The following is a 72,089-nucleotide window of genomic DNA, read 5'->3' as shown; positions in this document are numbered from 1 at the left end:
CGGGTGGATCTTGACGAGGCCACGGAGTCTGATCTGGTGAGTCAAGGAACCGAGACCCTATATGGTGGTCATGGCTCCTCCGGCTCTGGGGAAAATCTTGGAGATCAGAGCCGAGGGGAAACTTGGATCCTAGCCTGACTTTTGGCAGGAGTAGAAAGGTCTGGGGACCTCTTACACTTTTCTGGTCTATCTCTCTCCTTTTCTCTACCCCTTCTGTGCTCCATTTCCACAGGCTTAGAAACAGGAGGCTGAGTCCCAGCCTGGGAGGGAGGAGAAGCAAGGGCAAGAGAAGAAGGAGAGGCAGCCACAGCAGCCTCTAAGACCGAAGCAGTGGAAGAGGCATCCACCTCAGTAGTGGGTAGAAGGCCTTTCAGGGCCAACTTAGCCCTTCTATTCTTAATAGCACACTGGTTAAAACACGTTGCAAATGGTACAGTCAGTATTTAAATCTGCTACACCCAAGCACAAAACACAAAGAATGTGGCCATCAGCTGGTGACAATTTTAGCCACACTCAGTGCACCTCTTGAAGACAGGCTTGTGGTCAGCCATGACCCTAAAGAATAAGTAGCACACACAGCAACAGAAGGAAAAAGGAGAACACAAACTATTTCCTACTCGGACCCACTCACCACACACTCAAAGGCACACAGAGGGGGGAGGGGAAGCAACACACTAACTAGCTAACACTGAAAACAAACTACTGCAAAACTACTGAAAAAGCCCTAACACAATGCACCAGCAAGGGGAGGAGGAAAGGGAACCTACACTAACGGCTACACTCAAACAACTATGACAAAAACTGCTTACTTTATCAAAAACCCAACTCACTAACTCAGAGCTCAGGATCACGATGCTTCAGTCAAGCCACGGCAAATGAAATCTGGGGGTTGGAAGGTAGTGGAGGTGTATTATGGGTAAGAGGAGGAGCTTGGAGCTTGGAGCAAATGCTAATGAACTTGCTGGCTAAGATCCGATACGAATCTGGTACCCACAGGCTGAAGACCAAATGAAGTAAACTACTTCAGATCTCTACCTATGTCTATTTGTAGCAGGTGATGTGCCCCCCCCCCCCCAAATGACTGACCACAACAAGACCTGCTATCAACAAGCATTATATGTTCTAAACTGATAGTACGAGCAGACATGAGGTGTGTTCTGTGCATCAAGTACTGTGATCTCTAGTGGGTACAAGTACATAGGTAAGTGTTCTGATCTACATACAGCCAACTTGCACTATGTGTGTGCCTTGGCGTGTCCTGTATGAAGTGGGTGGAAGTGTTTTAGCCTGAATGTGGCCATGTTTATGTGTGAGGCTGTTATAGCATTTTACATCATGTTACAGAGCGACAAGACAGTAAAACTTGACTAGCATAATGGCCATACAGCCCTCACAATCAGAGACATCTTTATACCCCTCAGTGCAGGATCCCCAGTCCAGGAGAGGAACTCAGGCAGATGCTGTGTGTCCCTATGGAGCCATGCACATATATTGCTGTACCTTGCTGAAGTTATATTTCTGCTGTGCTGCCATGTCATCCTGTGCTGCTTTATTGCTGCCATGTCTCCATAGGTTATCCCCTCACACTCTTGGAACAGAAACATACATAGGTCCGTGACACACCTGTCATTGTGTAACAATTCTGCCAGTACAACATTATACAACATAAGGTACACAAAAGTATGTTGCCTACTCATGACACATGCCAGCATACAGTATCTGTTGGTGACTGCTAGAAGTGGCATGCAAAACAATACTGCATTACACAAGTACATGTCAAGTAATATAATTATTCTGTGCATCAAACACATACCTTCATGTCCCTGCATCGATGGGAAGGATGACAGGGATGTGGCACAAATATCATCACTTGCACAGGGTGTTATGTGGGGGTGCCAGAGTCCTAGGCTGGCCCAAACTGTTGATAGCATGTGCGTGAGTCAGAAAGGGGAGTGGGTTAGATGGACCATGGAGAGGTGCATGTGTGACTCTAGGTAACCTGCACGTGACAGTGGTGTGTGAGCGTGTACACAGTTGAACTCAGTGCCAGCCCTACATGTGTGTATGTTGGACAGCTTTGGAGTGTACATGGTAGCGGTGACAGTTCACTGTCTCAGGCCCCAAACACAGGAACTGGCTCTGGCAGGAGTTGCACTGGCACCACCGTGCCCAAGGTCAGACACGGTGCTAGTACATGACAGCGACTGCTGTCTGCTGGGACTGTGTCCTCTAAGGGACCACCCAGGACCATGAGCCCATGGCCTGCCACTTTGTGGTATGGACAGCACAATCCCCTCTGTAGCACTGGATGTACTGCCACTAAGGGAGTGTGACCATGCATGGCCACGTGGATTCTTAGCAGATACTGTTGCTGACCTATGTCCATGGGTCTGATGCCCAACTCCAACCAGATGTTCCAGCACAGACAATGTGCTGTCCAAGACAGACACTGTCTCAGCCCACCATCTGTTTACTGCATCAGTGAACAGATCCAGGGTGTCCCCAGTGCAGTGGAGGCAGTCACAGATGTCAGACTGTGTTGCAGCCATAACCCTAAGCATATGTCTGGTGTTCCATTCCGAATGTCCCTGTGCCTCCATGATGGCTCAAAACATGCACCGAGTGACCCATGATGTGACACCTGCAACAAGTGGTGAATGGACAGAAGGCCTCCTGCAAGCATCCCTGTCAATCTGCCTGTGTAGGACCTCATCAGCTCTCTGGCAATGGCCAGTGCTTACACTCATTGGAGCCATAGTTGCCACACTTTCCTGTTAAATGTCTCCACCCTCTGACTGTCCAATATCTGTGGCCTCTGGGGACTGGTATGTGTGAGCATACTGACTGTGTGCAGTGACAATGGGGGCAGAAGAGGGATGTCAACCTCTGGGACAGATTTAGCCAACAGCCCCAACTGTGCCTCACTGTAGCTACCATCATCATCAGAGTATGAAGAAACACTGACATGATATTGCGTGTGGGAGAGACTCCAACCCCCCTCCCCAGTCACCTGTGAAAACCAAGACAAAAGCAGTACATTACTACCTGCACTATTATGTATGAGAAAAACCACCATGACTCATAATAAAGAGGATCCACAACTGCATTACCAGTCTCCCATCTTCTCATCTCTGCATTCATGCACAACAGACTTTCTCACAACAAAATACACATTCAGCTCAAGGCCTGTATAACAAGCATGTCAGGTAAATCAAGTGAAACTTGACTAGTACTATTTACCTTTTAGTTATTCAATATGAAACTATACTTAATAAAACAACACATAAAACCCAGTATACCTATCTTAACAAATATATACAAATACAAGTTTCAGTGCCTAGGATATATACCATCAACCATTTGATTTTTAAAACGGCATGTCGGATTAATTGCCTCATGTAAACCAGGTGGCTTATTTACTCAACTATAATTGCAAAAGTGTTTCTGTTCGTTCAATTACACTGTTGTGATTACCCACTCTACGAACCTTAGGTAAATGTTCAAGAATGGAACATACAGACCTTCTACTCTGGTTACACACACAATTAGGTGTACACAGGGCATTATTCTGGCCCTTAACTTTAATAACATGTATATGTTCTGTAGCAAAACAGTATAAAGCTTATCAGGAGCAGGACCATGGCCTTGCACAACACCTGATGGATCTGTAAAAAATTGAGGTTGAGGTATGGTCAGTACCACTGCATGTTGCAGCACAACAATGTAATATCTACATATATTGCACTTATATAGTAGCTACTGTGTTATCTGATGTATTGATGACATTCTGAGTACGACTGTATAACTAAGCTTAAACCCCACCCCATCCCCAAAGCACATAGAGCTGACACCCATATAAAAGTATGTACAGCCTGACACAAAGACTGCTACAGTAGTATAGTGATGATCACAGTAAGCTTACCTGCACGCTCCTCTGCTGTGGAGTCTGTGGCACCCACCTTCGCCATGTACGGTGTAATGGATGCCTGGGAGCTGTCGTGTGTCCCTAGGTTCTCCAGGAATTCCTCAGTGGCTGAACATGGTTGTTCTGCTGCAGGCCCTCCACCAGTGACAGCATGATCCCTGGCTACATCAGCTGCCCTTCATCGTGCAGCATTCACCTTGTCTGTTGGGCGGTCTTGTACCTGCTTATATGTCCTGTCCTGGTGGCCAGTGGCATTCACATCCTGGACAAAGTCTGCCCACAATGCATCCCACTGTTCTCTGTTATGCCTTCCCCTGGATAGCAGGATGTGATGACACTGTTATAGTCCTTCAAGTATTATGTCATTCTCCACAACTGAGAAGGGGACATGGCATCTACGGTACATTATTCCTGAAAGATAACAAAAGGGGAACAAATTACAGGACCAGATAAGTAGATGTCTACCTTGTACAGATACAGCAAGGACAAAATAGCTGGCACTATCCACTGCTTGCTCACACATCATATCCCACAGTGTGACAACATACTACATGCGTGGATACAACTGAGGTATTCCCTGTGTGCCATGAGAGATTCTGCTGTATAATCATACACCCAACACTCCAGTTGTGTCCCCTAAGGCCAACCACCTAATAATACGTTATAAGAACAATGCCAGACAAATAGCAGTATGCTATTACAAGCACTATAAAGGGACAGTCCAACAACACCAGTGTGCCACAATGACAAAAGACAATGCAACCTTGATGTACTGTACGTCCCCTGTAGGTGTAACTCAGCAGGATATGAATGACATGCCATTACCACAGATCTAATACAGGCTTACTACTATAAGTCCTGTTTCCCATACCTTTATCCTCCCATCTGCATCCTGTTATATACAAAAAACAGTTACATACCTGGTGGAGTGCAGAACTCCTCTGTTGAAATGTGCTTCTAGTTATGTTTCGCAAACACATGCTCTGTTTAAGTAAAGTCTCATACAGAATGTTTCCCCATAGCCAGATATTTGCATTTTCAACATGCTTCTCATTAGCAGGTAATTTAAATGCAGCCAATACAGTTGAGCTGCAGCTTCATTAGCCAATGACATGCAACCACTGTGCAATACATAAGGCTTTCATGTAGAGCAGGGCCCCTTCCTATGTGTTGAGATGGACATTACTGGGGTGAGGAGACCACATCATTGCAGATGGTAGGTCAGTAGCAGAAACCTTTACATAGAGCAGTGTCTACCACAGGCTGCAGCTGGTAATAGACATAAGCAGAAAGTGTGAACACTTTGGAGGACAACAAGCTGTAGGTGTATCTGTGTCAGCTGTGTCAGCCTTGTTGCAGAGGTACAGCCAGGGTGAGGATACCCTTTACACTCCAGTTAAGGCATGTGTTTAAGGTACATATGTTAGGCAACTGTGTCAATAACAGAGTGCTAGGTGACATATAGTTATGCTATACGGATATGTGAAGCATGTCCCTGCCTGCAGGCCTGTGGCTTCCAGCACTGAAAAGCAATTATTTAATTTGCAATGCTTTGTTTAGATAAAGAGTGCATGAGCCATTCATTAATTGCTGTCTTCACAATAATATAATTGAAATGCAACACAACACTAGATTTGAACCCAAGAATGTGTATAGCAAAATGTATGCAAGGCATTTAACAGACTGAGCTACTTAGTCACTGCTATAACAGGTGTATTTGCAAGATATATGTGCACACATACAGGCTGTGACAAACATTTTCTACATCCATCCGTATGTGAATGGCTTTAGATGGATGTCTTTCTGCACCAGGGTCCCAGTTGTACATGTACTTTACCATTGATGCCTTAGCAAGTGTCTTCCTACATGTTGCTGATAAAACAGCACATTTGCCTGCTATCACAGGCCTCACTTACATCCATAATCATGTTGTTGACGGTCTAGTGGTGTATTATTGCACCAGAGTCCAAGGTAGACTTCCATTTTTTCATTACTTTTTATTCCAGTTTGTGCATGGCACGCAGCTCCGCTGAAACATGCCTAATTACTGTGTTTTGTTAAACCACTTGTTTTAATAAGGAGTGGTGTGGTGGGTTAATTCAGTGCACTGTAGGAGTGATGGGCTTGGCAGCTGTGATGGTGCAGTGTTTATCGTTGCTGCTTCACAGCAAGAGGTTCTCTGGTTCGATCCTTGGCTGGTGTGCCTTCTGTGCGGAGTCTGCATGTCCTCCCTGTAGTCGCATAGGTTTCCTCAGGGTGCTTTGGTTTCTTCCCACATCCCAAAGACATGCTGTAGGTGGATTGGACACTCTAAATTGGTCCTAGGCATGAGTGCGTGTGTGTGTGTGCCTTCTGTGGAAAGGTTGGGCGCTGGGCTGGCAACTTGACACTGTAAAACTCCACTGCCAATCATGAGCGGACAGGTGATCCACTGTGGTGACCCCTAACCAGGAAAAGCCGAAAGAAGGAGTAGGAGTGATGGGCTTGGGTTCAAAACATGGCAGAGATGTATATTTTGTACATGTGTTTTACAATGTTATAAACACATATAGACATTGTAGCTCTATTTAGCTGAGCTAATCGAAGCTGTGTGATGAGGCATGTCATGAAGCACCACGCTAAAAAAATGTAAAGGAAAGAAAAAAGGGGAGATAGGAAAGTGGTGAAATGGGGGCAAGCAGGGGGAAAAACATAGTGAAAGGCAGGTAGGGATGTGCAGGAAGGGTGTAGGAAAGAACCATAGCTATCCATTTTTTGTACAGCAGCAACTGAGCACTTTTACAAAATGTGTACATGACTTTGAATTCTCCACCCCAGAGAGTGAGGGGTAACTGCATTGTCAAGCCAACTGGACCAAATTACATGTATTCAGTGGACATGTATGCAAAATGGAGAGCTACGTATGGGATAATATTTTTTTAAGGTGACAGTGGAATGTTGGGGAAGGGACATAGGTACATGTGAGTGAGGTAAGTTAGGTAGGTGAGGATGCATTTGCAAACAGACAAGACAGCAGACAGGGGTGGTGTGTGACACATGAGGGGGGTGTTGTGGAATCCAAATCCCACATGCCTCTAGATGGCAGCAGCATGACTCACATCCCGACCCCTGGGACTGTCAGTACTGCTCCATCACTGCCCTGAGGGTGGCAGTGCTGGAGGCTGGGCACTGGGGAAGGCTGGCCCACCTGGTTGGCCAGCATGTCCTCAATCTGGCACAGGCAGTGGTCATAGCCATAGTGGACTATCCTGCACACCAAGACTGGCAGCTCAGTCCGGGTGACAAACCCCCTCTGCCACCAAGCCCAGAGGGGAGCCTGGCCCCAGCCCATGGAAGTGGAACTACCTGACACTGCAGGTAGTGCAAGGGCAGCAGAGGGGCACCACCAGTCTGGCTCCCAGATGTTCTGGGACCTGGTGCCATGACCGGTTGGAGCTAGGTAGAGGGATCAGCCGGGATTGGCCTACCTTGACGTGCTGTGGTAAATGAGGTATAGCAATCAGTTGAGGTTAGTTATGAATAAACCATTGTTAGTATTTACAGCATAGAACATCATTATAATTACCCAGTTACATAGCAATGTATGTTAGATTTTATGAATATAAATCTGAAATTAATTATGTTGTAAATATGTTGAAAGAAAAGGCTTGCTTAAATGCAGAAACAAAGTTTAAGTAATATGTGATCAGCAGTCATACTAAATGACCATGGCTTGGAAAAGGAATCTGCTGAATGGACATTCTTCCCTTACAGACTCAAAACAGGATGTATGCAAGAGCAAAAATACAAAATCTGCTTTTAAAGAATGGACATTTTTCCCTTACAGACTCAAAACAGGATGTATGCAAGAACAAAAATGCAAAATCTGCTTTTAAAGAACAATGACATGTTATTCTGCATGGAAAAACAGGATATGACATAAGAACAGATGTTTTTTTATACAAAGATCCAAATAAAATACAGGATGTTCACACTGTCAGAAAAGCTGATCTCTGACAATGTGTTTTCTCAAAAATATGTTTTTCTTCATAAAAAACAGGATATGCTTATCAGCATTGACATAAGAACATATGTTTCTATACACAGATTCAAATAGAATACAGGACAATGTGTTTCCTCAAAAATATGTTTTTCTACATGGACATCAGGACACTGTTACAGGATATTCACACTGTCAGAAAAGCTGGTCTCTTACAAGACATTGTTAAACAAGGAAGTTTAGTATTGTTTCTACAGGATAAGCAATTCTCCAAAATATGTTTATGCATGACTAAAAAGAGTATATAAAGAGCTGTATAAATCCAACTATGTTAGAGAGGGGTATGGTAGGAACACATTTGGTGTTCTGAGGTAAATGTTATATCTCTCACATCATCTGTACTATATGAGAAGTAAAGTTGGAACAGTACTTTTAAGCTGTAACGTTTGTCCAGTTTGGTTTATTATAAAAGTTATTGGTTACTGCTCTTAAAGTCAGATGCTGTATCAGTGTATATTCTGCAAGTTTCTGTATGCAACAGACTGTGAATGCAATTATAACCAGACTTTGATTCCAGCCAGCAAGACTGAGTGTCTTAAGAACACTGCAAATCCATCCCACAGCAAGAAGCAGTAAACAGTAAGCAAGTAAAGCTCAATATATTTTTTCAATGTATATTATGCATGACACAACATGAAATAACAGAACAGTCAGTATGTTAACTGCATGCCAGTAAGAGTTAAAGCATAAGGCCAACAAAACATTTAACAAGATATGTTAATATGAAACCATAATAACACAACGTTAATAAACCACATTTCCCAAAATATAGTTATAGTAACAAATATGTTAATAATAAACCATAATAATAAATAAATGAAGATAAGGAGTGGGGGAGAGAGAAAACAGTCCATTAATGACATTATAGTTTATATCCCTGACAACACTGCTAATATTTACTCTCCAGGCATCTATTGTCATTTTCTATACAGTGACTACAAGTCTCCTATAGCTGATGTAGCACGTACATACCTCTCAAGCTGTTTGCATGGGACAGTATGGGCCAAGCAATAACAAATACAGGTATACAGCTACACAGAACACTTGCACATGATATGGACTTATATAACTACCAAGGTGTTCTCTAGGTGGAGTTGGTAATACTTTGTATTCCAGGTAATCATTTCTATGGTAATCCTATGACAGATGGATTACTTAATATTAATTACAGTACAATAAATTGTGACATTTGAGAGGCATGTATGTGTACAGTACATAAACCAGACAGCCATCATGACATAGTTGGCAGGCATGGGAATAGAAGCCAATAGCTGTGACTGCAGGGGACATCTACAACTAATATAATAATTGACTGCAGCAACTTAGTACAGACATGCAAGGAATACACCCATACTGAATGTAGACAGATTTACTTATGAATCAGCAATGCTGATGAACACATTATTGGTATTGAGTTTAACATTCTGTGAAATCTAACCACAATATCTGCTCATAATATGAGCAAACTCACCCATATACCTTTTGCTCCTGGGGAGATAGAAAAAAGCATTACATGACTGATACTGAAAGTTCAGTGCTACATACCACTGAATTTGAACGCGGGACTGTGTGTGGTAACATGCCTTGTGCACAAGGCATTTAACAGACTGAGCTACTGAGTCACTGCTGACTAATGAGTGATTGATACTGGCCTGGAGATAACCTGGAACTATACTACAAGTTGGGCAATACAAGTTACAGGACATTCATCTGACATTCTAGTACTATTATAATGTTATAATAGACTGCAGTGATAGTAGAACACACATGCATGGAATACAACCATACTGCATATTTTAAGACAGCTTTATTTTAGAATCAACAATGCTGGTGAACACTTTTTATTGTTATTGGTTTGAAATATCTGTGAAGTCCACACACAATATCTGCCCATGGAGTGGGCTACCTTGCCCATATACCTTTATCACCTGCAGTCTGAAGAACAGAGAGCATTATGTGACCAATATTGGCCTGCAGACAGCCTTGGACAGTACTATGAAGCTATTACAGTGTTATACTTGACTGCAGCATCCTTACCATACAGAGTCAATGCATACAGCTCTACTGCAATGGTTATGACAACACAATCCTGCTGTACACCATTTTGCTTACTGTTATTGGTATTGTTTATTGTTTTAATTGCACTACAGTTGTTATTGTTCATTTATTGCACTACAGCTCTAATTGCCCATTTATTGCACTACAGTTGTACAAGCCCATTTATTGCACTGCAGATTTTCTTGTGAATACTTATATTGCAGTAAGTGCTTTACTCTTTCTTACCTATTGCACTACAGTTAGCATAATACATCAGTAATCACCACACTCATGGTACAACCTGGCCTGGTGCCCTGCGTGGGACTCAACATTGCGAGCCCTTTCAGCTGCAGCGATTGGGAGAGAAGCACACCATCATGCATACCAGTTTTGCAGACATTCAGCTTGCATTTTGGTAAAACAGTGGAAAACATGCTTACATACTTGTGGGGCATTCCCAGCTCTTGCTTCTTCAACCCAGGTGTCCAAAGTTCCCCTCTTTCTCCTTTTCAGGTCGTCATGGTAGTGAGACACTGTTCACCTGTGTGAGGAATACCAGTAACACTGGTGAGTTTCCTGGCTGACTAGTCCCAGGCCCAACTGCCCTGCATCAGCCTGGGTTCATGTTTTTTTACAAGGAGCCCAACCATGACCCTGGACTCCTGAATACCTCCCTTCTGCACCCGAAAGTATGCACCTTCGCCAGCATGACCCGCCATATCAACAGTTGATGAGACTCCAAGGAATGGTGTAGAATTCCTGCCTATTACGCTTAATATAAGCTATTTTCCTGCCCTTACACAACATTGAGCAACATTCAAAAAAGTGCCACGTTGCTTAGCAGCCGGTAAATCAGCTAAGCAGAACTAAGCAGCATGAAAACTCGCACAACCATGGTTTTAGTGAAGCTTAGCATTGCACAAACATTGGCAGCCATTATAATGTTTATGCAGTGCTTAGCATGGTTGAGCAGAGCGCAGCAGTGCCATAATTCACAATTTTGTTATTAAATTATACAAAAATAGTACCCTAAATTATGGGCATGCTCTGCACTTGAACCTAGAACCTACTACACATAAAGGCATAACTCTACCCAATTAGCTACTTGGATATTATGAAAAATAGTATATCGTCACATATACTACTGAGCTGTTAGCATTGCTGAGCACTGCACCATGCCATGCAAACACATGTAAACACCACAAACAATCCTATAATTAAATAATGAATTATATCTGGTTTCTGTTTTTATATGTCTGACGCATGTCGGGAATGTATGTATAAGTGGTGCTCAGCTCCACAGCGCTCCGCACTGTGCAAATGGCAATTCTAAAAAAAAAAAAAAAAAAAAAAAAAAATTACAAAAAATAATTAAATAAAAAATAAATAAATAAATAATTATGATAATTGATTACATCCGGTTTATAAATAAATAAATAAAAGACCTTAAATATTACACATTTAACATAAATCACAGCATTTCAACAGTGCATTACTGGGAACCTCACCCTGTATTTAACATTTGACCAGGCATCCTCAACCACAGGTAGGATCTACACATTTCCCTACACTGATTCAATATCCCTTGGCAGCACACCATCATTAAAATGCATGGCACGCTGACAAGGGGGAACCGTGGCCACGTTCACAGATGCATTCAGTGTAGGCTCTACATGGTACCTACACAGAGTTTATTAAATCCTGCGGTAAGATTTTTAAAATTATTTAAAGATGTTTATGGCTGTAAAGTATTTGAAAAATTGATATGGACATAGTGCTGTTTGGGAAATAAAATGTTGGGAATGAAAAAGAAATCGAAAAATAGGACAGAATTTTATTTGTTACTGTGTATTTAAAAAGATGTGAGCAATTAATGTATAACAAAAGACAAGATGATGACGATACAGGTGATATAAAAATAGTTATGGTAGAAAGGCTGGGGGTGACAAGGTTGCTGAATATGTTTAGGAAAGTGAACACGTTAGTTGTCTTTTTAAAATGTATAAAGTGTGATATAAAGTGAAAATACAATGAATATATAAATAATGAAGGAAACTGGAAAACTGGAAACACAATAAAGGAACCCTTTATTTGTTTTCATTAGGTGCCATGTGATTTTTTACATTAACTTGAGCTACCACAATCTCAGGCAGATGGCCGCTTGGTTTGACATCTCATCTGAAAGACAGCACACCCAGGAGTACAGCACCCCCTTATGTTGTACTGCTGTATCAGTGCTGAGAATATAGAAAGATGGCATAATGGATAAGGTGTTTACCTTACAGACACAAGGTGCAGGGTTCGATTCTCACATGGGGTAACTGGCTAGGCTTAGAATAACCCATAATGGCAGTTAGCCTAGTACTAATCTATGAACATAAGAATCCAAGTACCTATTGTGGGGATAGAATGTAAACCCTTGTTATTTTCTAACCTATGAATCCAAGTACCTGTTGTAGGAAGGAAAGTACAGTTGTGTACACTTACCATAAATGTAGATGTTCGAGTGTCTTCACTGTTGCAGTCATCACTGTAGGGTTCTTCCTGCCGGCAGGCAGCCCTCGGTCAGCCAGAATCCCAAAGTCTGGGTCTGGCGTCGGCTGTGAACTCATCCTCCCCGACGTCAGAGCGACAGGGATATAAAGCTCCCAGCCAACGCCATGTTCTCCAGTTTTTCTTGCCCCAGATGTCAGGTGCCAAAAAATAAAAGGCTAAAAGTAAAACAAAATGTCACAATGGTGTAACATGCAACAAAACCCATACCCTGTAGCAAATACACCTCAGAAGAAGGGTAAATCAGATAACCACACCAAAAAGAGTATAAGAGGGGACAGGAGGGAGGGTAACCCAGACTGCAACAGTGAAGACACTCGAACATCTACATTTATGGTAAGTGTACACAACTGTACTATGTTCATAGTGTTTCACTGTTGCAGTCATCACTGTAGGGTTGAATCCCAAAGCTGAGAAAAAGGGGTGGTGGTTATAGAGCAGAAGGGGTGGCTAGTAGGCCTTGCAGGACTGCAGAGGCAAAGCCTGCCCTAGATTTAGAGTAAAGAGGGAGATTATAGTGTTTAGAGAAAGTGTGCACTGAACTCCAAGTTGCAGCTTCCAAAATATCTTTGGTAGGGACTCCCCTGAGAAAGGCAGCTGAAGTAGCAGCAGTTCTGGTAGAGTGAGTCCTAACTTTTCCAGGGATTTGCTTTCCATGATGAGAGTAACAAAATCTGATTCCATGAGCAATCCATTTAGAAATGGTCTGTTTTGAAATAGCTTTGCCTTGTGAATTAGCTGCATAAGAAACAAACAGTTGGTCTGTTTTCCTGATATCCTTGATTCTGTCCAGGTAAAAACAAAGCTGCCTGTGTACGTCCAAAGAATGCAAGATCCTCTCCCCCTTATTTTGGGGATTAGGGAAAAAGGTTGGCAGGTGAATAGTTTGGTTTAAAGCCACTTTAGATATTACTTTAGGCATGAAAGTAGGGTTAGTTCTCAAAGAAACCCTGTCTTGATGAAAAATAATGTAAGGTTCCACAGCCATGAGCGCTTGTAACTCCGAGACTCTCCTGGCTGAAGTTAAAGCCAGCAGGATGACAGTTTTCCATGATAGGTACTTTATATCAGATGTGTTAGCAGGCTCAAAAGGTGGCAGAGTAAGCTTTTCCAGTACATAATTGAGGTCCCAAGCAGGAATGGGCAGAGTCCTTGGGGGCCTTAAATTCCTTGCCCCTCTGAGATATTGTTTGAGAAGTGGATGTGAAAAAATAGGTGGATGTGTGTTATAATGTGCAGAGATAGCTGAGGCATGTATTTGTATGGAAGAAAAGGATAAGCCCTTATGCAACATATCTGTTAGGTACTGTAAAATCAATGGAATATTTGGAATGAGAGGATCCGATTCCTTAGCCTGCATCCAAGTGCAAAATCTCTTCCATTTTCCTGCATAAGATTTCCTAGTGATTTCCTAGTGCTAGGCCGTCTGGCTTCTAAGATAACATCCATAACTTGTTTGGTAAGGGGTGGATTAATTACAGATCCTGAATACACCAGGCTGCCAGGCTGAGAGTTTTGATATGAGAGTGCAGGACCTGGCCCTGGTGTTGAGACAAAAGGTTTGGAATCTGTGGTAGAATCCAAGGAGGTTCCTGGGAAAGATTTATCAGTGTTGAGTACCAAAACTGTAGAGGCCAATTCGGGGCCAATAAGATCATCTTTGGTTTGTCCTGTTTTATTTTCAATAACACTCTTGGTAGAAGAGGCAGTGGAGGGAAGGCATACCCCGAAAGGTCCCTCCAACTGAAAGAGAGAGCATCCGCTTTCCATGCTAGCTTGTGATATGTCCTTGTGCAAAAAGTCTGTAGCTGGTAGTTGTGGGGAGATGCAAATAGATCTATGTCCGGGCAGCCCCAGGCTTCTGTAATCATCTTGAATATCTGTGTGTTTAGCATCCACTCGTGTGGGTCTGACAGATTCCTGCTCAGATTGCCTGCCAGAGTGTTTTCTTTTCCTGGTAGGAACTGAGCTTGTAGATCCACCTTGCAAGCCAGTGCTGTGTTCCATAGAGTCATGGCTAGTCTGCAAAGGGGGTAGGAGTGTGATCCCCCTGCTTGTTTATGTACCACATCACTGTGGTGTTGTCTGTCCTTATCAGTAGCTGCCCTGGCTTCAAAAGATCCCTGAAGGCCATGAGGGCATTCTGTACAGCTAACATCTCTTTTAAATTGATATGTAGATGCTTCTGATCCTCTGTCCAAAAACCTTGCAGGCCTTTCCCCTGAAAGTGGGCTCCCCGTGCATAATCTGAGGCATCCGTGGTTAGCACTTGGTTGGCTGGAGGTAGACTGAAGGTTTTCCCTTTGTTTTGAAGACATGCCATGGCCCACCAACGAAATTCCTTTTGTAGGCAAGGTAAGACAGGAATCACTGTTTCCAGACTATGACAATGCTGGGACCAGACGTTTTTTAGGGACCATTGTATCTTCCTCATATGCAATCTTGCATGTGGTATGAGTAGGATGCAGGAAGCCATGTAACCCAAAGCCTGCAGAAATTGTCTTGCAGTTAGCTGAGACATCAATGCCAGGCTCTTGAAAGTTGAAGCCAGCTGCGATTGTTTTTCTGGCGTCAGGAATGCCATCTGGATTGTAGTGTTTATAAGAGCACCCAGGAAAGTTATCTGTTGAGTGGGTATCAAATTTGACTTTTTTACATTCACAGTGAATCCCAGGCACTTGAGCAGATTCTGAACAAATTCCAGGTGCTGGAGTAATATGTCCCTGCTGTCTGCTTGAATAAGGCAGTCATCCAGATAAGGGTAAATTTGAATTCCCTTGAGTCTGCAGTAAGCTACCACTGGTGCCAGGCACTTGGTAAAGACCCTGGGCGCAGTAGATAAGCCAAAGGGCAGCGCAGAGAATTGGTAATGCTTCGAGCCTGCCTTGAATCTGAGATATCTTCTGCACTCCTGTCTGATAGGAATGTGCAGGTAAGCCTCCTTTAAGTCCAATGTCACCATCCATGCATTTTTGCTCAACATTGGCAGGAGCTGCTGCAGAGTAAGCATCTTGAACTTTGGTATCTCCAGGAAAGTATTTAAGACTGACAGATCCAGGATGGGTCTCCAAGAATTTTGGTCTCTGGATCAGCAGTAGGATTTTTAAACAGAAATTTGTGAGTGTCAGGAACCCTGTAATACCTATCAGGCTTAGCAGGGGCCGGAGGAAAAGAGTCAGGGGTTAAATTAGATTCAGTGAAGACATCATCCACAATATCCAAAATAGGAGGAATAGTAAGGGGTCTATGTTGGGGAAGAAGGAGGAAATCCCTAAGCCTTCTCTTAGATTCTGACTACTCCCTGCCTTCCCAGTGGAAATGTTCCCTCATATCATGTAAAGTTTCCCCAAAAGAGTAGTCTTCAGGAGGAGAAACTGAGGGAATGGATTCTTCAGCATCAGAATCCTCATAAGGAGGAAAAGAATAATCCTGTTCAGAGGAAGAGAAGGAAGAGATAGATACTTGATCAGAGGATTCATAATCCAACTCTTGTCTTGGCCTTTTGTCTGGAGGGGGATGGGCACCCCTAATCATAGTTAGTTAGTCCTCAGCCATTTTAAGCATTTGTTTTTGAGATTTAGGTCCCAGATCAGAAGGAGCCTGGGCTTGAGTCCTTGATTTAGAAGGTGTCTTTGCCTTTGGCTTTGCCTTTACTTGAAGCTGCGTAGGCCTGAAAACTCTCTCGGAAGCTGGTACCTGCACAGCGGCTCCGGACCCATCAGAAGGTGCATTATCCGAAGGTCCTGCACCTTGATTATCCGAAGGCCTAGTCGGCCCCTCATGGGAGTCCGTATCGGTAAGCGGTTCTGAAATGGCTGATGACAGGGGCTGCGAAAGCACCTCACTGACAACGGTCGAACCGATAGCTGGCTCTAATTGTGAACTGTTGTCTGATTTGGACCTCGGAGGCCTATCCTTATCCTTGCGCCTTTTATGAACTCCGGTAGTCGGAAGTGTGTCCGACGACATGTTATAATTAAATCGCCGTCTGAAGTAATGAAATGCAAAATCGTATCTCCGTTTAATAGTACGTTAATTAAATCTAGCACAAAACCGACAACTAGCTACGTCGTGGTCAGGCCCTAGGCAAGGAATACAGTAAGAATGAAAATCCTTATGAGGTATTTGCTTCCCACATGAAATACAATTATTAACTTTTTCTGACATTGGACTGGAGCAAGAAAAAAGTTTCCCCAATGGGGTACTTAGCTTTGAAAAGAAGAAGGTCTTCGGATTGAAGCACCAAAAATAACAGGAGACAGCCGACCGGCACTTGCGAACTGCTTTCACCGCATGGCAAGAAAGGCTGGAGAACATGGTGTCGGCTGGGAGCTTTATACTCCTGTCGCTCTGACGTCGGGGAGGATGAGTTCACAGCCGACGCCGGACCCAGACTTTGGGATTCTGGCCGACCGAGGGCTGCCTGCCGGCAGGAAGAACCCTACAGTGATGACTGCAACAGTGAAACACAATGAACATCAGAATGTAAGCCCTTATCATTTTATAATCTATGAACCTATGAATCCAAGTACTTAGTGTGGGAATAGAACGTAGTAGACCCTTGTTATTTTCTATCACCAAAGGAGAGCATGCTGCTTGTTTTGTAACTGACACTGCTAATTACTACTCATTATTTTTTAGCTTTTTACTAAAGACTAGAATTTGAGCTAAGAGATTGAAAGGTATGTTGGGTTGCATTGGTTGCACACTGTATTCTGACAGCAGTGAGATGAGAAGATACATTTCTGTGGGGCAGTTATTTATTAATGTATTCATTCATTTAATTTCAACCAAAGTTCTGGGGTGTACCATCACAGTCATACAATGTGACTGTAATTTAACCATTATTTTTCACTGTTCATCACAAACATTAACACTGTACACAATAAGTGACAGTATGTGGCAGTCTGGGCAGGTTGTGTGTGTGTGATAGCAACTGATCACTGGCACAGCGATGTAGAGGTTAGTATTGCTGCGTTACAGCACTTGGTTCTTTGGTTTGAGTTTTTGGCTGGGCTGTAATTCCTTCTCTTTGGAGACTGAATGCATTCCATTTATGTGAATATGTTTATCCAGGGGCTCTTGCCCCCCCCCCCCCCCCCACACACACACACACACACACCTCCTCAGACCAACAGTTATATAATGCATACCTGTGGCCATAAAACAGAATTTATTTTCTTATCCATGAGTTTTATTAAAGCCAGAATTGCATCAAAATAGAAGTTATGTTCTTACCATAACGTCCCATGTTAGTTGTCTTCTTCTCGCCTTCTTCTTGCTGGATGGGTTCGGAGCCGACCTCGGCTCCGACTCGGCCACTCTAAAAGCTCGAGAGTTGGTTCCACCGGCTTGAGGCTCCCCTTATATCCCACAATGCTAGGCGAGAGTTACCTCAGATCTCGTTTGTAAGCTAACCCCAGCTTATAAAAGTAAAAGAATAACTCTAAACAGAGTCCACCTCTAACAACAGGAAGAAAGAAGGGTGACCTACATCCTGAACCGGGAAATATGCACAATAGCATATGCCTAAGAAAGAGGTGGTAGAAAGAGAGGTCACAATCACAACTCCTCTAGGTCTGTCCAGGCCCGGGGGAAGGAGGGTGGGGCCTTAAGAAGAAGCGAAGAAGACAACTAACATGGAGCGTTATGGTAAGAACATAACTTCTATATGTTAAGTTGTCTATCTCGCCTTCATTCTTGCTGGATGGGACCGCGTCCCTAGCACCTTGTCCCGGGTGGCCTAACGGAACAGACTCCTGAGAACAGTGGAACCAAAATTAGCTCTATGCCTAGAAGCTAAATCCAACTTATAATGAGAAATAAAAGTGTGAGGAGTAGCCCAAGTAGCCGCTGCACAAATGGTGTCAATAGGCAGTCTGTCTTGGAAGGCTAAAGAAGTAGCCAAAGCTCTGGTGGAATGGGCTTTAGGTTTATTAGGCAGTTTTGGTGTCTAATTTCATATACAAGGGAAATCAAAGATGTTAGCCATCTGGATAATGATACCTTTGAAACTGAAAGTCCCTTTCTGCTTTCCGCATAGGAGACAAACAGCTGATCAGATTTTCTGAATTGTTTTGTTCTATCCCAGTAGTACCTCAATTGACGATGAACATCCAGGCAGTGTAATTTTTGTTCAGACCTATTGGAATATTCTGGAAAAAAGACAGGGAGGTCAATGCTTTGGTTTAGATTTGACGTCGAGACCACCTTAGGCAAAAAGGACGGGTTAGTTCGTAAGGATACTCTGTCCTTATGAAACAATAGATAAGGAGGTCGACAGCTGAGTGCTTGAAGCTCTGAAACTCTTCTAGCTGAAGTAATAGCTACCAGAAAAAGAGTCTTCCATGATAGCAATTTTAAAGAACAGGAGACTGCAGGTTCGAAAGGGGGAAGAATCAAAGAAGCAAGTACTAAATTTAGGTCCCAAGGAGAAGGAGGATTTCTTATAGGAGGTCTGAGAAGAAAAACGCCTTTCAAAAAGGCTTTGCAAAGCTTGTGGGACATTAAGGTAGATTCAGAAATACCCACATGAAAGTTAGAAATAGCTGCCAATTGAACTTTAAGAGTAGAGGGAGATGAACCTGCATGAAAGAGTTCAGCTAGAAAATCAAGGACTAATTGGATGGAAGCAGTGAAAGGATCTATGTCCTTTTCTTGAGCCCAATATGTGAAGCGTTTCCACTTACTCAAATAAATCTTCCGAGTGGAAGATTTATGGGAAGCTATCAAAATATCTCGAACAGAGTGAGATAATTGAGGAAGCCTGGCTAAGGTTGGAACTGGAGGAACCAAGCAGTGAGGTTCAGAGAGGGAGGGAGCGATGAAACTGACCCGACTGATGGATCAAAAGATCTGGAACTAGGTCCAGATTCCACGGTCGCTCCAAAAGAAATTGATGTAGAAAGGGGAACCATACCTGTCGAGGCCAGTAAGGAGCAATGAGGATCAATGAGGCCTTCTGAGCGATAGCTTTCTGTATCACTTGAGAGATTAGTGGGAAGGGAGGAAATGCATACAGAAGTCCCCAGGGCCAAACTTGGACTAGAGCGTCTCTGCTGGGTTGGCCTGGTAAAGGGAATAGAGTGAAATATTCTCTGCACTTGCTGTTTTGGGGAGTAGCAAAAAGATCGCAGCAAGGCTGACCCCACTTGAGGAAAATTTCTCTCACCACAGAGTCTTTCAGAGACCACTCGTGAGGCATGAGGATTGCTCTGCTCAACTTGTCCGCAATTTGATTGGACTTCCCGGGGATGTGCGTTGCTATCAGAAACCGCTGAGAAGAAATCGTCCATTGCCACAGTCTGAGTGCTTCTCGACACAGGGGGTATGACCTGGTTCCGCCTTGTTTGTTGATGTACCACACTACAGACATATTGTCTGTCTGGATTGCAATCGTTCCCAAGGGAAGAGAGTCTTGAAGGGCTTGCAACGCTAAAAGCACTGCTCTCATCTCCAGAACATTTATGTGCAAGTGGCATTCGTTTGGTTGCCATGTGCCCTGGACCGTCCTGCCCTGATAATGCCCCCCCCACCCGATCAGGGAGGCATCCGTTGTCAGAGTAGCAACCGGAGGAGGAGGACCAAAGGGTCTTCCCAACAAGAGCTGAGGGAAGACATCCACCACATGAGATGATTTTTGCACGCTTGCGTGATCATAATGGTGTGAGACATTGGAAGTTCCTGGTATGACCATTGAGTAAAGAGCATCCATTGAAGGATCCGCATATGGAATCTGGCTAATGGAAGCAGGGATATGGCCGCCGCCATAATTCCCAACACTTTCAGAACTAATCTGGCTTTGATTCTGTTGTTGTTGAAAAGGAGTGAGACCAGTTTGTGAATGTCTGTTATTCTCTGATGTGTTAGTCTCGCAGACATGTCTACTGTGTCTAGATTTGCGCCTATGAAAGTAATAGTACGACAAGGTGACAAAACAGACTTTTCGCAATTTATTGAAATGCCTAACTTTTGACAAATGCGAAAAGTGTAATCCCTGGCCATCAGAAGGAGATGCTTGGTGGGAGTTGTGAGGAGCCAGTCGTCCAAATATGGAAACACCTGGAATCCTTGTCGTCTCAGGTGAGAAGCTACCACTGCCATGCATTTGGTAAACACCCGGGGCAGTGGTGAGACCAAAGGGCAGGGCCCTGAACTGAAAATGACTGGTTCCCAGCCTGAATGTGATAGTACGCATCCTGAAGGTCTATAGAGCACATCCAGTTTCCTTTGCCCAAAAGGGGAAGGATGGATTGCAGCGTGACCATCCGAAATCTTGTTTTCTTGACTGATCTGTTCAAGATACTGAGATCCAAAATTGGTCTCCAGTCCCCTGTTTTCTTTGGAACTAAAAAGAACCTTGAGTAGATTCCGGATCCTTGCTGGTCTGCTGGAACTGGCTGAATTGCTCTTTTTGTAAGCAGTTTTGAAATTTCCAAAGCTGCAAGATCCCTTTGAGCGGGTGGAACATCTGAAAGGGATTTTTTTGATGGATTTGGAATGCGAAGAAAGGGGATAGAATACATTTCGGAAATGATGGACTGTACCCATTTGTCTTGAGTCAGGGATAGCCAGGCTTCTGGGTACAGTGACAATCTTCCCCCGACTGCCTCCGAAGATGGGCAGTCGGGCAACACCTCAGGGATGCTGAAAGGGCTTGTCAGGGAAGGCTTCCCGATTGCCCTGGTTCTGCGGACCCCCCCCCTGCCCCTAGGGCGACGTCTACCATTGTTATTCCCGCCTCTGCCTCTGGCGGGGAAACGACTCTGTGCGTCAGGCGAAGTCCCTTGAGATTGTTTACGGAACCACATCTTTCCACCTTTCTGGCCTTTGGGGTAAGGCCTAGAAGGAGTAGAAAAACGGACTCCGACGGCAGAAAGGGTCTTGCCATCAGTTTCGCACCTAGTCAAGGTTTCTTTCACTTGAGGACCAAAGAGAGATGATCCATCAAACGGGGAGTTAGTGAAAGACGTCTTGAAGGGTCCAAAATTGCATAGCCGCATCCAGGCATGCCTACGTAAGGCCACACCTGTCCCTGCGGCTCTACTCGCTCCATCAGCCGCGTAAGAGAGAAGGCACATGGAGGAGTTGGTTATGGAGTTAAGGGTAGCCAGCTGCGTATTCATCTTATCTTGAAAACCCGCAGCTGTAGGGTCCTTTAACATTTCACTCGCTTCCTTGATCAAGTCCCATTGAAGGCGAGTAAAGTGGCATAGGTAGTTCAGCGAACGCATGGTAAATGTCGCTGGCGAGAACATCCGCTTCCGTACCTGTCCATGGACCTAGATTCCTTGTTAGGTGGATGGACAGGTACTGAAGGATCAGCTAGCTCCTTCTTAGTGGCAGCAGCTACCACCATAGCATCCACAGAAACTCCTTTTGTTAAGAACTGTTTGTCTGCTGGTGCCGTTATGAACTTGGAGGGCCTCCTGGGAGTGGGGTCCACTGAATCAGGAGCCGTCCATGCCTTCTTAGCAACCACCTGCATGAGGGGGTCAAAGGGGGGAGACACCCAGGAGGTGGAAGGGCGAGAGCCAAACGCCTCAAGGTACACAGATTCATCCTCCGAAGGGTTGAGGGCTGGCCAATTTCCCTCTGTTTCAGGATCTCTAGTATGTCTGCAAATGAGACATCTTCAGAAGGGGAACGGGGAACCCTCAGAATCATCCAAATCTGTGTCAGGCGTGATGGACTCAGGTGAGTCAATGTGTTTCCTCTTACACTTCCTCTTCCGAGGGGCTCTTCTGCCAAATCAGGAGAGGCCTCGGAAGAGGATGAAATCCCACAGGGGTTCCTGAGGAGCTGGCTCTCTGCGGTCCGGGATGAGGGAGTGAGTCGACTTGACCTGAGGCACCGTAGAGGGAGGGGCGGACGGAGCCGACTGTGGAGTAGAGCCAGGCTCTAACACACTCCGCATGACCTCGAATGCACCCCTGTCAGGCAAAGCCAGAGGTCCCCGCTCCGAGAAGCTAAGAACCCCCCTCGGCACCGACAGTGATGGCTCCGAGGCCGATGTCGGAGCCGAACTCACCAGCGCCGAAGCACCGAGAGGGAGAGGGGGGTCGGACAAGGGTCCAGTGCCACTCACCCCCTCGGAGCCGACGAGGGAAGTCCGGCGCCGAGATTCTTCCAAGGAAGAAATCGGAGCGGACGGAGCCGAAGACAAATGTATCGGCTCCGACGCTATCACAGTCTCGGTTCCGACGCGACCCGGCTCCGAGCTCAAGAGAGTCGAAGGAGGAATATATTGATGGACCGGGGCAGGCATCGACTGATGAGTCGGGCTCTGAAGCATCTGGGCCAGTGCCTCGGACTTAAGAAGTTGACTCACTACCCTCTGAAGGTCATGATCCGACAGCCTCGATGACCTAGAGGAGTGAGATCTTTGGCTCCGTTCAGACAGCAGGGGAGATCCTGGAGCCGAATGAACGGAGCCAAGAGATGGTGACCTGGACCTCTTCCTAGTTGTCGGCTCCGAAGGTCTGGTCGGAGCCGACACGGGAACTTCTAATACCTCGGCTCCAGCCGGAGCCGAGGGAACCACAGAAACTGTGGACTGAGACTCATCGGCTCCAGCCGGAGCCGATGTAGGCAGAGTTTTAGAAACCTTAGGTCTCGGCTCAGTTGTCGGAGCCAAAGACCTAGATGCCTTAGAGGGCTTCCCTGTAGAAACAGAAAGGGAATCCTCTGGCTTGAGTAAGCCCCTTAAAATCAATTTATTTTTTCTTTCCTGCAGGACCCTGGGGCTGAAGCCATGGCACACAGCACAGGAGTCCTGCAGGTGCAAAGGTCCCAGACAGTAGACACAAGAAGTGTGAGCGTCTGTCAGAGACATTTTCTGACAGCACGCATCACACTTCTTGAATACGGAGACCTTTGCTTCTTTAGACATAACTACAGGTGTAATCACACACACAGTCACAAACACACTAATTACATCCTGTCTAATTAAAATATATAATAAACCACTAGCTAGGTTTTAAGAGAAAAATAACACACACTCTCCACTAGGGAAGGAAAAGAGGCCTGAAGGCCCAAGGGAAGAACTTAAAGTTCTTGAGGGAAAAAAACAGGAATTTTAAAGAAAGGGGATAAGAATTTCTCTAAACTAAGGAAATACGTAAAATATTAAAATTAAAGGGGTTTTAATAGACTAAGTACACTAGAAAGTCACTTACCAAGAACCGGTAGAAAACCAACACCTCGATAGCTGTAGCGGCAAACGAGATCTGAGGTAACTCTCGCCTAGCATTGTGGGATATAAGGGGAGCCTCGAGCCGGTGGAACCAACTCTCGAGCTTTTAGAGTGGCCGAGTCGGAGCCGAGGTCGGCTCCGAACCCATCCAGCAAGAATGAAGGCGAGATAGACAACTTAACATCAGTTATTAAGAAAATGCATGACACAACTCACAGCATCTAGAGTTCTGTAACTTTTTTGGGCCTGGCAGCCACAAAGCCCTGACTTTATTCATTTGCTTCCTCCACACTTATTAGAGTGGAATTTTGCCTAGTTAGTTGCATTTAAATGCTGGAGGAAAAAGCTAAAACATAAGACTAAGTATGAAAAATAAAAACAAAATAATCTGTTTGGATAGTGTGGGGCCAGATTGTTGGGGCAGGGGGGATACAGAGGAGAAGCACTGGGGAGGTGCAGGGGCTCTGTTTCACCTAAGGCTGGCCTTGTTAATTGCAGTCTGTTATCTGAGGTGAATACAATCAATAAAAATGATTATAAATGCTAAGTCCTGTAGTATTGTGTTGTTCAAAATGAATGAAGCTCTCTGTAGTTTGTTCACAGGTAATGACTACTGACCTGTTATAATAGAATCTCACCCTATTTCAGTCCACCCAATCAGCCTCCCCCTTGCTTTAAAGTCACCAGCTGTCACTATAAACATGACTGTGGTTCCTATGCATACTACAGCCTAAATAACAGTAGGTATCTGTGATGAGACAGTCATCCTTGACTATGGCACACTAAGGTCTTTAGCTCAAGAGCTTGGGCTGCCAGCACCCACATGGAGACTGCAATCAGCCATGAAACAAACACTAATCCTGACTCCTTGTTTAACTGTCGCTCCATTAAAAGTGATGTTGATGCTCATATTTGGAGAATACTCTGCAGGAAATATGCATCAGGCAGATAATACTGAATGTTACATTGGTCCCTTCCTCTTCCTGCCAGATTCCATCCTTCCTCTTGCAAAATATTCCACCCAATCAGAAAAAAACCCAAGGAAGTAAGTATGGAAGCTCTTCACAAAAAGAGCCTCTATGAGCAACTATAACATGTTTTGGACACCAGTTGTAACGAGGTCAGATTTTGTTTTAATTTGTACTTTGCACTTAATATGGCTAGCCAGATGCAACGAATTGTGTCATTGTTCCATTGCAGTTTTGTGTGTTCTCTTGAAAGAATGGTTAATTAGGTGGGGATATCAGGATGTCATCATTTAATGCCTTTTTTACTCTATAATATTGTCAAATGTTGCATTGTTTTGCACTTGTTTTAAGTTTTGTACCTGTTTCTTTTTTCTTTCAATAAACACATATTATTCTGTATTAGAGAGGACAAAGACAAAATTCCAGGTTCATCTTAGTACCCAGAAAGATAAGCTACATCACACTGATTCTACCGCTCAGTGGCCTGAATATGTACTTCCACTACCAGTCCTTCCCAAAATCTTTTCTACCCTATTGATTAAGAGAACACTGGATGTGCTCTTTGTATTGCCAGTATGGAGGATATTTATCGTCTTATAAAAAATGCCACACTCTCCTGGTGGTTTCTGAATTCTGAGAAGAAGCCAGTCTATTTCATTTCAGAATTCTTACACTGGGTCTTATCTGAACCCAAGAGTATTCACCAAATCTACAAACAGTGTTACAGCACACCTGAGGTTGCAAGGAGCCAAGATATTCCTGCTCTTAAAGACTGGTTCTTGGCTGCTTCATCCAGTCTCAGAACGCAAAAGGTATACTTTCGTATACTGCTCACCTTCCTATGATGGCAGTAATCCTTAGATGATCCTATCTACATCCACTGCAAATTCTGAATTATGTAAGCTGTTCCCTCAGACACTGAAAAGGGATTCAGGCTTGATGCAAAGTAGTTTGTATTCTCTTCTCCTCTTAACAGTTTCACAGCAAACATTTGCCTAAGAGCTCACAGTTTAATGGCAGCAGCCATCTGCGTGGGGCCTCATGCCAGGTTACACCTGAGGGTATTCTTGTTATTCCCTTGTCTGTAATGTTCTCAACATGCTGACATCCTTTCTTTACCCATGTAACTGCCTAGAGTGTGTCTCTCCCACTTTGCCTCATGGTTGTATTCCTGTAAGCTTCATTCCAGATATCTGATTTCCCTGATGACTCTACAGACTACAATGAGTATGGACTTGTCTGCCTGAAGTGAGTGGCACTTCAGTGGGTGTTGGTCTCAAGGTATACGGTCTGGTCAGGAGTCTAATATCTACATCAGCACTCTGGAAAAAAGTAGTCCTTCCCTTCTTCCAGGCCTTCAAGGACTGACTTCCAAGGGGTGATCTGTTAATTCAGTGCAGCAACATGACCTTAATCTAGAATGTCAGCAAACCGGGAGGGACCTTGTGTCAAGAGGCCAAGAGGATTTGGTAATTGGCCATACAAACACAGCAGTTCTTCAATAGTGACTTACATCTTTGAGCAAGCTGACACCCTTGCAGAAAATTTGAGTGACTGTGTGGCATATGATTTCAGATTTGTTTAGTCAAATATCTCTTGTATATGCTGAGGATACTGAAAGTGCATTTTGTTGAATGCACTGGATTTTGGAAGTAAATGTGGGTTTCTACATCATGGAGCAGGCGTGTGTGTGTGTGTGTGTGTGTGTGTGGTGTGTAATTGCAAGTGTGTGTGAGTCAGAGTTAGATAAGGGTTAGATAAGGCATAGTGTGTGAGTGTTTGAGTTTTAGGCATAGAGCAGTACAGGGGTTAAGTTAGTGACATATATGGCATTGCGTGTGCACGTCTGTGTGTGTCACATGTTATGTGTTCTGAGTCCAAGATATTGTATATGATGGTAGTGTTATGGGAAGATTCTTTTCAAAGATAAAGATGGGGGCAGGGTTAGGTTTAACATGTATTAGTAAGGTGTCCCACCTTACTACTACTTGCTAAACCTAACCCTTACCTTACCCCTTCCCCTGCCTGTAACTCCATCCCTACACCTTACTTCTTAAAAACCCTTCCCGCAACATTACCACTATTCTGAACGTTTATTGCTGGAGGCAGTAGTAGGGTCAATGGATTACAAGAGTAAACTGTTCCTTTTCAGATTTGTTATTTTTCGATATCCGGGTGTTTGATATTTTGCATTTCAGACTTTTAGCACTTTACTTCCTATAAACCCATATATAGAAGGATATACAGACAGACATATGGATAGTGTAAATAACAGGAACAGTGATTTAAGGCTATGAATTACTTACAAACTGCTTCCTGTGGCCAGGGTTTGATTCCCTGAGCCTCAGTTTGCATACCGTATGATCTACAGCAAGTCACTTAACCAATGTTTTGGGAAACTGAGCTAATGGTCTCCTGGACTGCAAGTCTAGTATCCACCTATGAATACATTACAAGTAAGACTTTTTAAAAAAAATGCAGGTTTATTGTCACAAGTAAACAGCAAAACAAAATCAAATCCTACTTGGCTTTGCAAATTCAACCAAAAAACACAGTGCCTTAAATTGTTTTTATCCAACACTCAAGAGATCAAACCACTCCTCAGGGATAAAAGTCATTAAACAAAAGTCCAAGGCTGCAGACCTCTTCTAGACAGTGTTTCCATCTGTCTTTCACAAGGCATACTGTTAGAATGGACTCAGCTTTCCCACTCCATGCTTCCAGTGTTTTCTTTCAAGTGATTCTCTTTTTCTGTAAGCAAAAGTCCAAGACTGCAGGCCTCTTTTAGCTAGTGTTTCCAACTGTGTAAACAAGTCCTTTCACAAGACATACAGATTAGCATGGGCTCGGCTTTCCCACTCCATGCTTCCTTCACAAATTTGTATATTCATCAGTTTGTCTACGTAATGGTTGCAAAGTGACATGATCTGTTACCATACTGAAATGTCTGCCTAACAAACCATACTTTAGGCATTGAAGGCTCACATTTTATCTGTTTTGTAGTGGGATATTGCCTCTCTGCATTGCTCAACTTTATGCTGATATTGCAGACAGAGTGCCCCTTAAAGTTTTGATATAATAACCCCCCCCACACACACACAAAACCTCCCTCCAAGGCATTGGTTTTCAGAGTAAACTTTAAAATCAGGAGTCATTAACAAGTCATTAACAGGAGTCATTAACAAGTCATTATTAGGAGTCATTAACAAGTTCAAAATACAGGATCCTTTTCACTTCATTAAATTCACCAAAAACTCGGCCTGCTCTACCGACACAAGCGATTCCTCTCATCAGCTACCAAACTCACTCTCTCTACCACATTTCTCTTACCCTCCCTTCTATATGGTGCCCCTCTTTTAACTAATCTACAATCATCTCTCAAAACAAAACTATCTACCTGTTATAATAAAATAGCCAAATTCGCCACTAGCAATAAATCTTCAACCCATCACTGTGCACCACTCCACAAACTAAATTGGCTTGAACTTCCCAACTACCTCTCCTATACTCAGCTCAGATATGCACACAAACTCATTTTTCAACCATCCCTCTGTCCCTCCCTGTCCACTACCTTTAAAATTCACCACACTCAAAGCTTCTCAGATCTACTAATCAAAACCTAATAGAAGTCTACAGACCCCTTCGCCCCCCAGGACATAACCTCCTCTCCTTTTCCCTAGCACGCCTATGGAACTCCCTCCCTCCATTCGTACCCTCACTAGCCTTCCTACCTTTAAAAAATCACTCCACTCCTACCTAACATCCACATGGGAATGCTCCTGCTCCCACCCCACATAATCATTCTCCACTCTCTACAGTCTTCCACCTCTCATTTTCTCTATTGCAGTTAGTAATCAATTTCTTAATAATACTTATCATCCTGAAAGACTTCTGCATCTACTCACTTCCTTATCCTTCTAAAAAAAAAAAAAAAAAAAAAAAAGGTTTACTTATGATATAATTTTGTTTCTATTTTTTATATTTTGTTTTTTAACTTTACTGATTGTAACCTCTGTACCTTGTTATGTCTTGTATGATATGTAATGTAAATCTCTGTAACATGTAATCTTTGATGGAGCTTTTCTCCCCAGGACTCCATTGAAAAAGGGTTCACTTGGCCCAATGGACTATCCTGGTTAACCAACAGCAAATACATAAAATAAATAAATAAAATAAATACTCCTATCTGCTTCAAGACACCATTGCACTATGACAGGAGCTTTCCTTCTAGTGAGATCTGTCAGGGGACAGATAACAGTCACAAAATTAGAGAAAAGTCAGTATTCAGCAAACCCAAAAGAAGTCTTCACCTGTCTTTTAGTAGATTGTTCAAGCCATTTTACGGTGTTTTTTTCTTGTACTTATGTTTCTACCATCTCTTCCTATAACGTATCCCAAATACTTGGTTCCACTTTGTCCAGTTTACTCTTCTTACCAGTAACAGTTAAGCCTGCCTGTCTTACACATTCTAATATAGCCTGCGTGTTTGGTAGTCGGGGCTGCCATTTCTATAAATGAATGACCACCTCATCCAGGTATGCAGAAGAATATCATGAGTGGGACTTCAGTATTTTATCCATCAGCCTTTTAAAGGCAGAGGGTTCTCCATGTAGACTTGATGTTCACACATCGCGTACTAAAATAGGCCAGCAATGGCTGAAAAAAATGCTTTTTTCTTTGACATGGGGGGGGGGGTAATGGTTATATGCCAGTATCCCTTTGTCAAGTCCACTGTTGTCAAGTACCTGGCGTTTCCTAGGTTGTCCATCAACTCCTTAGTCCTGAGCATGAGATCAAACTCTGAAATGCCACTCAGCTTTCTAAAGTAATTAGAGAACCTAATATTTTCATCAGATTTAGGAACTAGCACTCAGGGACCGCTCTGTTCACTCTACATCTTTTCTATCTTGCCTAGTTTGAGCACATTTTGAACTTCTTCCCTAACTATTTTTATGACTCTGATGCTCTGTAATTCTCAGTCTAACATTGTAGTTTATTGCATTTACTCATTCCATCACCTCAAATGACACCTGCTGTTTGGCTAGAAATGTGTTTTCCTTGGAGGGTACTTGTACTAACAGTGAATGTCCTAAGTTAATTTCTATAAAACAGGGGGTCTTATTATAGACTTACCTTTGCATTTTCTGAGTTTCTGCATGTGCTTTTACTTTGAGCATCAGCAGCTTCAGTCTAGTCTGCAAACTAAGTGTTCCATCACGCTTTTCAATCCTCTCCTTTCTGCTTCCTCCCAAATTTACTTAGCAAACTGATGCAGGTCTCTCAGAAGTCTGCCTTATACAATTCAAATGGAGTAAATCCAGCTGAATCTTGCTGCAACTTTTGCATTACAAACAGTAAGTACTGTAACAACAGGTCACAGTCTTTATAATCTGCATCAGCAATGATGGTGTTGCTTCTGGGAATTTGGTAGTATAGTATGTTTTGATAGCCATTGTGAGATTTGATGCATGACCCCACAATGTCTGTAGCAGCACGTTCAAATGTCACTTCTATAGTCAGCACTGGGATAACAGGAGTTTTATTTAAGGATGTTCTGCTGTTTTCTGGCATTCAGGGACAAGAAGCACAGATGTTCTGTATCTCTTTTGTTATGTCTGGACCATAGCAATCTGCCTAATACTTTTGCCATAGCTTTATCAGTCTCCAGGTAACCTAATGTGATTGCTCCAACACTAGTACCAGATGAAAAATTTCTTCCATTACTTTTCTTGTTCTGCATAAGAGGTAAACTTTTAACTCAAAATAGAAGTTAGATGTAGTCCTCTGCAAATTTAGTTATATTCTCTCTTCCTCCACTTAAAATAATCATCTTCTCATTGTTCCTTTTTAAAGTTTTTGTGGCCTATGAGCAAGTTCACTAACTGAGCTACTTTAGTAACTTGCCTTACAGTGGAAACTGTAGCTTCTGACTCTACCAAAAATACTAGTTCCACAGCTTCTTAGTTCTCCCTGCAAAGGATAATTGCAAACGAAAATGACCTTCTAATTTACCTTTTTACTATGAGCACATGCATTGTGAGTTTTTTTTTCTGTTTTACATTGCTGTTTTTTTTTTACCTTAGAGCAAGTGGATACCACCCTCTCACTGTCTTTTACTTTCTTGTCTTGCACCCAGTACAAGCAGTATGTCAAAACAACATTTATAATTACTTCTACTTTTTCTTGGTTTACAGATTTCTTCTGCTTACCCGCGGTGGTGGTGCTGCGGTAGCGTTGTCGCCATACAGTAAGACACTGTCCGGTTCGATTCTCAGCTAGAACGTCTTCTGCATGGAGACATGCGTGAATGGGCGTACCTTCGTTGAAAGTTGTGCGTCAGGGGTGGTAACTCGGCATGTAAAAATCAACTACCAATCATTAGCGGACCGGAGTTCCACTGTGGCAACCCCTAACTGGGAAAAGCCGAAAGACACAATGACAACAAATTTCTTATGTTTAAGGATTTCCTGTCGTTTTCATTCTCTGCCATAAACTAGTAATTTATCTCACTTTCTTTAATCACTTTTCTCTGAAAATCTTCACTCAAGTGCCTTTTATTTTCTATTTCTGCTCATTTAAGTTTCTATACCAAGACATCCTGTAAGTTTTTCAATATACTTCTGTCTTAACTGACTTTTGCTTCAATATTTCATATCAGCTCATCTTAAGTTCCTATAACTACATCTTAGTTTTACATTTCTCTGGCTCATTCACTGGGCAGACTTTTGAAAACAGACAGAAGCCTTTTAATGCTTAACTTCAGTCAAACAGTAACGACTATCATAACCTTCATATCAACTCCCTTATCCTGATTTTGATTTTAGATCTCCATTATATGAGTGCTGCTACCTTGTCCCCATTCTCACACTCGATAGATATAGCAATCTGCTGTTCTACCTCTTACTTAAGTGTATCAGTTTGCCACATTATGTTTATGGATTTGCCTTCCTCCACATTAAAATGGAAAACAATATTTTCCTAATACTATATCATGTGCCAGATTAGGAGATACAGCTACAAGCTGTGCCATTCTTTTCCTAAAAATGATTGTATTTCTAGCTGTGTGAGGGGATATTATTTTCTATGACCATGAGTACATATTAGTTCCACTTGTTGGTTGTTACTAATCCTATGTAAACACCTGAGGATCCTTAGAAAGGGAGATGGGTCTATAATCTAGCAGAGCTTGAACACCATTCCTTCTAAACCTAAAGTATAGTTCTCTTTCTAAGTAGTAAGACAATGACATTAGACAGACACAATTATTCTGGTAGCAGTTTTGTCAAATTCCATAACGGCAGTTTCTTTTTCACTTTTTATATTTCTATCAGCAGCATTATGTTCAGTGTTAGTAAAACATAATTTAGCGATGTGACCCCCCCTCAACAGTTAAAACAAATGAATGCAGTGTTTGCTGCTTTCATTAATCGAAGATGTACAGTATATTTCTTACATTGTTTTAGTATTAGAAACAGGAAATTTAGCTTTGCACATGTACATTATTAACGATTGATCATTTTACAAAAGTTGCTAGCTTATCAGAGTTTTGTGGATAACTTTGCAATGCCGATTCTCTTATTCATCTATGCAAAGATCTTATAAACCTGCCTAATGAGAAGCTTTCTAGCATGTTTGGTGTAATGTCATTATCATGCTCAAGCCAAAGCATTACGATATGTTATAAACATACATCTGTAAACTTCCCATTCTATCCACATTAAAAAGTTAATGTATACCATTTTATTGCATGTACCTCATCAGTTATGCAATCCCTCACCAAAGGTTCTTTCTTTAGTCTGCTATAGTCTGTGTAATTAGTTCACTCCATGACCATGTATGTTATGATTGCCTCTTCTGTCAGTGGAGAGGAAGTTTAACCAGTCTCTTTGGTTCTTGGTCTCTGAGGTGGTACAGAACTCAAATGTCATTACGGTAGACAACAGGCCATACTGCATGGTTAGCTTCTTCATGGGGAGCAGTCTTAGGGATGTCAGCTCAACTAGCTGTTTTTTCCCATACATTTTGTCTTCCTGCTGCTGCCATGAGTTGCTCCCAGCACCTCTTCTCATTCACCAGGTCTATAAAACCTGACCACTTTCCACTGGACTAATTCTGACCCACACAGAAAGCCAGTGAAGAGATTTATGCACCCTGAGGCAATTTCATGCTGTTGCCAGGGAGTAGTTTTGGTCCTAAGATCATACCTCCTGCACACACCCATCCCATGCCAGGAAAGGGCATGCAATGAATTTGCTGGCATATTGGCATAGCATTCTTCCACCAAATAAGTTCAGCCACAGCCCTGCCTCTCTCTAAATAATGCTCACACATGTCCCCAGTCTCTGCTAGGGATCAACTACAAGAGCGCACCCCACTGTATGCATCCACTTCCAAGGATAAGCATGCCTATACTCCTAGACTGCACCATCAGCAGTCTGAACTACTACTTAAACTCAGTTTGCATGGACCAAAGTTAGGGCTTTATCCCTCTGTACCACTAATGTAAATTGTGCAAATAACTGTTGCTGTAGTTGCAATGGATTTTGATCAGTCCTCACCTGTGATTCAATAAGTCTGTGTAGTGCACTTTCATGGTTGGTATAACCAAGGAACCATGAGAACAACATAGCAACTTCAGTACTGTAGAGAATTAAGTATCTCAAATATGGTCTGGACTTGGAATTAGATGAACTTTGAAGAAATGAAACTTGGGTCTTCCCAAATGTCTATTCAAACACCACCAGTATAAGCTCAAAGGGACAAGTGAGGCAGGATTTCTACAAAAATTCAGGCTTATTGAAACAAGTCAAAAGAACTTCAAATTCATAATCCACCTGGATCTGCAAATTTAAGCAAACACACTTTACTTTTATTTATTTTCTTTGTATTGTGCAAGACTCTTACTCATGTTAGCCCTTCCAGAATGCAGGTTACCTTTAAACAAAAATCCAGTGCTGTAGATTTAGACCTGTGCATGATTCAAATTTTATACCTCTCAACCTGGAAACATCAAAAATCTGGACAAAGGCCCATGTAAAATAGGTACAAATCTGTATGCTGATTAACATAAAATGTGCATACATAATTATGTAGCCCCCCCCCCCACTCCAATGGAATTGTGGAATATCAACTTTCAAACGCAAACTGAAAAACAGACAACCAAAATATGGCCCCAGAGACCCACACCCTGTAGTAAATGGATATGACACAGTATATACAGAACATGAGTATGAGTTATCTACTTCCTTAGGATACATTTTATGCAATACAGCTAGATATATTCAAAGAAGATCCATAATTAAAGCCTCCTGGTTAGGATGGGGGGTGGAATCTAGTTTCCTGCAATAGGTGTAAGGCAAGGCTGTGTTGGGAGTTTACTATGCTAGGTAATGTTGATTCTGATTAGGTGACATACACTGCAACTATTACACTGGGTAGTGTTTGGTGAGTGCCATGCCACCAAATGCAATTTAAGCAACTATAATTTGGCCATCTCAAAAAACAGCATTCCAAATAATGTTTAATGCAAGGGTTTTCTATTCATACAAGAATCTACATGATGCAGGATAAAATACACATTTTCTACATCAGTGCTATCAACTTGTGGCAACATAATGCCCATTGTTTAATTTAGTAGTTTCTGTCCATACCTTAACAGAATGGTGATGCAATGCATTGTGAAACTTTACTAAACTTCTGTATGGTATATGTAACATTCTTTAAATTTAACATTTAGCCTGTCAGCCTGTGGATTAACATACTCCAGAATCATGCCTTTGGTGTAAATACTGATGAGGTTTACTCAGGAGACATACTTCATTAAACAGTCCTTAACTACAGTAAAACAGGACAAAAGAGGCTTTTAGCTGCACTTGCTTTATACCGATTTATACTTTTGAAATAATCATTTTTTTATGACTTTTTACAATTTTTTTTAATTATTTTTTTATTACCTTGAGAGATATTATTTCACATAACAAGGGAGGGCCTTTTCATGTGCAAACAAGCATCTACAATACATCAAGTCCATTAAACATAATAATTTTGATTGTTTTGCTATTCAGCAGAAATAAACAGTAATAAATATGTAAACCTAAAAGTCGAAGTGAACAAATCACACAGCTACTTTTCACCTAAAGTATGGTTCCAATAATGCTGTTATTAGGATAGGAGAATCAAAATTAATAATTTAAGTTACTCAGAGGTACTCTGGTGAGAAATGCACTATAACAGTAAAACATAACACCAAAACTGTCAAAGAGTGAGTAGCTTTTTGAAACAAAGGCATCAAGAAGACCTCCAGGCTGCTGCTTACATTACATAATGACAACGTGACACAGCTTTCCTTCTTATGCCCTTAATTGCCAGCAACTTAATCACTAAGTGCTGATTAAACCAGAGAAAGTATTATTACAGCTGGATCACCCTGGCACTGTTATAAACACACCAATCAACATTTTAGAATACAAGGTAATTACCACACAGAACAATAAAATATCCCCATTAGATCTGTAAATCGGATGCAATGATATCCTTTACGAATGCAATGACTGTAGTGTAACTTTCTAATGATGAAACATCTCAAAAAGAGTAGAAAAAAGGCAGTAATTCACAAACTAAAGCACTCACATTTCAAATGCCCAGGAAGCTGCTTCTACTTAAGTATTCATTTGCATGCCTCCAATATATAATTCACCACATTCTCACCAAAAGTCACCAGTTTTAGGAAGGATTAAGAGGAACAGAGCTAAAATTTGAGACAAAATCAGGGACAGTCGAGAGGTTCACGAGCAAATCCATAAATAATCAGAAAAATCATACCACAGTTTTCTTAAAATAACAGTGCTGTTAACTACAGAAGCTGACAGTAAGAGAAAGTGAATGAATGAACTATAATTCTAATTATTGTAATTATTTATTAAGTGTATTCAGCGTTGTTACCTCACAGCAAGACGTTCTCCCGTTCAATTTTCGGCTGGGCTTGGGAGTGCCTTCTGTGTTGAGTCTGCATGTCCTCCCTGTGGTTGGGTAGCGTTCGAAAGACGTGCGTGTGTAAATGGGCGTGCCTTCGTTGAAGGTTGGGCGTCGAGCTGGCACCTCGGCGTTTGTAAAAATCTACTGCCAATCATTAGCGGACCGGAGTTCCTCTGTGGCGACCCCTTACTGGGAAAAGCCGAAAGACAAACAACAGCATTTATTAAGTGTATTCCATCTTTTTTTCACAAAGTTTTAGGAGGGACACAGCAAAATGTTGAGCCAATATCAGGTACAGTTGGCAGCTATAATTGTACTACCCAATAAACCGTCGGTCCTACTTTTTTATCTGCAGCCCTAGTACAGTATGCCATTAGTTTAACATGGTTTGAGAAACAATGCATCTAGTTTTGAAAATTTCTTGTTCAAAAGAAATTACCTTTGAAAGTAAAACATTTTGTGCATTTTGAAGCTCTCAGGAGGCATTATGAAAAATGCAAAGCTCCTCAGTCAGTAAATAGGATCCTTTCTTAATAGAAAAATAAGCAATAAGCCAAATCACAAGCAGTGTACAAAACTAAATACTTATTAAATTTTCAGGCTGGAATAATAAGCATGTCCACCTACTATCTCTACCTTGGTGCAAAGCTCCTTCTGGCCCATGCCTGCCGTTAACAACATAAACAGTATTCTCTGGTACCACTCTTCCCTTGCAGCTTCATTCCCGCCTAACTGCCTTCATAAATTGCTTGTGGTCATGGAAGAAAACATCCTCCTTAGCTGGAAATGCTTGCACGTTATGTTACCCTCAAGTGAGCCCAATTCTGACAGGCTGTTCATGGAGCTGATGTCATCACACAAGTGATGACAACAGTTCAAAAGGCGGAAGAAAAAAAAAAGCTGGGAAAATCGGAAATTAAGGGGTACCACTCGGGAATCGTGGCACACCATTATTTGGACCTCAAAACCAGTAAAAACTGAGAAATTAGGTACGGTTGAGAGGTATCAGTCTGTGTAATGATTGGAAAACAGTCTGCTGTAACACGTTGTCCTTTTTTATTACCTTCAATAGAAATGAATATCTGGTCCGAATTTCAGAAAGTTTTAGTTCTGTCAGGATATAATCTCCGTTGTCTGTGGATGACCACAGCATGAAGAATAACTTCTCCCTCATTTTTTTTTAATTTCTGTAAAGAAAACTATGAGATGGACAGCTTGTCTCAAAGTATTTAAGTATAAATGATGGATTAGTTATAAAAAAACTATCTGGGTGGAAAATAAGATAAGGCTCTCCCATGACATATAATTTGGTAAGTGTATAAAATATGGCCGATATTAACCTCAGAATTAATCTTGGAGCATGCAAAATAAAAAACATTTTTTTGCTGGAGGCAAGCCCTCCAGCACCCCACATTCCCTTACTAACTTTGACATCACACAATCCACAGGGAAAGGACATGTTCCACAACCCACTGACAATCTGTTCACACCTGTTGACCATCTACTTCTGTCAAACAAAGAGTGTCAACAAAACAGGTGTTTATACTTGAACATTTTCATCAAAAGTATCACAACCATGTGTATATACACATATTATAGGAGCATAGTAGATTAATATATTAGGCAAACTTGCCTATGTGGGCCATTTTAAACCTACCAAATTACCCCATGTAAGACTCAAACTATGCCACTTGTGTCGGTAAGGAAAACACCTTAACCATTATGCCAAGCTATATATAAAGAACCAAAAATACACCGGGGTACCACACAATAGCGTCTTTAATAACAAAAAATTAAAAATTAAAACAGTGGTGAGCGCTTTCGCAAAACTAATTGCTTCATCAGACAAGAAAATAAAACACTGCATTGCTTATATACAGATGGAACCATTGACTCAATCACTGATGTCATAGGTCAATTAAGGCATTAAAGCTATATAAAACTTATAAATGTAGAAAAGGCTACATATAGAGAAAACTGCATATAAAAGACTACGTATAAAATACTACATGTAGATGCATATAAAAAGTGCATATAAAAACTGCATACAAAACTACTGGTAAAAAACCTAAGTAATGTGCATAGATATAAACTCCATAAATACTGTAGCTATAAAAAACATAGAATAAAAACTAAAAACTAAAAATCTGGACTAGATCCAGATTTTTAGTTTTTATTCTATGTTTTTTATAGCTACAGTATTTATGGAGTTTATATCTATGCACATTACTTAGGTTTTTTACCAGTAGTTTTGTATGCAGTTTTTATATGCATCTACATGTAGTATTTTATACGATCAATGATGAGACAATCTGCCAAACTTTTTCCCCTTTGGTGATTTGAAATTCCACTAAATGGTGTTTCAGTTAAACGTACTCTCACCCATTTGAATTTAAAGTGATTTGCCAGCATTTATATCTACATCACAGTATTCGTTGAGTCAAATGCCGCAATATATTTTCCAGCTTACCATTCCTTTCTTTTTTTGGCCTCTTTTTTAATAAAAAAGTTTTGTAAAGTTTTCATTAAACCGTGGCTCAAAAAATTAGCTTTTACAGTTGTAAAATTACAACAGAGTAATGTCAGTTCCGTCCACAGACTTCAGTGGGGGACTTTCACACATATGCTGTGGTGCACCCATTAAAGTCTTTGGTTCATAGGTAGGTACTAGTCTATCAGCCCGAGGGCCTACGTAAGCCTAGCCAACAAGGTTCCCTGGCTTACGCCACCCAAGAAAGTTATTTTTCCTGTGCCCGTGTCGAGCAGAGACACGGAAGTGATCCCCGGGGTGTATTTCCTATTTCCCATCCACTCATCAAGATTTTTCTTGAAGAGTGCTAATGAAGAACTTTGCTTGACATAGGTTGGTAGCCTGTTCCAGAGTATGGGAAGTCTCTGGGACAGGAATCTATCCCTCCAGCATGTCCTATTTATTGTGGCGACAAGGTTTAGGTCCCTAGAGCGTGTAGCTCAGAGGGATTGGGATTTCTTTAGGTGTACATGTCCAATAGCTCTGGCTTTGACATAGCTTTATATGTTAGGCAGAGATCACCTCGGAGTAGGCTATATGCTACTGAGTAAAGCTGGAGTTTTTTGAGACAGTCAGTGTAGGCCATATGTTTGAAGCCATTAATCCTCTTTGTGAGGTACTTCTGTGGCCTTTCCAGCTGCTACAGATGTCTTGTGAGGTACATTCCAAAAGGGGCTTTATACTCTATAATGGGTCTAATGAGTGTCGAGTAGAGGGGAACAATGACCTCTTTTTTCGTGGATGAGAACCCTTTTATGATGAGGTGTGCCACATAGAAGGACTTCCTGCCTATTGTGGCGATGTGACTATGGACACAATGTGGCGATGGACACAACAGACATTTTGCCTACGCCTATATCACTGAGGTTAAACTTGTTGTTTTTCCTTAGTGATGTCAGTGCAAGGAAATAGCAAACTTTGGAATTAATTTTAAATATGAAGATCACCGCCAAAACATTTCAGTATTTTGAAATTGGCATTGTAAGCTTTCAGTATAACGAGACTCAGCCAAATTAATTTTCAGTATTTTGAAAATTATGTATTGTGGTCTTCAGTCAAATGAAATTCAGTATTTTGAGTTTTAAAATTCATTTATTTGACTTATTGCATTATTGAGTGTAGATCATTCTACACAAATAGTTGGTAGTTACACTAATCAGAGAAAACAACTTTACCAAAGCCTTCTCAGCTTTCAGCATATCAGGCAGCACATGTTACTTCTCCCCTCCTGCGTACTGCAGCTCCACCCACATTTCCCAGATGTCATCAGGAAAGCAGGCCTAGACATATAAGGTGTACTAAATCTGCTGTCACACAGGAATATATCTTAGATGTCAGTGATTCTACAGACAGGCAGACTCCACATGCAAAATGGACAAGAATGGAGTGACTGTAAGCTGTACAATGCCAGGATCCATGATGTCATAAAGACCTTAATGTCCTTTAAACCAGATAAGTGTAACTATGACCTAATGGTGTTTCATGTGAGAGTGAGTGAACTGATATGCTCCACCCTTATCCACCCTTAGGGACAAGAAAAGAGACATGGTGGAGATTTACTATGTATGTGTTACAGGCAAGAAAGACATTGGTCTTAGGGAGTATCTTGCCTTCACCAAGACTAATACTTGGACACCAAGACAAGATAACTGGCTTTATCAATTGGCTAAGAAGTTGGTGTCACTCATTCTAAGGGGATCCAGTATGTGTTAGCCTTGGATGAGGTGGTTGACAAGATTTCCTGTTTCACCAGGGATGGCTTACACCTGTCATAATAGAGCTTTTGTATTTGTGCCTTTGCCATCACTATAGTGTCTTTTTTGGCAGAGGTACCTTACTGGATATTTCTACTAACAAACTCAAACCCAACTTCAGGCAACATCTATATCTAGAGTCTGACTAGAAATATGCCATAAGTTGAGGCCCTTCTGTTACTCAAACATTCATATCTGTATAGCTACTGAGACTTGGTTTCATTGCAAGGACATCCCTCTCTCTACATCAGGGTCTAACACATATCATGCCTTCAGCAACTGTGAAACAGGATCAGTATTTGCCACAAGCACCATTTCCTCATTTCAGATTGCACCTCTAAGAGCTCCTGGAGATCCATTTTTTCTTTAATCAGTCCCATTACTTCAAAGAACAAAAAAACAGGTAGGAACTTGCCAAACTTCAACCAATGAACAGACAAAGCAATTCCTGTGGAAATAGTAGACTGGTTTGGATTATTGTAATAAATCAACTTTTTATCCACTTTGGAGGTTGCTACGACACGTTTTTCCTACTATTTCCACAATAATTGCTTTGTCTGTTCATTGGTTGAAGTCCCATTACAAGCTGCAGATACCCGTCAGTGTCTTCCAAAGGCCATGGAAATAATCTTAATACCACTGAAAAATTAAACCAAGCCTTCTTACTAATGAACTTCAGTTACCTAAATACTGTCTAGCACAGGGTATGCCTGATGTTTCCCAGACTGTGTTAACAACACTACAATTAAGCAAACTGTAAACCTTCCCACTTGAGGCACAAATATCCTTGATTTGCTCCTTAGCAAACTAGCCCCTGATTGTACCCCACTGTGCTTCTCTGCTTCCCTGGTTGAAGCTGGTTAAATTATTACTGTGTGCCTACAGTTGATATTTTTATGTTAACTGGGGAGATTGACTTGTTTGTTTGTTTGTTTTTTTTTAATTTGGGTAATGTTTTAGTGTGTCTCTAAAGTAGGTTAATTTTCATCAGGTGGGGAATTTTCTGTTTTTTATGTATTGGGAGCAAGTGCACGTGTGTGTGTGTGTGTGTGTGTGTGTGTGTGTGTATCCATATCTGTATATGTATGTATATATATATATATATGTATATATATATATATATATATATATATATATATATATATATACATGGATTCCATACACTAGATCAAATTTTCAATAATTCGAAATAGTGCATAGAATGCTCACTGCATCAAAAGTCCACTTAATTGAAAGTGCACTTACGCAAAGTTCAGTACAACGTACGGGTGTTGTATTGAACTTCCGTGTAGTACTCACGGACCTTAGGGTTAGGGCACGGGTCATGGTAAGGGGATAGCTCTATGGGCTATCCCCTTACCATGACCCGTGCCCTAACCCTAAGTTCCGTGATGACTGCAGTGCAGTGAAAGACATAGCAATGTCTTCCACTATGGTGGGCTAGTCACAAACCTTAAGGTTAGGGCATGAGTTAGGGTAAGGGGATAGCTTTACTAACTATCCCCTTACCCTAACCCGTGCCCTAACCCTAAGGTCAGTGACTATCGCACCATAGTGGAGGACATAGCTTGTTTTTTATGTCATCCACTGTGCGGTGGTGCTTTCAGTGAAGTGCACTTACGCGAAAGTTCACTTTCGTTAAAGTGAACTTTCGCAGAAGTGAGGCTTCCTATTACAAGTTCGAAGTAGTGAACTTTCGTTCTTGTAATAGGAATCCATATATATATATATATATATATATATATATATATATATATATATATATATATATGCACGCGCGCGTGTGTGTGTGTGTGTGTGCATGTGCGTATATATACATCTATATCTATATATCTATCTCTATAGACAGATACATAAATATATAGATATTGTAAAAACCTACATGCTCACAGTTGTTCATTCCTAATCTATTTTCCTCTATTCATCACTTTCCAACAACCATCTCTTTTGTGTCTGGCACAAATTCAGAGTTCACTCATCTTCATACTGAAAGCCTCCTTTAACAGAAGTAGCTAGCAGTTTTCAGACTGAAGGTGACTGAAAGGAAGTAGTGTTATTTTTTCTAGGAAGCTTTTTTTATACCACTTAATGTCATTTTCCTCCACACATCACTGCTACGCTTTATTAAGTTTTACATTGGATAACGTACTGGTATACACCTCTATACCTCTGCATGAAATCTGTTTTTTGCAGTCTGTCTGTATATTATGTGATTTTTTTCAGGAAACATGATTTGATTCTTAGCCTCTGTATTGCTCTACTGGATCTATAATTTGGTGTGCATTTACTTATTTTACAAATATCTGTTTTTCATACATTAAATGATAACTATTTCATTACAATAACATAAATTCTGCTTACCTGTTACAGATAAGATGTAGATTTTCTTTCTAGTTCCAGCTGAATTCACAATTTCACAAGTATAATTTCCTGTATCATTATAATGTGATGATGATATGTGAAGGGGCCATTGAGTTGTACAAGAAGTGCTGAGTCTTTCGTTAGTGCAGTTGCTGTAGACATTGCCATTTGCATATTGAAGGGCTATGTAGCAGTTCAGGCTTGCTGTGTTTACTTTCCAGACTAGGGAAATAATGTCCGGGAATACAGTACAATTCAAAACAACATCTGCACCTCTAAATGTTGTCATGTTTATCACAATGGCACCTGTGGGGCAAAAATGAGAAATTAATTGTTATACTGTCTTTGTTATGTAAATGATCTTGAATGATTTTTCCAAAACACAGCCACTCCTGCATATCTGTACATCAATATGTAAAAAAATCCAATTAGTTTGTGCATGTGTGCAGTTTGTTTAGTGATCTGAAAATCCTCTTACAAGTACAGAAAATGATTTAGTGATGTCTAAATTAATTACTTATAAACTGCCACAAAATTGCAAAACTGGATAACTTAATAATGCGTAATTTGCATTTCACTGACTATGTCTATCCCTTCTCTATGTAAACCAAGCATGCATAAAAATGCTATCTCTTGATTGTGAAGGTTTTTTGAAGTCTGTGACATTTGCAATTTAGTTTTGTTATATTTCCCACCATCATTTCATTGAGGCTTATTCAAACTATATCTGCAGTTTATTTATTTTCTTATTATATTTGTTTACTGTGGTAGAACACTGATTCAAAAAGGCCTGTTTTCACGCACAGCAACTAGTTACAAGAGCAGTGATATGAAACAAAGTACAAATGAAACAGAGACAGAAAGAAAATCTAATATTTGAGTTATAACAGATACATTTATTACATTTACAATATACCAACCTCCTGTCAATATGTAGGTTGTCAGAGAGTAACAATATGTGACAAATTAGATGAAATGTATTATATTATCTGCTGAGATTTGACTTCTTTGATGAGTTAAGATTTAAAATTTGATTGTAATGTGGTGTAAGAGGTTAATTATTTTAGGGTCAGAAGAAATGATTCCCAACGCCTGTGCTGTAAGACAAAAATTAATGACATGCACCACAATATAGTTTAAATTCAGAAGTTTGTAAGATGGGAGCTCTGTGTTTTTCTGTGGTTCTGTGACCTTAGAGTGTATGCAGAAAGTCTCATTATAAGTTTACTGATAAGTGGTAGGAATGTTTCAAGATTTAAAAGTTTAAACAGAACAGAGGCAAGTAGCAGTTCTGCCCTTTATGTAACAGGAAACCATTGTGCTTTTTGAAGTTAGAGGATGTAGTGATTTTCATTAAGGATTTGCTTCAGCTTTTCTCTCTGTATTTGCCTTTTAGCATTATACTATTTAGTGAGGATGGATGTTGATGAGGTAATGGCACTGTTTATTCTGCCCCTAGAGTAATTTGTTGCTGGATGAAAGAAAAAGCATGGCAAGAACTGGTTGCTATAATTGCTGTGATTGGTGTTTTACACCCATGGCAAGACTTGGTTGCTATAATTGCTGTGACTGGTGTTTTACCCCCAGGGTAAGAACTAGTTGCTATAATTGCTGTGAAGGGTGTTTTACATGAGTCTATATTATCTAATCGAAAAATGAATTCTGAAAACTGTATCTACATCGGAAATGCAATTCAGTGAAATGGTAATAGTGAGATCGCAGTACAGTGAGGATTGGAAAATTTGCCCTTTCTTCACTTTAGTGTGATCTCTGAGTTGGTATATATAACTAGTGGGGGGGGGGTGCATCCCCCCACAAGAGCGAATTCACTGAACTGCATTTCTGATGTAGATGCAGGTCGCGGAATTTACTTTTTGATTAGATAATATGGACCCGTTTTACACCCATGGTAAGGACCGGTTGCTATAATTGCTGTGATTGGTGTTTGTACACCCATGGTAAGACTCAGTTGCTATAATTGCTGTGACTGCTGTTTTACACCCATGGCAATAACTAATTCCTATAATTGCCATGACTGGTGTTTTACACACACCCATGGCAAGCAATGGTTGCTATAATTGCTGTGACTGGTGTTTTACACCCATGCCAAGAACTGGTTGCTATAATTGTTGTGATTATTTTTTACACCCATGCCAAGAACGGATTGCTATAACTGCTGTGATTGGTGTTTTACACCCATGGCAAGAACAGGTTGCTATAATAGCTGTGATTGGTGTTTTACACCCATGGCAAGAACTGGTCACTATAATTGCTTTGACTGGTGTTTTACACCCATGGCAAGAACAGGTTGCTATAATGGCTATGACTGGTGTTTTATACCCATGACAAGAACAAGTTGCTATAATGGCTGTGACTGTTGTTTTACATTCAGTTGCAGTTGCTTTGGTTATAGTGGCTTCAGAAATGCTTTGATAAACTTGAAGAGAGAGATGTTCTCATTGAGTGATGGAGGAAGTGAGGGATTGTTCTGCTGATTCACTTTTTGAATTAAAAGAAAATTAACTAAAATAAACTTCATAAATTAATTAAAAGAAACTTAATAAAACTTGAAGATTGTGGTTTGCAAAGCTGTTGTTTATGATTTAAGATTTGTCTAAAAAAATAAAAGTATCTGTTGAAGATGTTGGGGCACTGCAGTGCTGCTGCCTTTGGACCCTAGTTTTTTTGGTTTGAGTTTAGTTTTTTGTGGCTGATAGTGTCAGTTGAAAATGTAGGACAGTTACTTTGTTACACTATTATTCTTTTATGTAACTCTGTCATTTTACCCATTGTAACAACATTGTTCTACATAATGTAATAATGTTTTCTTCAACTCTAATTTTTTTTTTCGATTTGCATATTGAGGCATGTTCTTGGCAAAGCATTGTATATTTTATGTTTATTTGTTATTATTGTGGTCCAATTATTGCATTACATTGTTTGAGTGGTGATTTTAATGTAAAAAGCATTATAATCGTAACCAGTATAATACTAAGCCTACATCTGACAAGCAGAACTCCTTCTACACGAGTATCCTTTGTATCAACTCCTTCTTCAGTTATGCCCACCAGAAAATCAGCTTGTGTTTGTTTCCTCTTTCATACCACCACATCCTATGCAGCACTTAACACTGCACACTAACTCATCTAAATTCAACATAACATGACTTGACCATCTCCACTTTCCTCACTCATACTTTATACCTATGAAAATGACCTCATTTAGAATCACATTATCTCATGGTTGCTTACTCTCATCTCTTACTGTATTACAAGATATGTTGGCACTTTTCCAGACACATTTGCTTTAAATGTCAAACCAAATGCACCCAAGCAAACTCAACCACAAACTGCCCTGCTTACACACTACACAGAATCCCTTGAGCTTCTAACTTACATATCAGTAAGATAATAGCTTACACAAACTTTCTTATTGATAAATTCTAATCCTCTTCTACACAATTTCAAAGTCCTCCTTTCTAAACTACATTACCTCTCAAAGTCTTGCCCATTTGATATATCTACCTAAACCCAGGCTTTATTACTACTAACCCATTGCTATATCTCAAATTAATGTCATGCACATTTTTAAAAGTCAGCTGTACCAGTCCATGCAGCATTAGTTATTAATTGGCCACAATAAAAGTAGAGTTCCATTTAGAACAGGAACACATATGTTGTCATATCTGATACATGACTTGAACATGACTTTTCACCTTATTCTTACATTTGAAATAACCATAGTTTAATCCTGGATAATAAAAAAAAAGATAACAGAAATGGAGGAGGTACAATGCTTCTCATCAGACTGATGTTATCCATCAATTTATGGACTATGACAAATCAAGCTCTGCTGATGAGAAAAGTCTCACATGGATCCTTAGTCATATTACACTGGGTGGACATCTGTGCCTTTTTTCAGCTGTATATATTCATCCATCTTCCTCCACAAATACATTGTAAAAATATTTAATATGTTTCTCAAATGCATTAATAAGAACTCTATTATACATGGGGACTTCAGTATCAATGTCATTTGACCTGAGGCTACCAGGGTTATATCATATGGTCAAATGCCATATGATCATATTTTAAAACATCAAATCACAGAACATAGAATTGGCTTGTCCTTAGAAAGCTGGTAGTTGTTTGGTTTGGTTGTTTGTCCTTTATCCAATGAGGACTGATCTCTAGGTTGGTATATATAATATGCAGGGGGTATGGGGTTGTTTTTGTTGCCAGTTTTTATGCAGTCATATAGCATTTCAACCATATGATATAAATCCAGGTTACCATGTTGAAGAAGATGATCCAAACCCATTGTCTGGGCTAGCTTGTATAACAAACAACCCACACTGCCAAAATTTCAGACTGGAAACCATAGTACATTAAATTTCATTACAACTAATACAAACCACAGATGTTATAACACTGACCTGCAACCTCTCTCCATTAGTGACCACTGCCCCATCATTTCCTCTTGGTCTTGCAAAGCTAGAAAGTATGTTGGGGTTAGCATAATGCTTAATTCACAGACACAAGGTGCAGAGTTTGATTCTCACCTTTGGAAGGCAATATTGGCTGCTCTTGAAATGTCCCACAAGGGTAGCTGGCCTAGTACTTCCTATAGAGCTATATTAATCACATGCAGACCATTCCCCCAGTATTAAGTTAATCAACTAAACAACCACTTATATACCATTCAACAACCTACACTCACGCTGTCCTACATTATCAATATCCTTTCTCAGATTCAGGAAACCCCTTTCCCTACAAGTTGAAGAAAACATTGAGGTCAGACAAGTCCCTATCTAATGAATGGCATAAAGCTTAAAAATTAAACAAAGGGACACTGCATGTGAAACTTGGAAAACAGGAATCCCTTAAGTGCAACCTCCATCAAAAATGTCTTCCTGTCACAAAATCAACCAGAATACCCATGAAAAGCACTAAAGCAGTATGCTTAATGGAAAAATACTCTAATATTTTATTAAACCAAAACTCTTCAGAGAGAAATAAAGCAACTCATCTGACATATCAGATTCCTATTCCTATCTAACAAATAAACAACAGATACATGACCTTTGCTAAGAACTACAATAAATTTGTTCTCTCGTCTATAAAATAAATAAATGATTCATTCAGTCTCCTTTCACAAAGTTTTCAAACAGATAGTGGTCAAACTCCAACACATTTTATCCCATTGCTGATAATGCTGTTACCTTACTCACTAAATAAATCAAATCAATTTTCTCAAAGCTATGCATTTTCTGGCAATCACATTTTCTGCAATCACAAGTATTGTCCATAGTAAAACAATATTATCTTTACTTAAAGGAGAGCTTTCTTTAACATTAAATATTTTTTTTTTGTAATTGAGAATAAAAAATAAAATCTTTTAGGAAATCATCTATGTCATTCCAAAATTGTTTTAACTTGGGGGAAAAATCATAAAATATATGTAACCAATCTGCTTTGCATACTTGTGAACACCTCCAACAACATACTTTAGATTTACTAAATTTAGCTATACTATTAGGAATTTAAAAAGCTCTATGCAAATATTTCCAAGTGAATTATGTCCAGTATTGTGACCAGGCAGTATGTTTTATAGATGATAGGATATTAGATTTGTTTTCTTGAGATAAACAAGGGAAACAAGCCATTGTGATATAATTCCAAAATTTTGTTGTGGTTGTGTATTCTAGTTTATTAATATTTTGTATAACTTGGAAATAATGTTTTCCATATTAGATTTGTATATACTTTCATATAAATAGTTTATTAGTTTTGGTCATTTTTAAAGGAGTATTTTACAAAGATCCTGGGAGTGATTTAATATGCTTTGTAATAGTAACCAGTCATGTGAAGTCAAGTTAGTCATTCATAAGAAGTTGAATATCAATAACTTTGTGATCTTTAATTCACTGCTGCCAACAAATAAAATTCTTATCTTCCCATGAAAAAAATATTCTTATTTGTTTTATCAAATAATTTTTTGTAATGTTAATGGGAATTAGATGTTCAAACCAGATTGTAATATCAGCATTAGCGATAATACATTTTCTAAAATCATAAAGGATAGCATTTATAGGATTAAATTTTAATGGTTGACAGATGTACTGAACGCTGTAACAGACAAGGTACCATAATTTATTAAGATGATTTTCTAGAGAAAGGTTCACTAAAATATTATTTTCATTTTGTAAAATGGTTAAATGCAAATATTTCCAGTTAGACAAGTAATTTGGATCCCTCCAATTCAAAACATTTTTAAAAGTAAAAGATTTGATATAAGTTTCATTGTCTGGAAAGCTTATCCCTCCCTTGTTCCATTGTCTAATATGATGTATGTGTACTATTCTATTCATTTTAGGGAACCAAAGAAATTTTAATAATAACTTATTTACATCCTTGATAAAGTGTTTATCTGGAAGTATTGAATGAGCTTCAGCTATATTTAAGATTTTGGGCAAGAGAGTCATTTTTATTAGGTGAAGCCTGTCTTCAAAGGGAATAAAAAACTTTGTTCCATCTGTCTACAGAATTTTTAATTATGTTTATAATATTATCATAATTAGATGTAATTATTTCCTCAATTGTATTACATAGAACTATACCTAGATAGTGAAGGCATTTTGTTTGTTTAACAATAATATTGTTTTTACAAATTTGTATTTTTTATTTTTATTTATTAATAAGTATTTTGATTTTTGTTTATTAAATTGAAGACAAACATTGACTGAAAAAATATTTACTGAATATTCTAATAAAGTTACTTTTGAGTTAGGAAGTGTTAGCAAAATATTGTCTGCAAATAACATTATAGATTCGGATTATTTCAGATTTGAATGGCAAAACTTTCAACATCCAAAGCAAACAGGATGACATCTCTGTTTAATACCTCTTGATAAAGGAACAGACTCTGAAGTAAAAAGTCATAATTTAACATAAGATAGATGATTATTATAAACATTTTAAATGAGAAATGAAAGAAGAGGGAAAATTAAACACATTTGGAACTTTAAATAAGTAATCCAAATTAAGAGAGCCAAAAGCTTTTTCTATGTCTAAACCAATTATTAAGGCTTCATTGCTGTCCTTATTTAAATGTTTAATGAGGGTTAATATTCTTCTAATATTTTCATGTGTATGTCTATTATGTATGAAGCCAGTTTGATCATCTTTGATTATATGCACGTTTATGGTAATTTTATTCTGTCGGTGAAAATAGACATGAATATCTTATAATCATTATTTAAAAGAGAAATGGGTTTGTAAGAACTACGTAATTGAGGGTCTTTGTTCTCCTTTAGAACAGGAGTAACTAACAAATATCTCCAAGATGGGGGATCTTACCTTGTGAATGAATCTCCATCAAAGTTTTACGAAAGAAAAATATAATAGATTAAGGAAAATTGCATAAATTTCTAAAATTAAACCATCCATCCCTGGTGCTCTGACCGATTTTAATTTTTTAAATTTTCTCAGTAACTTGAGATTGAACAATTGTTTATAATTCCTCTGAAATTGTATTAATTTTAGCGTAGACTAAATTTAATCTTGAGAGGTGGGTGTCCATATTAATACAGTTATTTCAGGTTGTATAATGGTATTTAAAAGCATCAAGAATATCTCTGACTTCTGAAACCTTTTTTGCTTTCATGTAGTAAATTAACAATATTGTTGATTTAGAATACATCTTAGCTCTCATTAATAGGCTATGCATATGTTTTGGTGGTAAATAATAGGAATTCATTTTTAATCTTTCCATCACCATATTTGATTTATGAGACAAAATATACAGATATTTCTTATTTAACTTTTCAAATTTCTTAATATCAGTTTTCATTTTTGAAAAAATTGCATTTTGCTGCTAAAGGTTGATATTGGATATGCTGCAGATCTAAATTCTATTCACTGAGTTTATTTTTAAACCATCTAAGTATCTTATGATAAATGTAAGCTTTTAATGCATCCAAAATCCTAACAATGTCTACATCTGTTGTAAAGTTTATTTTAATGAAAAATTGTAATTCTTAAATTAATCATGGTTTGAATTATTTGATTCTGGTTATATTAGCTGGGATTCTGGTTGCAAAGGAGAGTCTTTTGAAATGTGCTTGAAATTTGAGAATAAGTGAGTCATGATCAGACATGGGGCAAGGAAGCATGGAAAATTGTGAAATTTTAGACTATAGATAATGGGAAACTAAGATTTTATCAGTTCTTGTTTGGGTACCAAATCTATGATCTTGATGAGTATACTTTAAAGAGTTAATATGTTTCACCTTAAATATATCAAATTAATGGACTTGGTCCATTTTTAAGAATTTTTGTAGTAGGAGTAAGCCTTTGTATTCTTTTATCAGTAGTTTCTGAATTAAGAAAATAATTAAAGTCTCCTCCTAATATTAGATTACCTTTCTAAGCATTTGTAATGAAATCTAAATGTGTTTTGACTATATTTATCCCCATACCAGGGAACCAATAAATAAATATTGACTAGAGTCCAAATTCTATTATTAAACTTTAAGATAACAACAGTAAGAAGTCCATCTTCATCTTCATATTTATAAATTATTTGAGGTTTAATAACATTGAAGTATGTTTATTTTTTATGTAAATTGAGACACCTCCACCTTTAGTCCTTGTCTGTGTAGTAGCTGGTCTAAATGCATGGAAGGCATTATAACCTTGCATTTTTGATCTGCTCTCCACTGTTTTAATCCATATAAAATGCTACTATTTGCAATTTTTGTATCATTACTAATAAAGTCAGTTTGTACCTCTACTTACTTTACTGTTATTTTGTGTTTCTGCTCATGATTATGTTCTTTTTGTTATGTTTTATACTTGGGTCATGACAGAAAAGGGTCTGCTGACAAGTTTAATTATCCAGTGAAAAAATTGTAAATAAATAAATAAACACATACACCCAAACTTGAATTTGAAGTGTAGTACAGTAATGTCTTTTGAGAAATATGGCAATATTTTTTTATATTTTTATTTACTTATTTTATTTATTTGACATTTGCTTACCGAGGTGGTCTGATTGGGTCAAAAGAAAAAGAAGTTATGTACCTACCATAACGTTCCCTGTTAGTTGTCTTCTTCTCGCCTTCTTTCTTGCTGGTTGGGTTCGGAGCCGATCCTCGGCTCCGACTCGGCCATCTTCAAAAGCTTGAGAGCTGTTTACTGGCTCGAGGCCACCCCATATCCCATGATGCCTGGCGCTAGATACCCAGATCTTGTTTGGTAAATAATAGGAATTCATTTTTAATCTTTCCATCACCATATTTGATTTATGAGACAAAATATACAGATATTTCTTATTTAACTTTTCAAATTTCTTAATATCAGTTTTCATTTTTGAAAAAATTGCATTTTGCTGCTAAAGGTTGATATTGGATATGCTGCAGATCTAAATTCTATTCACTGAGTTTATTTTTAAACCATCTAAGTATCTTATGATAAATGTAAGCTTTTAATGCATCCAAAATCCTAACAATGTCTACATCTGTTGTAAAGTTTATTTTAAGGAAAAAATGTAATTCTTAAATTAATCATGGTTTGAATTATTTGATTCTGGTTTATATTAGCTGGGATTCTGGTTGCAAAGGAGAGTCTTTTGAAATGTGCTTGAAATTTGAGAATAAGTGAGTCATGATCAGACATGGGGCAAGGAAGCATGGAAAATTGTGAAATTTTAGACTATAGATAATGGGAAACTAAGATTTTATCAGTTCTTGTTTGGGTACCAAATTTATGATCTTGATGAGTATACTTTAAAGAGTTAATATGTTTCACCTTAAATATATCAAATTAATGGACTTGGTCCATTTTTAAGAATTTTTGTAGTAGGAGTAAGCCTTTGTATTCTTTTATCAGTAGTTTCTGAATTAAGAAAATAATTAAAGTCTCCTTCTAATATTAGATTACCTTTCTAAGCATTTGTAATGAAATCTAAATGTGTTTTGACTATATTTATCCCCATACCAGGGAACCAATAAATAAATATTGACTAGAGTCCAAATTCTATTATTAAACTTTAAGATAACAACAGTAAGAAGTCCATCTTCATCTTCATATTTATAAATTATTTGAGGTTTAATAACATTGAAGTATGTTTATTTTTTATGTAAATTGAGACACCTCCACCTTTAGTCCTTGTCTGTGTAGTAGCTGGTCTAAATGCATGGAAGGCATTATAACCTTGCATTTTTGATCTGCTCTCCACTGTTTTAACCCATATAAAATGCTACTATTTGCAATTTTTGTATCATTACTAATAAAGTCAGTTTGTACCTCTACTTACTTTACTGTTATTTTGTGTTTCTGCTCATGATTATGTTCTTTTTGTTATGTTTTATACTTGGGTCATGACAGAAAAGGGTCTGCAGACAAGTTTAATTATCCAGTGAAAAAATTGTAAATAAATAAATAAACACATACACCCAAACTTGAATTTGAAGTGTAGTACAGTAATGTCTTTTGAGAAATATGGCAATATTTTTTTATATTTTTATTTACTTATTTTATTTATTTGACATTTGTTTACCGGGGTGGTCTGATTGGGTCAAAAGAAAAAGAAGTTATGTACTTACCATAACGTTCCCTGTTAGTTGTCTTCTTCTCGCCTTCTTTCTTGCTGGTTGGGTTCGGAGCCGATCCTCGGCTCTGACTCGGCCATCTTCAAAAGCTCGAGAGCTGTTTACTGGCTCGAGGCCACCCCATATCCCATGATGCCTGGCGCTAGATACCCAGATCTTGTTTGGTAAGTCTAACTGCAGACATAATAAGTAAACAATCCTATCCTGGAATTTATCAACCCTACCAGAGAGGCTACTACGCAGAAAAGATTAGCCAGAGAAGACTCAGCCAGTGAAAAACCATAAGGAACTCTTCTCAGTCTATTAGGATAGGGAGATGGAGGGTAGGATGCAAGAAAGAAGGTGAGAAGAAGACAACTAACATGGAATGTTATGGTAGGTACATAACTTCTTTATGTTAAGTTGTCTATCTCGCCTTCATTCTTGCTGGTTGGGACAGTGTCCCTAGCACCTAAAATCCTGGGTGGCTCATCGGAACAAACTCTTCAGAACAGTGGAACCAAAATCAGCTCTGTTCCTAGAAACCACATCCAACTTATAATGCAAAATGAAAGTATGTGGGTTGGCCCACATAGCCGCAGCACAAATAGATTTCATGGGCAACCTAGCCTGAAAGGCCACAGAAGTGGCTAAAGCTCTGGTGGAGTGACCTTTTGGTTTAACAGGCAATTCTTTATTCCTCAGTTGATAGATAAATGTGATGATAGTAGTCAACTACCTGGACAAGGTTACTTTTGAGACTGGAAGACCTTGTTTACCCTCAGCATATGAAAGGAAACGTTGGTCCGATTTCCTGAGGTCCTTAGTTCTATGCAAATAAAAGCGTAGTTGCCTGTGAACATCTAATTGATGCAATTTATATTCTGCCCTGTTGTAGTGGTTGGGAAAAAACACAGGAAGGTCTATGGACTGATTCAAGTTATTCTCTGAAGAGACCTTAGGAAGGAAGGAAGGATTAGCCCTGAGAGCAACCCTGTCATGGTGGAACACTAGGTACGGAGGACGGATACAAAGAGCCTGAAGTTCCAAAACTCTTCTGGCTGAAGTAATAGCTACCAGAAAGAGGGTTTTCCAAGATAAAAACTTCAAGGAACAAGATGCTGCATGTTCGAAGGGGGGCAAAATTAGAGAAGCTAAAATCTAATTTAGATCCCACGGAGGTGGAGGATCTCTCACTGGAGGCCTGAGCAGAGTGGTCCCTTTGAGAAAGGCTTTACATAGCTTATGAGACATGATATTATTTTCCGACAGGCCAATGTGAAAATTTGAAATTGCAGCTAACTGAACTCTAATTGTAGCAGAAGCGGACCCAGCATGAAAGAGTTCCGCAAGAAATTCCAAAATGTGGTGTACAGGGGCTGAAAAGGGGTCTATACTCTTAGCCTCTGCCCAGGAAGAAAAACATTTCCACTTACTAGCGTAAGTTTTTCTAGTCGTAGACTTGTGCGATGATAAAATAGTTTCGCGCACAGAGGGGAAGATATCAGGAAGCCTGGCTAAAGTTCGAAGTGGAGCAACCAAGCAGTGAGCTGGAGAGATTGCAGGGATTGTTGCTGCCCGCCCGATTGATGGATCAGAAGGTCTGGAACTAGGTCCAGAGTCCAAGGCTGCTCGAGAAGATGATGATGCAGGAACGGGAACTATATATGTCGAGGCCAGTAAGGAGCAATGAGGATCATTTTGCAGCCCAATACTGTAGCTTTCTGTATTAGCTTCGGGATTAGGGGAAATGGAGGGAATGCATAAAGAAGTCCCTGAGGCCAATCGTGGACTACAGCGTCTCTGGGGGAATATCCGGGAAGTGGAAGGAGAGAGAAGAAATTGCTGCACTTGCTGTTGAAGGGGGTGGCAAAAAGGTTGCAGCAAGGTTGGCCCCATTTGCGGAAAATTTGGTCCGCATCTACGTGATTCAGAGACCACTCATGAGGCATGAGAATTGCCCTGCTCAGCCTGTCTGCTATGACGCTGGACCTCCCAGGGATGTGCGTTGCGATCAGAAACCATTGGGAAGAGATCGCCCACTGCAAGGGTCTGAGTGCTTCTCGACATAAGGGGTAGGACTTGGTTCCACCCTGCTTGTTGATGTACCACACTACTGACATATTGTCCGTTTGAATTGCAATGGTCCCAGTAGGAAGAGAGTCCTGAAGAGCTTGCAACGCTAAAAGCACGGCCCTCATCTCTAAGGTGTTTATATGCAGATGGTACTCGTGAGGTTGCCAGGTGCCTTGGACTATTCTGCCCTGATAATGCCCCCCCACCTGATCAGGGAGGCGTCTGTGGTCACCGTAGCAACTGGAGGGGGAAGTGCAAATGGTCTGCCCTGGGGCACTGATGTGGAGACCATCCACCACGCAAGGTGCTTTTTGCATGCTTCTGTGATCATAATTATGTGAGACATGGGAAGCTGCTGGAAGGACCATTGGGTGAAAAGAAGCCACTGGAGAATCCTCATGTGAAAATGAGCTAGAGGAACAAGTATGATCGCTGCTGCCATGAGACCCAGAGTTTGGAGGACAAACCTGGCTTGAATTCTTTTGCATGCTAATAAAACCTGTACATGTTGGCGAATCACTAATACCCTGTCTGGTGGAAGGCTCGCTGACATGTCTTTTGTATTTAAATTTGCGCCTACAAAGGTGATAGATTGACAGGGTGACAATGCAGACTTTTTGAAATTTATTGAGATACCTAGTCTGGAGCAAGTCTCGATAGTGTAGTCTCTGGCTCGCAGAAGGTGATGCCTGGTGGTAGCAGTGAGGAGCCAGTCATCTAGATATAGAAACAACTGGAATCCTTGCCGTCTCAGGTGAGCGGTAACTACTGCCATACATTTGGTGAACACCCTGGGGGCTGTGGTGAGACCAAAGGGCAGAGCTTTGAACTGATAATGGCTGGCTCCCAGCCGGAAGCAAAGGAATCTTCTGGAGCATCTGTCCATTTTGACGTGGTAGTACGCATCCTGAAGATCTACAGAGTACATCCAATTGTCCTGATCCTGAAAAGGTAAAATGGACTGTAGCGTGACCATCCGAAACTTCGTTCTTTGTACAGACCTGTTCAGTCTGCTGAGATCCAGAATGGGTCTCCAGTCCCCTGTCTTTTTTGGTACCAAAAAGAACCTTGAGTAAATTCCGGATCCTTGCTGGTCTGCTGGGACTTGCTGGATGGCCCTTTTTCTTAGCAGTTTTGAAACTTCTTGAACTGCTTGATCCCTTAGATTGGGTGGAACATCTGGAAGGGACTTGTTTAACATTAAGGGAGTGTGAACAAAGGGAATTCTGTAGCCTCCAGATATAACAGACTGTACCCATTTGTCTTGTGTTATGTCTCACCAGGCTCTTGGGTACAGCGATAATCTTCCCCTCGACTACCTCCAGAGGTGGGCAGCCAGGCAACGCTTCAGGGATGCAGGAAGGGCTTCTCAGAGACGGATTCTCTGCTGCCCTGGTTTTGCAGACCCCCTCTGCCATGAGGGTGTCGTCTATTATTGTTCCCTCCTCTGCCCCTGGATGGGAACTCACCACGTGTGTCCGGCAAGGCTCCCTGGGATTTCCAGAACCACATCTTTCCACTCTTCTGACCCTTGGGATATGGTCTGGAGGGAGTGGAAAAACGGACTCCCACAGCAGAGAGTCTTGCCTTTCTGCTCACACCTGATAAGGGTGTCCTTCACCTGTGATCCAAAAAGAGAGGAACCATCAAAGGGGTGTTGGTGAAAGAAGCTCTGAAAGGTTCCGCAAAGTTACATAGCCACATCCAAGTGTGCCTCCTTAGGGCAACACCTGTGCCCGCGGCTCTACTCGCACCATCGGCTGCATAAGAAATGAGCCTCATGGAGGAGTTCACCACTGAATTAAGAGTCGCCAGCTGGGTGGCTGCCTTAGCCTGGGCCCCCTCAGCTGATGGATCTTGGGGGGTATCTCCAAGCTCTTTAAGGAGATCCCTTTGAATACAGGTAACGTGGCACAAATAATTCAGAGACCTCATGGAAAAGGTCGCTGAAGAGAACATCCACTTCCCATATCTGTCCATTGTCCTGGACTCCTTGTTAGGAGGATGGACAGATGAAGACGTTTCGGCCAACTCCTTCTTTGTGGCCGCCGCTACCACCATGGCATCAACGGGAACACCTTTGGTCAAAAACTGTTTATCCTGTGGTGCAGTTATGAATTTAGCGGGTCTTCTGGGGGTCAGTTCCACTGTATCTGGAGCTGACCACGCCTTCCAAGCCACCACAGACATCAGTGGGTCAAAAGTCGGAGACACCCAGGAGGTGGAAGGTCGGGATCCAAACGCATCCAGGAATACCGACACATCCTCGGAAGGGCTTAGGGTAGTCCAGGTCCTCCTCTGCCTAAGCATCTCAAGGATGTCTGAGAAGGAGACATCTTCAGAGGGGGATCTCAAGGACCCTTCCAAATCCTCTAAGTCAGTATCTGATGTGACAGACTCAGGGGAGTCAACATGCTTCCTCTTGCATTTCCTCTTACTAGGTGGCTCCTCTGAATGATTAGGGGAGGCCTCGGAAGAGGAAGATACACCCAAGGGGGTGCCCTGGAGTGTTGGTTCCCCACGCTTGGGGTCTGGAAGACAGGCAGAGGCAGACGCAGGCACCATAGGGGGAGGAGCCGATGGGGATGATCGTGGGACTGACTCAGGGGCCAGCACACTCCTCATGACCTCGAAGGCGTCCCTGCTCGGATGCCAAGAAGGCTCCTGTTCCAAAGAGATCAGAATCCCTCTCCGCACCGAGGGGGACAGCTCCGAAGCTGATATAGGAGCCAAGCTCACCTGCGCCGAAGCTCCGAGGGGGAGAACGGGGTCAGACAAGGGTCCAATGCCACTCGCCCCCTCGGAGCCGACAAGGGAGTCTCAGCACCCAGACCCCTCCAAGGATGGTATCAAGGAAGTGATCGGAGCCGACGACGGAACTGAAGGAGAAGGTATCGGTGCCGACGGTTCCACAACTTGAACCCCAATGAACTCCGGCTCCGAGCTCAAGGGAGGAGTTGGAGGAGGAATAACTGCAGACATGGATGGAGCCGACACCTGATGAGAGTGGCTGGACAACGTTTTTGCTAGGGCCTGTGATTTCAACAGCCTACTGACCACTCTCTCCATGTCATGATCTGAAAGCCTTGAGGACTGAGAAGAGTGGGAGGACCGATGACTGTGCTCCGATTGGAGCAGAGGAGACCTCAGAGCCAAGCATATTGACTCCACGGAGGAAGACCTAGATCTCTTTCGACGACTCCCCGATGGCTCCGAAGTGTGAGTCGGGACTGACTGGGAGGCAGGCACATCGGTTCCGGCTGGAACCGAGGCAGAAGGAACAGCTTCACCCAACGATGGCTCCGAACTGGGAGCCGAAGATTTAGGTGGTTTAGAGGACTTCACAGGCTGAGCCTTAGCCGGTGAATCCTAGGGCTTAAGTAAACCCTGTAGGATTAACTTATTTCTATGCTCCTGCAGGACTCTTGGGCTGAAAGCATGGCAAACCGAACAAGAGTCCTGCAGGTGCACAGCACCCAGACAATAGACACAAGAAGTGTGATCATCTGTCAGAGACATCTTCTGACAGCATGAGTCACACTTCTTGAATCCGGACAACTTGGTATCCTTGGACATCCCTGAAATGAAGGAACACCAAAAACCATACACAAAAAATAGGAGATAATAACTATCACATACACTAAAGTTACCACACCCAAAAAACAGCCAAAACAAATACTAACAATATTCTACCCACAAACAAATAAGATTAAACTAGGTAAATACTATTTTTTTTTTTTTTTTGAAGAGAAAAAAGAAAGGGTTAGCCTCTAATTTAAACAGCTACCTATGTGAAGAAAGTGAAGGGGGAGGGGAAAACTCTCTAACTAAAATGAGTTTCCTGAAGGGAAGGGGAGGGGTTCAGGAAAGAAATTATAGGTACAACAAAGATATACTGAGAAGGTTGTAACTACAACTGACAATCTACACTAAAAAACCCTAATAGTTTTTATCAAAAATACAGATAAAACAATGAAAATATACGACCTGAGCCAGTAAGACAACCTCGCAGCAGAAGCGCCAAATGAGATCTGGGTATCTAGCGTCAGGCATCATGGGATATGGGGTGGCCTTGAGGCAGTAAACAGCTCTCGAGCTTTTGAAGATGGCCGAGTCGGAGCCGAGGATCGGCTCCGAACCCAACCAGCAAGAATGAAGGCGAGATAGACAACTTAACCACGTTTTCAGCAGAGGCCCAGGGAGAAAAGTTCCACATACAGTACAATACAAATACAGTATAATCCAATGCAATACTATACAAAAAATAATTTGAAAGAACAAACTGCTACAAGATGTTGTAATATATTACTACACATCTAGACAGTTCTATACAGTTAAAACATTACAGACAATAATAGTCACTCTCATCATACATGATGCAGATAGTGTCCAAAATATTTTTTAAATAGATTAGAGAATATTAAGACATTTATAGCAAGCAAAGGTAATTAGTGGAAGGCCATATTTTGAGTACAGCTAAAACTTTCTTTTCATATGGCAAATCTAGTTGGATGAGACAGACCTTGGATATTTGGCTAGCTCAGAAGAGCAGGCAGTTAATAGTGTTTCTATTTTTTCCCATTTGGGATGTACCTTACAAGACACCCGCAACAGCTGGAAAGACCACAGAAGTACCTCACCAAGAGAATCACTGGCCACAAACAGATGCCCTATGCGGCTCGACTGAAGAAACTCCAGCTATACTTGGTTGCATACCACCTACTCAGAGGTGATCTCTGCCTAACATACAAGGCCATGTTGAACCCAGAATTGATGGACATGCTCCACCTAAAGAAAACCATTTCCCCTCGAGCCATACGCTCTAGAGATCTAAACCTCACCACAACAATAAACAGGAAGTGCTGGAGGGATAGATTCCTGTCCCAGAGACTTCCCATGCTTTCGAACAAGATTCCAATCCACATTAGGAAAAGCTCCTCACTAACACTCTTCAAGAGAAACCTTGATGAGTGGATGGGAAACAGAAAGTTTACCCCAGAGATCACTTCAGTGGCTCTGCTGGACAGAGGCACAGGGAACTAATCTAAGGGGGCGGTGAAAGCCAACTCATTCTGGCTAGACTTATAAATGCCTTCGGGCAGATAGCCGAGTACCTACCTATGTATAATTTATAGTTATGTCCAACAATTAACCTCCTTAGCCTTACAGCATCAAACACTGCTCCTAAAAAAAACAAAGAATTAGGAAAGGGCAGCATATTAGACTGTCTCCTACCTATGAACTTAACCAATATCACACATGCAGGAAAAAATACCTGGTACCTTGAATGATCATTATATAATTTATGTCATCTGGAATAACTCTAAATTACCCCCAAATCACCTACACCTGTATGTACAATCTCAAAAAACTCAATAAAGGTGCATTTATTTAACTTCTTAGATAGTGTCACCAAATTATATTTAAATTCTTTCAAACTCTATAGACCCATTAATTAAGAACATAAGATATTAGCTTGCCCCGAATTACACAAAACACAAAGTATATGTTAGACACAAAGCATATACATAGAATCACAAAAAAAAACTCACAACCTTCAGGAATTGAGTAAACTAGAATAACAATTACAATAAAATTATTATAACAGTATACACTCTACCCATAAAAATAACCCTACATTTTTTGCAATTCGATCCATACTCTTAAAAAGCCTGAAGAATATCAACAAAATCTTCTCTCATATGAATGCAATTACACAATAGCTTGTACAAGTAGCTGCATTATTAATAATAGATAAATAGATACATTTAATTTATCTGATCCTCCCCAGATGAATACAACTGGTTCTTTCACCTTTGATCTGCTGTGAAATGACAATATGAAAAAAGTTACTTAAGAAAATAAAACAGACCACTGTAGCAACTGACTACATACTTTCTGGATATCTTCAAAAGGCAGCCAACTTAACAGCCTATTTAGTATAAATTCTAATACATTGATCTAAAAGAGAAGTCTACATCCCCTCATAACAGATGCAATCCTACATCATTTCACCTCATAAAGAAGGCACTTCAGTAGAACTTCCCAGCTATAAACCAATAACAATTCTGTCTCCTATCATCAAAATTCTAGAAAAATTCAACCCAAACAAAACATAAAATGCTTTAAAACCACAACTTATTCTGCTATACACAACATGGATTTTGACCTGATTACAGAAATAACTATATCATTCCTTAATAACCATATTTTTGTCATAGTTTACAACACTAGTGTTTACCAATTAGGAGTATCCTCTTCTACTGTAGCAGTGAGGCTTTCCACTTTAAGTCCCCCTCTGCTCAAGCAGTACCATTGTTAAGACTGGCAGTGTCTGGTATTTATATACCCTACCAGACCAAGGGTGGTAACCTGTTCTGAGACCAGCTATCAGGTGTATCTAGGAATGATGACTAAGGGAGCCTCTACTGCTACTAAAAATGGCTTGAGTAACTTAGGTTTCATTCCTAACCCTGCCCTTTTTTATGGTGGCATCTTTATTAGATTGGTCAGGGAATAAAGGTTAGATCAGGAAATGCAAATATCAGAGGCTCTGAGAAGATATGCCCCCAGGATAGCCCACCCTCCAACCCAGCCATCCCAATATATCCTGGCTTCAACTAAAACTCTGAAGGACTTGCCTATTTGTAATGCATTCTCCTCTCCATTATAAGCACACCTACCTTCCTCTGCCTCTGATGTCAGACACTAAAGCCAATAATTGAACTCAAATCACTTGAGTCATAGGAAGGGCTTTATCCCTCTATACTACCAATAAGACATTCCTTAATAAGTTAAATCAACACTGAAACCAAAGAGGACATTTTGCATCCATATTCCTAGCTCATTCAAAAGCTTTCAGTACTGTATCACATCAACTACATCTGGACAGATTACCAAATTTCAAGATGAAGGATATCTTTATAAACTGGTTCAAAAGTTACCTGAGTCAATGTACACATAGTGTTAGAAGGTAAGGCTCCATATCAGGTCGCGTGTCATTCAGTATTTTCTTTAATGAAATGTATACATTAATAAAATATGGAACTATCATTGAATAAGTAGATGATTCAGTTTTACTGTCTTCTGCTCCTACTAAAGAAGAACTTACTTCTTACAAAAGCATCTTTTACTTTTGTTTTGAGTTGGCGATTATAATCCTAGCTAATACTGAATGCTTAAAAAAATTAATAATAATTATGCCTGCCCTACCTCAGAACAGGACAATCACTCAGCAACCCATCTATTTAACAATTATTCCAAACCATATTGTTAGGTGTAATCACAAATTAACTCCTAAAGGTTGGCCATCACATCAGCTACATTATTAACAGACCTAGTCATAAGCTAGACTTACCAGGGGATTTACTAAAATCCATGTAAGAATATTTGAAGGCCTACATGGAAGGTACCATGGCCTTGTATGCGGATCACCCTCAGCAGCATACCTTGCATATTAATGAAGGTGCTCTACTGAGGGAGAGCCATGTAACACAGTTATTGAATCAGTGTAAGTGGTCTGTTACTGTGTCCAGAGATGAGTAACACACTCCCTGCACTGTGAAAGTGATGGATATTCAGTGTATGACACTGAAATAAAAAAGTTAATTATTTTAATTTTTTTAATTTATTTTGTGTTTGTGTGGTGCTTTAGCAGTTGACATGTGCCAGACATCTAAAAATAGAAACTAGATACATTTAATTCTGACTGGAATGGTGAAGTTTAAGCACAGCTGAGTGGGTTTGTGCAGGTTGTTGCGGTGCTCACTAATGCTTAAATGTAGTGGTGAAATATATGCTACATAGCCAAATGGTTAGAGTGACAGCAGTAGGTGCAGGGTTCAAATACACAGACAGGTTATTTTGTAAATACACATTCTGAGAGTTATTTTAAATCCCAATGAAATATTGCGTGATTGCACAGACAGGTTATTAATATTATTTTGCAAATACACATTTATGAAATGTACTATTAACCCATGACTGAATTTTGTATAAATACACAAACAGGTTATTAAGCATGTATGATGCAAATATATGTAAGAGACGTATGTTTAAACCCCTGATGGAATATTGTATGTATACGAAGACATTTTATGAAGCATTTATTTTGCAATGACACAATTATGAAATGCATTATGAAATCCTGCATTGCTGCACTCAGCTAAGCTCTGCTAAGCACAGATAAGCCTAGCCAAGCACTGCTTAAACAAGGAATGTTTTAGCAGTGTTTAGCTGGTTTGCACATTGCTAAGCGGTGCAAAGCACTGTTAAGCAATTCCAATTTAAGCAGTGCTCAACCCAAATAAGCGGGTTTGTGCACCGCTAAGCATTGCTGAGCATTGCCAGTTTAAGCACTGCTCAGCTGAGCTCAGTGATGTGCAAGGTGCTAAGCGAAGTGTCACATTTTTAAAAATGGCTCAATTGTAGCAAAGGGTGGGAAAACAGCCTTAATTAAGTGCAACAGGTGAGAATACAGCCAGAACCTGTTGGAGAGGGTTCATGCTTTCAGGTGTAGTGGTGAGGCATTCTGGAGTCCATGGTCATGGTTTGACTCCTTATAAAAAGACCACAATGTCTGGCTTCTGCAGGGCCAGTACCAGGGGTCAGAGTAGAAATTAGAGGCCTGAGATCGGCTGGCATGCAATCTCACCAGTGCAACTGGCAAAGATGAGCAGGTGCCCCACCACTATGATGACCTGAATGCAGGAAAGGGGATCTCTTGGCTACCTGGATCTAAAATGTCTGGGATGATAATGCCCCACAAGTTTGTAAGTATTGTTAGCATTCTTTTATCAATACCTAATCTGCATGTGTGACAGACAGGTATACATAATGGTGTGTTTCTCTCCCCACAGCTGCAGAGGAGAGAGGTTGCAAACTGGAGGCCCATGCAGGGTACTTGGCCAGGTTGTGCTGTGAGTGTGGTAAGTACAGATGTATCTTGCAATCTATAGTCATATAAACAAGAAAGAGTAAATTAGTAACTAGGATAAGTAGACTGACAGATGAAATGGAATTTCTGGTAAAAGAAAGTGAAAATTTGAAAAAGAGGTTCTATGGAAGTGGTTATCCTAGGGGTTTAGTAGATAAGTCATTGTCAAAAGTTAACAATGAAAGGGAAATTATATTAACAAATAATGATGAAGAGTATGTGATATGACTGTATGTAATAGAAGAGATTATTCTCTTGCATGTATTTTAGAAAATTCAGAAGATGAAAACAAAATAAGAACAATTATTACAAACAATTGGAGGTTTTAAGAAACTTTCAGGAGTTGAAAGATATAATTGGGGATAACCCTGTCTTTGTTTCAAAGAGAGGGAAGAACTTAAAAGAGAATTTAAGAAAAATAATTTCAAGCAGTCTGCATCAGAAGTTTTGAATGCAGGCATGATGAAATGTAGGAATTGTAAGTTATGCCAGTATATAAAAGAAGATACTAATATTTAACTTACAGCTAGAAATTATGAAATTAGGTTATATAAACAATTTAGCTGTAAGCCTATATATGTTGTATAAATTGCACTATGTGAACTGTACCCAGCATTTTATATTGGAAGAACTATCAGAGAGTTTTTTATGAGAGCATATCGACATGTAAGAGCTATTGACAAGGTGGATGTAAGTAATGCCTTAGCAAAACACGTAAAACAAAGGCAGTCAGAAGAAAAGAACAAAATGGTATTTAATATAATAGATCAATTGTATGATTATAATTTTAGGTTTGATGCAGAGGATGAGCTTGATTGTAGAGAATATTGCTCACAGATAAGTTTAATGCTTAATGCATTTGTTTACCCAGGTTTAAATGATAGGGAAAACTTGACGGTAGTTTTAAAAAGGAAAGGGTTGATGCATTAAGCACTGAGTCACATGTAAGCCAAGTAAGTATTTAAATAGAGTTAGTAATTGTGCAACTAGGTCTGATGAAGTTACAATAAGGGAATAAAAGCGCTTCCCGATTGTTTTTTATGCATTATAAAGTATTAAAAGTTTGGTATTAAGCTGTTTGTTTCATTATTTTTGTTTTATATGGCTGTTTATTTCATTTTAAGACTTCATGGTATATTATTTTTCTTCAGTGGCCTATTCAAACAAAGATTCTGCTTCCCAGCCTAATCTTAATTCGAGTTTTCTGCTGGTACCCTCGGGGTTTACATTATATGATATTGCAAGGGATTCTCTATTGGATAATGGCAGAGGACTGGTTGAGAAGGTCGTATCACAGACAGTAAGGATAATGCCTATAAACAATGGATCTGCCATGTCTGACAATACTAATTTGGGTGCAATTCCAAAAAGGCCAGTTAAAACTGTCATTGTACCCGAGCAGGCATGGAACTTGTTGTCTGACTCTTTAAAGGGGCCGGCTAATCCATTTGTAAATGAAGTTAACATACTCAGTAGCAGTGGCTTGAATTAACCAAATATAAGTGAAGAATTTATGGTTTGGGAGAAAAATGTTCTTAAATATAAAAGACTTCGGTGGGAAATTTTCTTTTTTGAAGCCTGTTTATCTATAAATTGAATTCTGAGAGGTTTAAGGGTATTGTAAGCACAAGCAGGGGAAAGTTTTTCAAAGGAACTAATAGGCACTTGGCAAGTGCTGAATGAAAGCATGGGGTTACAGTATGTGGGCTTGTTACTAGATGAGTGTAAACAAGTATCTGCTGCGTGCAATAGTGTGATTGTTTCAGGCTTTAATAATCTGAAAAGTACTGTCTCAACAAGCAGCTTTGAAGGGAAATGGGCAAGGATGCTTGACAGAGCTGCTGCTGAAAATGAGGTACAAAAAAAAGGAAAATAAATTCCTGTGTGAGAAAAGAGGCAATGAGGAGGGTTTAAACTGTGTATGCAATAGTGTTGAGAGTGTGATGGGACCCTCCTCTAATGACAAAAATGAGTGTAATGTAAATGGTGGAGCTAAAATGCGAGACGGAAATGAAATAAGGAAGAATGGCGCAGTGAAAAGCATGAGGATCAGCTCTGATGATGAACGGGCGGATAAAAAGCCTGAAACAGTACATAAGCAGTTTAAGGCAAAGAAGCAAGGCAATTTTAGGGCAGTACAATGATATTCAAACCAGAATTTTTGAAAAGTGGAAGTTTACCAGGATGGAGGGACAGGCAAAAGGTCTTGGGCTCAGATTTCAGCCCAGGGACCACATCAGCAATCAGGGAATTAAGCAGAAAGTTTTTACTGGAAGATAAAAAGATGACAACGAGGTTTTCAGGGAAAAAACAGTTCAACAGGGGATATATGAACAATGAATATCCTCAATGAATGAAGGTACTGTGACTGATTCTTTTAAAGTAATTAGTTTTCTCAAAAACGGTGTTATATTATTTGCATCTCTCGGTATTAGGAAAAGGTTTGACTTTTGTGCCCTCAGCAATAGCTGATTTGATTGGCTCAATTAATGCACTAACAGAATATGTTAGAAAACTAAATTTGAAATTGTTTTTTTTTTTCTGATGAAGGTGAACAGGTACCAAAAAGTGGCAAAACATTGTTCAAAAGGCCAAGTATATTTAATCCAATGTTAAAGCCTGAGTTGGAAGCTTCTTAATTACATGTGAAAATGATTTGACAATTGTTAAATGCAAAAAGTGAGCCTGTTTTTTATAACTTAAAGGAGAAAAAGAGGCTTTCTTAGATTTGTAAAATAATAATGATTTGTACATTACTAAAGCTGACAAAGGGGTGCAATAGTGGTTTTGGACACTTCATATTATGTGGAACAAATTAAAAAGATTCTCAGTAATGAAAATTACTATAAAAAGGTGTCTTGGGCTACTATCAAAAGATCATATAGTGTCATAGATGCATGTATAGAAGAATGGTCGACAGATAATTTAATAGAACAAGATTTAGAAGAGTTTTTAAAGTAAAAAAAACTAAATTAGGAAGACTGGACTTCCAAAGTACCATAAAAATTTGGAGTTTCCTGATTTTAGGCCAATAGTGGTGAGCAAAGGTAAAAAAACAGACCCTTGGTTATTTATGTGGATACATTTCTGCAAAAATGGGTTTTACAAGAGAAGTCTTTTATTAAAGACTCTTTTGATTTTAAAAATATGATTAAGGATGTTATACTGAAGGACACTATGTGGTTAGTGACAGCAGATGTAGCTTCCCTATATACAGTTACACTCAATGAAGAGGGTTTCATAGGTTGGTACTAGGCTTCGGCCCTAAGGTCTATGCAAGCCTAGCCATAACAATTCCCTGGAAATTTCTTCCCACACAGTGGTTAATAGGGAATTGCAAACATCACGTTTATTTAGTAATGGAAAAGTGAGATTGTTTACTGAGATTTTAGATGTTATTTTGTTTTATAATTTCTTCCAGTTTAACAATGGAATGTATAAACAGATAAATGGTGTGGCAATGGGGGCAGCTATGGCCCCCAGTTATACTAATATTTTTATGATGGGCTGGGAAAAAGAATTTATATACAAATCTGATTTTGTTAGGCATATAGTTTTGTATAAATTGTTTGCTGATTTGTTTTTATTTGGAATGGGTCTGAAAATGAACTTCAAGATTTTATGAAATATTTAAATGGATCTACTAATTATTTAAGGATTACTTTTAATTATAAAAAATAAAGTATTAATTATTTGGATTTATGAGTATATAAATCTGCCAATGTTTTTAAAAGTAAAGATTTTTAAAAAGGAAGTGCAAAGTAATAGTTATCTCCATTTTAATAGTATGCATAGTTATAAGCTTAAAGAAAATATAGTAAAGGGCCAGTTTACTAGGATAAGTATATTGACAGATGATACTGAATTTTTTGAAAAAGAAAGTGAACATTTAAAAAAGAGATTCTATGAAAGGGGTTATCCTACGGGTTTAGTAGATAACTAAATTGTCAAAAATTAAAAATGAAAGGGAAAATATATTAATAAATGATGAAGTAGTAAGTGATATACATGTATCTAATAAAATAGATTATTCTCTTCCATATATTTTAGAAAACTCAGTAGATTAAAACAAAATAAGGACAATTATTAAAAATAATTGGAGTTTTTTAAGAAAAGTTCAAGAGCTGAAAGCTATAATTGAGGATAAACCTGTCTTTGTTTCAAAGTGAGGGAAGAAAAGATTTTTTTTTAGAAAAATAATTTCAAGCAGTCTGCATCAGAAGTTTTGAATGCGGGCATGATGAAATGTAGGAACTGTAAGTTATACCAGTATATAAAAGAAGGTATTAATATTCAACTTAACAGCTAGAAATTACAAAATTAGGTTATATAAATAATTTAGTTGTAAGTCTAAATATGTTGCATACATTATATTATTTGAATTCTGCCCATCAAGAAAAGAACAAAATGGTATCTAAGTTTTTAATAATAGATCAAATGTATGATTATGATTTTAGGTTTGATGCAGAGGATAAGCTTGATTGGAGAGAATATTACTCACAGATAAAGCTTAATGCATTTTTTACCCATGTTTAAATGATAGGGAAACCTTTAAGGTAGTTTTAAAAAGGAAAGGGTTAATGCATTAAGCTCTGAGTCACATGTAAGCCAATTAAGTATTTAAATGGAGTTAGTAATTGTGCAACTAGGTCTGATGTAGTTCCAGTAAGGCAATGAAAGCACTTACTGGTTGTTTTTATGTGTTATAAAGTATTAAAAGTTTGGTTTTAAGCTGTTTGTTTCATTAAATTAGTAACTGCCAGTAGGTATATTCAATTTTGACAGTACTGCAATGAATGCGGTCATAGACCTGGACTGATATATGTGAGTAATACCAGGTGTAGTTTAATAATGATGGAAGCATGAAACTTGATATTGTCAAGGGAATAAAGTTTCTACTGCATTAATAATGTTAAAGAAATAAAGTTCTACTGCATTAATAATGTTAAGGAAATACAAAAAGTGTGTACTGCATTAATTGTGGAATTACAGCTGTATTGCATCACCTGCATTATATGAACTGTTCATCAATAAAGACTGTAGATATATACCAATCACTGCATGATGTCACCCCTAATAAAGCTGTGCTGTTCAAAATGTGTATTTTGGGCTGTTGGTCATGAAATCGAGTATTACAAATGCTGTGAAGTAAAAACAGGAATAATACCACTAACCGACTGAAGGTTATCTAATAAAGAGTATTCTGTAGATGTGGAGTTGGACAAGATATAATGCATTATAATATTTGTTGTGCACTAAGATCTGAACCAATAATAGGAGCACCAAGGGTATATTGTGTATCTCAGGATTGTCTTGTGTTAACCATTGCATTTCAGCTATATGCATTCCAAATCTTAGGTATGCTACTGCAGGCAAGTATGAAACTGTAACAGCTGTAGCCTGCAAATATATCACCTGCAACTGTACATGGGTCAGGTAGCCAACCCAGCTGTACACATCACACATATTTCCACTCACTAGGGGTTAATTGTCTACACCTGCATTCCATGTATTAAGGCACGGTTCACCAACTATCTCTGTCATGCATGAATCTCATGCATATGTGTGTCACTGCAGCCTTGTATAACAATCTACCTATGTTACCAGGTCATAGTTTCTTACTAGGTGAGCTGTAGGCACATACCAGTCAATCAATATTCAGTAGTGGCTCAGTATCTCAGTTTGATAAATGCTAGGTGTGATGTACATTTTATTACACACAGACCAGGGTTCGAATCCAGGGACATCTACTACTAAATATTTATAGAAAGAGTTATGTATTGTTAACAGGTGTTCTCCCCACAGAAATTACAGGTACATAAATGGATGTAGTAGCTGTTCAAATGGGTAACTGATTTTTGTGTTCAGATGTCAGATGTACCAGAGTGTAAAAACTCTGTACTGTGCACAATACATGTCTCTCAAGTGTCACCCTGTCACAGACTGTGATAACTAATGCCAAATCCCTTGGACACAGATTCAAAATCGACTTGATTTATGTCAATAGCACAGTCACACTACATCAGTCCACAGTACACTCATATATGTCCCCCTGACATGTAATAGTCCCTTGTAGTTGCGTACCTGTAGATGTTACAGCTCGGCCCACACTGTCCCATGCAGATAACTTGAGAGGTATGTAGGTGCTACAGAAGCTATAGGGCACTTGTATACATAAAGTAAGGGCAGACCTGTACAGTATATAAGAGTACTGCAACAAACAATATAGCCTATACTGGTAGTCACGGAATGTATTTCTCTCACCGCCCCATCCCCTATCTGCATCATAAATTATTATTGTTATACATCGGTTATGGTTTACTTTTACTGTATGTTTTTCTCAAAATGCTGTGTTGGGCCTTGTGTTTTATTATTGTTATATATTATGATGGCTGCATACTAACATACCTTGTTGAATTACTTATGTTGTTGGCCTTTTGCTGTACCTGTTACTGGCATGCTGATACTATACTGACTGTTATCCCACTTATTGTTGTGTTCCATATACTATGCAATGTTATGTTACTGGGTTACTTGCAACAACCTGCCATGCTGTTATAACTAACTTAAATGTTATCTTCATTACTAACCTATACACTTTGAAAAAACCCTCAAACACCATAGCTTGACGGGGTAGGCCGGTTCTTGCTGATCCACCTACCCTAGCTGAGCTGCCCATGGCACCGGGACCCAGTACGTCTGGGACCCAGCCTCGTGTTGCCCCCTCTGCTGGTCCTGCACCACCTAAAGTTGGAACTGCCTCAGGGGACAGGGCCTGTGCCCCCGAGTGGGTGTGAAGAGGGAGTTGTCACCTAGCGAAAGCTACCAGGGGTGGTGTGCAAGATCATGCACCATGGGTTTGATGACCACCTGCACCAGATTGAGGGCAGACTGGTCAGCCTGGAGGGGTAGGGTGGCTCAGGTGCCCAGCCCCCTGCACAACCACCTTCTGAGCAGTGAAGGACCAGTGTTGACTACCCATGAGTGGGGAGCTCAGTTTCACTGTTACTGTCTGGGGGTATATGGCTCTCCAATTCCACAACACCCTCCCCTATCCGAGGTGTTTACCCCCTCATGTGTCATACACCACCCCTGTCTGCTGTCTTGTCTGTTTGCAAATGCAACCTCTCCTACCCAACTTACTTCCCCACACATACCTATAACCCTTCCCCAACATTCCACTCTCACCTTAATAAAAGTAAAGGGCATCTGTCCCACAAAAAATATTGCCCCATACATAGCTCTCCATTTCACCCCCATGTACACTGTCCACAATCAATCATTACAGCAATTAACCAACACAGTTATGTTACCCCCACCCCTCTCTCTGGAATGTGAGGCTCCAAATACCAAATTCTCTACAACCTGCACAGTTATTGCTGTACAAGAAATGGAGAGCTATGGTCCTTTCCTACACCCATCCTGTACATACCTACCTTCCTTTCACATTGTTTTCCTCCTACTTGTTCCCATCTCACCACTTTCCCATCACCCCTTTTTTCTTTTCTTTTTTTAGAATTAGCATGGGTTTAAGTGGAGCTACGTGGCGCAGCACAGAACCTGCTTAAAAGTGATTTAGCCACCTTATGTGTTACTGACACTGTTATGCATATCAGCAAAATCATCACTACTGCCAAGTCTTGACCCAGGACTCTGTCAACTACAGCATAGTGCATTAGCCCACTAGACCACTCAGCTCTGAAGTATAACAGGTGTTTCATAAACATATCCTGATTGCCAGTGACACAGTGTTGTACATATAATGGGAAAATTGACAGATTACTTGGAACTGTGATGCAGACTCCAAACAAATACACAGCCAAATAAATGTTTCTGGAAGTACATGAGGCGTAGGATATCAAGTAGAGATGAAAACTGCACAAACTGTTGCAGAATGTCCACAGTTGTGCCACCTACTTTTGGCACAGTTGTCACAAAACCTATTCTGTGCGCTGAAGTACTGGCAAGTCAGTACATATTGAGGTTAGAAAATCATGACAGACAGTGCAGTGTTACACATCACACCCATCCCAACCTGTGTAACAGACAACATGCATGCACATATATCTTGCAACTACACCTGCTGTAGTATTGACTCAGTAGCTCAATTTGTTACATTCCTAGCATGCTGTACATCTTGCCAACCACAGTC

This window comes from Protopterus annectens, chromosome 5.part0 (genome assembly GCF_019279795.1).
Source record: "Protopterus annectens isolate FY-2018-M chromosome 5.part0, PAN1.0, whole genome shotgun sequence".
NCBI classification, from domain to species: Eukaryota; Metazoa; Chordata; order Ceratodontiformes; family Protopteridae; genus Protopterus; species Protopterus annectens.
Note: the sequence above shows the minus strand (reverse complement) of the source record.